General features: G+C 55.0%; 3 protein-coding genes across 12 annotated transcripts in view; all 3 read right to left on the bottom strand.

Annotated features, from left to right (window-relative positions):
* Window positions 1-6,516, bottom strand: part of CRK (CRK proto-oncogene, adaptor protein) — a 26,596-nt gene extending 20,080 nt beyond the window's left edge. Inside the window, exon 1 of one of the 3 annotated variants that reach the window (XM_029211946.1) lies at window positions 6,131-6,516. In XM_029211946.1, coding sequence (XP_029067779.1) covers window positions 6,131-6,371 — 241 coding nt within the window. In that variant the 5' untranslated portion in view covers window positions 6,372-6,516. Of the gene's footprint in view, window positions 1-2,069; window positions 3,620-6,130 lie in introns of those variants that run through there. The other 2 variants (XM_029211944.1, XM_029211945.1) reach the window with 2 other exon arrangements.
* A 6,527-nt stretch (window positions 6,517-13,043) lies between these two features.
* MYO1C (myosin IC) lies at window positions 13,044-36,944 on the bottom strand. 5 transcript variants are annotated; one of them, XM_029211877.1, is made up of 32 exons: window positions 36,653-36,944; window positions 29,335-29,490; window positions 29,104-29,219; window positions 28,388-28,586; window positions 28,226-28,306; window positions 26,795-26,974; window positions 26,616-26,714; window positions 25,789-25,902; window positions 25,632-25,703; window positions 25,085-25,204; window positions 24,890-24,972; window positions 24,563-24,668; window positions 24,370-24,450; window positions 23,999-24,090; window positions 22,208-22,302; window positions 22,081-22,127; window positions 21,886-21,966; window positions 19,193-19,298; window positions 18,970-19,087; window positions 18,244-18,357; window positions 18,092-18,168; window positions 17,689-17,757; window positions 17,517-17,601; window positions 17,273-17,432; window positions 16,535-16,618; window positions 15,602-15,695; window positions 15,457-15,512; window positions 15,201-15,336; window positions 15,052-15,122; window positions 14,855-14,952; window positions 14,680-14,779; window positions 13,044-14,282 (listed from the first exon to the last, which is right to left on the bottom strand). In XM_029211877.1, the coding sequence occupies exons 1-32, from the start codon at window positions 36,725-36,727 to the stop codon at window positions 14,256-14,258; spliced, it is 3,192 nt and encodes a 1,063-aa protein (XP_029067710.1). In that variant the 5' UTR covers window positions 36,728-36,944; the 3' UTR covers window positions 13,044-14,255. The 5 variants fall into 5 exon arrangements, with proteins under 5 accessions (XP_029067710.1, XP_029067713.1, XP_029067712.1 ...); XM_029211880.1 differs by lacking the exon at window positions 36,653-36,944 and adding an exon at window positions 36,042-36,579; XM_029211879.1 differs by lacking the exon at window positions 36,653-36,944 and adding an exon at window positions 35,733-35,876.
* Window positions 36,945-40,214: 3,270 nt separating this feature from the next.
* Window positions 40,215-58,123, bottom strand: INPP5K (inositol polyphosphate-5-phosphatase K). 4 transcript variants are annotated; one of them, XM_029212070.1, is made up of 12 exons: window positions 57,965-58,123; window positions 56,054-56,161; window positions 55,614-55,722; window positions 52,353-52,469; window positions 51,827-52,002; window positions 51,141-51,252; window positions 50,321-50,430; window positions 42,311-42,497; window positions 41,305-41,442; window positions 40,950-41,033; window positions 40,676-40,780; window positions 40,215-40,484 (listed from the first exon to the last, which is right to left on the bottom strand). In XM_029212070.1, the coding sequence occupies exons 1-12, from the start codon at window positions 58,009-58,011 to the stop codon at window positions 40,425-40,427; spliced, it is 1,353 nt and encodes a 450-aa protein (XP_029067903.1). In that variant the 5' UTR covers window positions 58,012-58,123; the 3' UTR covers window positions 40,215-40,424. The 4 variants fall into 4 exon arrangements, with proteins under 4 accessions (XP_029067903.1, XP_029067904.1, XP_029067902.1 ...); XM_029212071.1 differs by lacking the exon at window positions 52,353-52,469; XM_029212069.1 differs by lacking the exon at window positions 57,965-58,123 and having other exon boundaries at window positions 56,054-56,286.
* Window positions 58,124-59,651: the final 1,528 nt, after the last annotated feature.

The raw sequence follows: 59,651 nt of genomic DNA, 5'->3' as shown, positions 1-59,651 counted from the left end.
TTTTTTTTTTTTTTTTTTTTTTTTTTTTTTTTTTTTTTTTTTGCCACGCCAAGCGGCTTATGGGATCTTGGTTCCCCAACCAGGGATCAAACCCAGGCCCAGGGCAATGAAAGCATGGAGTCCTAACCACTAGACTGCCAGGGAATTCCCTCTTTTCCTATTCTAATGACACTGTAATTATTCCATAGAGGAATACCTGTTTTTGTGTACTGCTGCAGCAGTTACAGTTAGATATATGGGGCAATCAAGCTTTGCTGATCCAGAAGAAGAGAAGGAGGGGGAACAGAACATACATAAGCCCCAGATAAGCCCAAACCTCACCACAACTATGCGTTCTGGTTCCTTTTCCCTAGTTCATCTCCTTCCAACCACAAACAGCCAAAGGCAGGAAATAGAAGGGCGGGAAAGGAAGGAGATACAGTCAGTCAGTCTAGAGAACAGAACAACAGAGTTCTCATAGCTGGGACTTGGAAAACCTCGCTGACTTGTTTTACATTAAACCTGTGCTGGATTCTGAATGTGCAGTTATGAACACAATCAGAAATCAAAATCAATGCAGTCAGAAGTATCTTTTAACCAAAAGAGTTGTACATGCTCAACTCATTACTTCTAAGCATTTCAGCCCTCAAGTTACATCAGTTTTTACAAGACCACTCTCTGGAGGTTTTATGAAGAACACCCAAGAGCTCTGTGGGCTAACAGGCCAGGTCACTTCTGGCATGGGCACCACCACAGTGGCTCCATCATCAGCCTCTCAGTCTCACAGCACTTCCTCTTCTTTTCTTTCCTCTTTAATTCTCATTCCCTCTTTCTCCTCTGCCTATGCTATTTATAGAGGCTGCTTAAGCACTCTCACTACCTGTCCAATACAAAGGGCTAACAGGCCACTGACTTCCATTTGAGAAAGTAAACTGAAAAAAAAAAAGGTCATGAAGAGCCTAGGGGCAAGACGGGAATAAAGACACAGACCTACTAGAGAATGGACTTGAGGATATGGGGAGGGGGAAGGGTAAGCTGGGACAAAGTGAGAAAGTGGCATGGACATATATACACTATCAAACGTAAAATAGATAGCTAGTGGGAAGCAGCCACATAGCACAGGGAGATCAGCTCGGTGCTTTGTGACCACCTAGAGGGGTGGGATAGGGAGGGTGGGAGGGAGACGCAAGAGGGAGGGGATATGGGGATATATGTATACATATAGCTGATTCACTTTGTTATACAGCAGAAACTAACACAACAATGTAAAGCAATCATCCGCCAATAAAGATGTTAAAAAAAAAGAAAGTATCAAGATGTACGGTTTCCTAAGCAAATAGAACCTCCTAAAAATGGTGGATGTCAGCATGGTATACTTTGCAGATTCAGACTCACTAGGTTTGATGAATTCTATCTCTATTTCCTAGCTATAGTAGCTGTTATTTAACTTCTCACAGGGCCTAATTCCTAACTAATAAAGTTCCTGAAAGTAGCTGGTATATTATAGGTGCCCAATAAAAAGCAAATCAGTTTAACACACCCCCCCCAAACCTCCGAATTCCTTTAGAAGTTTTCAATTCATCCCCAAATCCAGAGTCTGCTGCACTGTTTCCCAGAGAAGCTTCCACAGAATCTCAAGATGCTTCTCAAGAAGTTCCGTGGTCAAATTGGTTTGAAAGACCCAGTATCCAATACCTGCCTTAGAGTCATAATTTCACATGAGCATAGTAAAGGCCTGGAGAAGTTCTGCAATAAATAAATCCACCTCCTTTTACCAAGGAATTTTTTCTTTTTTCTTTTTGGTCTAAAACCTTTAAGTAACTCACTGAAGAACTTCTCCAGAACCAATGAATGGAGGGATACTCTGATATTAAAGAGCAAATCATGAGGACCAGATTTGAGAACTACAAAGATGAGGTAAACAAATGAAACAGATGCTGAAGGTACAAAAAGGCAGCAGTAAATAACGCGCAGTCCCCTAAGATCTCCAGAAGTGTCTTGACCCAGCACCACCTTGAAGAGGCAGTACAGTTATCACCCTAGCTTCTACCCCCACCCCCAAAACGAGGCAAGTTTTATGCTCCACTCACCCACTAGAGCAACAGGTGGGAGGCTCTGGGTTGAGCAGGTGACGGCAGGCGCCATCTTATTTCCATGTACTGGATCCAAGGTTCTTTCACGCTTCTTGATGCACCCCACCCCCCTCCACCCAGCACTTACTCCTTCAGACATGCTGTAAGCCTCTCAAAGCTGAGAACAGTTTTCCACCTTGCTTCAACTCTTCCCTCTCAACCACACAGATTAATATACCTAATGCTTACTGAGTACTTACTAACTGTATGCCAGTTCCATTCCTAATACACTAAAACTCACTGAATCCTCGAAACAACCCTATGAGGTCAGTATTACTATTTCTCCTCTTTCACAGATAAGGAAACTGAGGCAGAGAGACGTTAAAGAACCTGCCCAAAGTTATATGACTAGTAAGCAGCAGGTAAGGAAGGTTCAAACCCAGGCTTCAGAGCACAAGCTTATAACTACTTTCCCAACTCATATTTACTCAGTTTTATTGACTGTCTACTGGACAAGGGCTAGTAAAACCTCATGTTCCAAGAGGAAAAAACTAGTGGATCCATCAATGATTGCAAAGTCTTTCCAAGAGGTACAGCTGACAGAGTATGACCAGTAGACTTGACCAAGCCCTGTCCTATGGCCCTGGGGCACAGTCAGGTCACTTCCAGGCAATGGCAGCACTGGTAGCCTGTGGGAGCTAAACGCTTATGGTAAAAACAAGTTCACTGGTGGGGACTTCCCTGGTGGTCCAGTGGTTAAGACTCCACGCTCCCAATGCAGGGGCCCGGGTTTGATCCCTAGTCAGGTTAGATCCCACATGCCACAACTAAAGATCCTGCATGCCGCAACTAAGACCCAGTGCAGCCAAAGAAATAAATTAAATATTTAAAAAAACAAAACAAAAAAACACCAAACAGGTTCACTGGAAAAGGTTAAGAATACCTGGTCTATTTTGTCCCTATGCCTCTAAAATCTATATCTAAGCCATTCCATACAAATTCATCCTCTACATTATCTCTACAAAATACACTATATAACCCTAAACAAAAAGCTCATTTCCCGTATTCAATCTGCCAAATAAGGTTATTAAAAGCCTCTTTGTCACCAACTTCAGATAGCAGATGTGTATTCTCTGAACACTAAAGCCAGTTTCTTCTTGTCATTCTTTCCTTTTGGTCTTTAAACAGAACCTGGGACCCAGGGCAGCGACAAAAGTGTTGAGTCCTCAAAGTGCACTGTGGGATCTCAAAAGAAAACTGGCTTTGACAGAAAGGAATGCAGTGTAACAGTGTCAGCTCTCAGGTCACAATTCCTAGGTTCAAATTCTGGCTCAGTCATTTACTAGCTGTGTGACTTTGGGCAATTTAATCTCTCTCAGTTTCCTCACCTATAAAATGGAAATATTTTAATAAGTGGAGATCATAGTACTTTCCTCACTAGATTGTTATAGACAGTAAATGAGACAAGGCACATAAAGTATTCAGCAAAAAAAAAAAAGGGGGCTTCCCTGGTGGCGGAGTGGTTGGGAGTCCGCCTGCCGACGCAGGAGACGCGAGTTCGTGCCCCGGTCCGGGAGGATCCCACAAGCCGCGGAGCAGCTGGGCCCGTGAGCCATGGCCGCTGAGCCTGCGCGTCCGGAGCTCCGCAAGGGGAGAGGCCACAACAGTGAGAGGCCCGCGTACCGCAAAAAAAAAAAAAAAAAAGTATTCAGCAAACTGCCTGGCATAGAATAACCAGTCAATAAATGTTAGCTATTAATATTGTATATGCCTTTCTAAAATTCAAGAAATTCTTCTGTGTGGTTTCAAAAGAATAAGAGCTGGACGGGGAGGGGGAGAACAGAGACTAAGTAGTTTTTATAAAGACAGCAACTGAATCAATTGCCCTATGTGGAAAACAGGGTACATGGCAGAAAGAAAAATGACCACAATGCCCATGAACTTTCCACACCCCATGCACAAACTTTAGCAATCCACACCTTCTCTCTTGGGCCAAGGATCTGACCTCATATCTGTTATGAAAAGGTGGAGCTCAATATTAAGGTAAGAGCTGAGATTAAAGTTGTAACACCACGATGTGGAGAAAGCTCAAATAAAACTGCCTGCTGCTATTTCCACATTCTGCAACCAACAAAACACATACACAAACAAAATGTTGAGAACTGAGTTTCAGGGACCGTTTGCCATCATGTCACTGCACAGTAATGCAAAACCCTAAACACCATGAAGGTGGTAAAAAGTAGAACATATTTGATTTAGGGTAAATACAAAAATATTCCCATCTCATGTTATAATGCTATTAAACCAACCAGACTGAGAAAGACCTCAGATAACTATGGGCTTAAATATCCCCACGCTTGGGACGTCCCTGGTGGCGCAGTGGTTAAGTATCCGCCTGCCAATGCAGAGGACATGGGTTTGAGCCCTGGTCTGGGAAGATCTCACATGCTGCAGAGCAGCTAAGCCCGTGTACCACAACTAATGAGCTTGCGCTCTAGAACCCGTGAGACACAACTACTGAGCCCGCGTGCCACAACTACTAAAGCCCACACGCCTAGAGCTGGTGCTCCGCAACAAGAGAAGCCACCACAATGAGAAGCCCGTGCACCGCAACGAAGAGTAGCCCCTGCTCACCGCAACTAGAGAAAGCCCGCACACAGCAACGAAGACCCAACACACCCAAAAATAAACAAACAAACAAATAAATTTATTAAAAAGGAAAAAAAGTTAAAAAAAAATCTCCACTCTCTTTTTAAAATTGGTATGTGTTAACAACAAAGAGACTACCCCATCTCCCCATTTCTGGCCAGAGTGAATAAATCTAAATTAGGACTCTCCTAAAAGGGCAAGTCTGCAAAGCCTGGTTCAGGAGCCTCCTAATTCACAGGAGATTGGCCTGGATCTCGTCTCAGCTGGTCAGGACGAAACTGCTTCAACTTGGGAACAGTGAGAAGGTGCTAAGACTCTTGGTGCTGTTACACAGATAACAACAACCTCAGAATTACTCTGTACCTCACAAATCTCAAGTACTAAGTGCCTAAATCTCCTTAATACTCCCCAAACAACTCCAATGGCATGGGTAAGAGAGTCACATCTCAATCTCTGGCAAGGAAGATCCGGTACAGATAATTTAAATTCTCAGAGAATCAGCTCAGCTGGGTCTGTTCCCAACATCTAGGAAGACTCAGGCCACAGTCCTCAAAGTTACTGAACAAGGAGAGGCCCTGGAGTACAGGACAGACAATGCTGAGGTCCAAGAAAAAAATGAAGTTCCATTCACTTTCAGGGAAGGGATTGTCTCCACTGTCTTATTTCTGAATTATTTCCTGAAAAAAAATCTTTCCTCCACTAATCGCTTTGAAAACTAGAACCCCCTCATTGTGGAGGGCAGTCTCTGGACGCTAAGATCTCTTGAACACAGTCAGCCGGTCATCAGCTTATTCTGGGCTGGTCACAGAGGACTTTCTTTTATAACCAAGGCACTTAGCTCACCACCTTCGTCCTCCGCGGGGGAAGAGGACGGTAAAAGTATTTTGGAAAAATGCCCAAGAAAGGAAAAAGCTGACCGGTTTCCTGAGGGTGTCTCCATCCCTCCCGGCCAGTATGCGGTGACTTCCTACCAAAGGCCACCAGGGGAGTATGGCCAAACCCGGCTCTCCAACACTGCAGGAAATGTTTCAAGCCTAAAAAGCCACTTGTAGGATTATCGGATTCATTCCGGGCACCGCTGCCAAGTGATGCCCCCGCAGTGCCAACATCCCCCTCAGCTCTTTTGTCCCCACGTTGCTCGGCCCTGCTCTGGCGCTAGCCCCACCCTGGGGCCGAAGCAGTTCCCCTTCCCCTGGGCTGTCCTCCCAAGTCACACCCAGAGGCCTGGGTCAGCGGCTCCTCCTCCCCCACACACTCCCGCTCGTCCGTGGGAGCGAGCCCCGGCAGCTGGCTGTCCCCCGGGCCACGGTCACTCCGGCCCTCTGCCTACGTCCCTCGTGGGGCTCAGCTCTCGAGGAGCAGCCGGCCAGGCTGGGGAGTTACGCGGCCCTCACCCCCGCCCGGGGCCTCCCGTCCCGTCCGTCCCTCACCGGGCGGAGGCTGGGCGGGCGACGGTGGCACCGGCGGGCGCGGGCCGCTGCTGTTGATGATGTAGTGGGAAACGCGCGAGTTCTCGGAGACGCTGAGCACATAGTCCCCGGGGCTGGTGCTCGAGTCCCGCACCAGGAACACCCCGTGCCGCTGGCCCTGCAACAGCGCCACCGCCTCCTGCCGACTCAGCCGCCCCCAGTACCAGCTACTCCGCTCCTCCGAGTCGAAGTTGCCTGCCATGGCCGCCTCCGCGCCTACACGCTGGGCCGCCGCCGCCGCCGCGCGCGCCCCTCCAGCCCCGACGCCCGCCGCCCAGCGGACCGGCTCGGGTCTCAGCCTCTCAGCAGCGCCCGAAATGGCGGCGGAGGCCGCGGGCCTTCCCCACCGGAAATGACGCGCTCCCTGCCCCTGGGAGGATGCCGGGAAGGGGACCGCGGCCCGCCATTGGGAGAAGGGCAAGGCACGGCTCTTGCGCGCACTGCGCATGCGGCCTCTTGGGCGTCGTCGCGTGGCGGGGACCGGGATTGCAGAGGGTGGAGAGGCGGAGTCTAGGGCCGAGGGGCGGGGCCTCAGCTCCCAGTCCACTGATGGCCACACGGTTCTTCGCTTCTCCGGGTTTCAAGTTCCTGGAAGGCCCAGGTTTTCTAGGCAGTGACTAGGAGACAAAATTAGAGTAAAAAGGTGATGTGGCCCCAGGGCCTGAGTTCCCTGAGACAGTCTTTTTCTGATGGTTCCTCCAGCTTCTCCCCAGGCCTGCTAAAGTTCTTGTTTTCATTGATTCATTCAGCAAACAGTTGACCACATTTGTCCTGCTGGTGCAAAGGTCATCAAGGCTGGGCCCTTTCCTCACCGAATTCTCAGAACAGTAGGAGGAACCAGGAAACAGTCAATGACGAAGGAATAACAAGTGACACGATGGGGAAGGGACAAGGGGCTCTAGGAATACAGAGCAGGGCCCCCTAATCCACTCTGTAGAGGAATCCAAGAGGGCTTCCCAGAGGAGGTGGCTTGAGCTGAATATTGAATGGCAATCGGGGAAGAGCATTCAAGACAAAGGGAACAGAGTGTGCCAAGCCAGGTGGAAGTATGGAGTTCTCCTCTCCGTTGAGGCTCGCAGTCATCTGCCCAGATCCTCTAAACTCTAATTGTGGTCATGGGTATCCTCTGCTCTCCCTGCCATCAAGATCATTTCTATCTCTGCATCCCATATCTATATCTGTATTCCTGTGACAGCCTGCTCACTGGTGTTCTATACTCTTGCTGCCCCTAATCGCATAGCACACATCTGCCAGTTTGCACTTTCTAAATTATAGCTCTGAGTCTGCTGCTACCCTGTGTAAAACTTTTAACAGTCTCCAGGTGTTAGAACTCCCAGTTTATCTCACAGTATGAAACGAGGCCACAGTCTCATCTTCACCGCTCCTACATGAATCTTGTGTTTCTTCTTTCTGGAATACCCTTCACTCCTTTTGGGATCTCAAACTCAAATGCCTCCCCTTTCTTGACCATCACATCACTCCCTCTCTGCATCTACAGCACAATGTCCATATTATCTCTATTAGAGTTCGTACCTCTTATACTGTAATCTTTCATTTACACGTCTGCATTCCATGCTAGATCTCCTCAAAGGCGAGGCATCTAGTGTAGGACACACTCCATAATCATTTCATAATAACAGCTAACAGGGCTTCCCTGGTGGCGCAGTGGTTAAGAGTCCGCCTGCCAGTGCAGGGGACATGGGTTCGAGCCCTGGTACAGGAAGATCCCACATGCCGTGGAGCAACTAAGCCCGTGCGCCACAACTACTGACCTGCGCTCTAGAGCCTGCGAGCCAGAACTACTGAGCCTGAGTGCCACAACTACTGAAGCCCGTGCACCTAGAGCCCGTGCTCCGCAACAAGAGAAGCCACCACAATGAGAAGCCCGCGCACTGCAACAAAGAGTAGCCCCCACTTGCCGCAACTAGAGAAAGTCGGCACAGAGCAACGGAGACCCAATGCAGCCAAAAAAAAAAAAAAAAAAGCAAACAGCTAACATTTATTCAGGGAATACTACTTGCCAGGCATAGAGCTAACTGCCCTTAGATAGATCATTTCTTTTAATCCTCTCAACAACCTTATGGGTTGGTCCCATTCTACAGATGAAGCCGGAGAGTTAGGTGACTTGTCCAGATACACATAGCCACTGAGTTGGGAGCCAGGATTCAAATCCTGGGAGGAGAAGAGAACTATGGTCACTCTGCTCTATCCTCAGGCTTCTGGGATAGGAATGGCAAGAGATGGGGGTGGGGAAAGGATGGCAGAAATAGATTTTTTTTTTTAATCAGTCAGCCCTGGGTTTTATGGTCTTATATGAATAACACACCTATTCCAGACCCACTTCACACACCCCTGGGCCTACTCTGGAAAGGGTTGGGGAGCAAGGACAACTTCCCTGCTGTGGGTGATTCATCGTGACCCTGGCTTTGTCACAGCATGTCACCACAAGCCAGCAGAAGAAGCCAGCCCAAGGTGAATTGTGGTCCTTTGGGAAAGAGACATGCCTGCTCTTCATTTCCCCAGGATGACTGGGTAAGGTCCTGCCTATGGGGATCTGAAGCCGTGCCTCTAAGCCCCCTCTCTGGGGCACATGGACATGACAGAAGAAAATACCTTAAAAGAAAAGAAAAGAAAGAGGGGGTGAGGGAGAAAGAAAGAAATGAAGGAAGAAAGGAAGGAAAGAAACAAAGAGAGAAAGAGAAGACAGAGAGAGGGAGGAGAGAACAAATCATAACTAAGCTGGAAAGTAAGCAAGGAGATTGGTAAGGAGGGGATACCCAGCACCAAGCAGCTATTCAAATGTGTTCTTCCTTGGAGCACAGAGAACCTATAAATGCAGAGGCCAACAAGGTGGGAACAGGAATGGCCTTGGGACAAGAAGAAGGCAAGCCCCTCTGCCCCTTCCTCCTTTCTCTTCTCCTCCTCTCCCCTTCATACATAAGGATTTACAGCTATAATGGTGGCTTTTGGCCCCTGATAAGCCTGAGATCTGCCCTACAAAGAATGTAAAGGATGTGACCTTTCTTGTTTAGGAAGATGCTCCTGGAGTTGCCTGAAGGAGAAGCAGAGATGAAAGGAGAAAAGAAAGGGAAGACTTCCCTGTTCAAGAGAAAAACACATCAAAGTCCTCTACTCCTTCCCCTCTAACCAAAGAAAGGCATTCCTGGGAATTCCCTGTCGGTCCAGAGGTTAGGACTCCGTGCTTTCACTACCGAGGGCAGTTCAATCCCTGGTTGGGGAACTAAGATCCACAAGCGGTGTGGCAAAAAAAAAAAAGAAGAAGAAGAAGAAGAAGAAGAAGAAAGGCATTCCTTATTTTATTTATTTTTAAAATAAATTTATTTATTTAGGCTGAGTTGGGTCTGCTGCTGCGCTCAGGCGGGCTTTCTCTAATTGCGTTGAGTGGGGGCTACTCTTCATTGCGGTGCACAGGCTTCTCTTGTTGTGGAGCACGGGCTCTAGGTGCGCGGGCTTCAGTAGCTGTGGTACACGGGCTCTAGAGCGCAGCCTCACTAGTTGTGGCACACGGGCTCAGTAGTTGTGGCTCACGGGCTTAGCTGCTCCGCGGCATGTGGGATCTTCCCGGACCAGGGTTCGAACCCGTGTCCCCTGCACTGGCAGGCGGATTCTTAACCACTGCGCCACCAGGGAAGTCCCACATTTCTTATTTTAGCAAAGGACGAGGAGCAGAGGTTCAAGGACCTATTTTCCTGCCTATGTCTCCTAAGATGATGAAAACTGCCTCGTACATCTGTGCAAGTCGTGCGCTGCACAACTCCAGGGTACTATGTAAATGAAGCCCTCTGGAGTTGGGCTACTCACACTCGCTTTTCCTTTAAAAAAAAAAAGATTATTTATGAAGATGACAACAATTGCTATTTAGAGAGAAAACTGACACATATTGCAAAGTGTGTGTGAGAGAGAAAGGGAGAGACAAAAGTTGGTGGGTGTATAGGCACCATTGGTATTGGTGGGAAAGTAAACTTCTGCCCAGTTTTCATCCATGGATGGAGATGAGGAGAGAGAAAGGAGACAGAAAAATTTCCAAGTCTCTGCTGGAGTTTCTGGATAATGAAGAAGAGAGATGCCCCACCCCCAGTGGGTAGCCCATAGTTTTGCAGAGACAAGGACCTGTCTAAAGATGTACAAAGGTAGGGTCTGGAGGCAGACACTAGGGGAAACTCTGGGGAGAAAAGTGAGGGGATTGCAAGGCAGGTGGAGGGGAGGAGAGCACGCTGGGAACCAAGGCAGGAGATGGGACCTTCCTAGAAAGGTCAGTGAGATGTTCCCAGGGGTGACATGCTGCAGGGCTTTTGAGAATCATTTGTCTGCTTTGCTACGATGTAATTCCCCCTGATTGCCCCATCCTTTAGGAGAGCTGCTCACACAGATGCCTTTTGCAGGGAGGAAACAAGGAGAAGGTGTCTGAGAATTCCCTGGTGGTCCAGCGGTTAGAGATCTGTACTTCCACTGCAGGGGAACTAAGATCTTGCATGCCACACGGTGCAGCCAAAAAAAGAAAAAAGAAAAGAAAAGAAAGGAGAGGGTGCCAACTTCCTTGTCTCTGTCCTCGTGGAGCTGAGAAAAATCGAGAACATCTGAAGGCGGTGAGATGCAAGTATGCCTATCTTCTCCTCTTCTCCTCCTGCCCACTCCTCTCTGGTCCCACTAACCATCCTCTTCCTCCATGCTTTGACTTGCTGTTCCGTCTGCCCGGATCTCCACAGTCACTCCCTCAGAGACCTCCTTCAGGTCTCTGCTCCAACGTTGCCTCTTCAGGGAGACCTTCCCTCACCCGCCCATTTGACACTGCAAACTGCATACTCAACTCTCCCACTCCCCCTTCTCTGCTTGATTTTCCTTGCACTTATCCCCTTCTAATTTTACAGATCTGTTTCATGCGTTGTCCTTTCTTCCCCTATAGAATGCAAGCTCCGTAAGAGCAAGGATTTTGGTCTTTTTGCTCCTGCTATATCTCAAGTGCCTGGCAGAGAGCCTGGCATATAGGCATTAAGTGAATATTGGTCGAATGATGAAACGAATGAAAGGAGAGTCCAGTGGAGGCACTTGTTCAAAGTCAGCTTCCTGTAATTGTCAGGTATCTCCTGGAGGGCACTGCACTTCCCACAGGAGGTGAGCAAGGGGTGCAAAGCATTCTTGGTTACTTCTCAAAAGGACGTGTCCTCGGCTGCATCTGGGCTATGTCTGGGGCGTCACTCTCACATGTGCTCCAACTTGCTAGAGGAAGGCGTGTTGTTACAGTTGTAAAGCTGGTAATTGCACCTATCACAATGCTTATCTTATCTGTCGGCTTCTTGGTGTCAGCTTCTTGGAACCGCAGTTACTACTGACAGAGTGAACAAATTATTGTGGTGCTTTCATTTTTCTTTAACTTAATTCGCAGGGAGGTGTCCAAATCTAGGTGTGTTCACAGGATTGTGCCAAACCCAAGATAAGTCATACATTACGCGGTATCTGTTCTTTGGGAACTTCTGTCCTAGGTGATGAATCTAAACCCATTGGCAGGTAGCCTGACTCCAAACTAAACCTCTCCCTGCCTTTAAGCCTTGCACCTGCCATTCCTTCTACCTATAAGGCCCTTCTCTTTTGGGAAAACTCTTAGCCTGCCGAGGAGCTCTGTGGTTGCAGGTTGCAACACTTACTCCCTTTCTTCTGCAGGCAGCACTCTGATTTGGGGGGAAATCACCTGTTCGCAGTCTTGGTCCTTGCAATCAGGTGTGGTTCCTGCTTCTGCCTGGGGGGGAGCAGGCACATGACCCAGGCCCGGCAGGCATATATCAGAATGAGCTCTTCTCCCTCACTACGTGGACCGGGTCAGGGAAGAGCACCTCATTCAAGCTGCTCCACTGAGAATCAGCTGAGACTTTGGAATCACTGGGAAAGAGGCACTTTCTTTTTCTGCTTCCGATGCTGAATTACAGAATGCAAGCCTGGAGCTGCCCGTAGCTGCTGCCGCCACCACATGAGTGGAGAACCTGCCTGAGAATGGAGCCACCACCCAGGAAGGCTGAGCCAAGATGGTTCCAGACACATTCCTGATAGTGAGTGCCTGGAAGGAGCCCTACCCTGGAACTGTTAAGCTGCTAATGCTAATAAACGTCCTTTTCTGTTTAAGCCAGTTTGAATTGGGTTTGTCACTTGCAGTGGAGTTTGGAGATTACCCTTTGAGACCCACTTCAAATGTTTTCTTCTCTGAAGTGTCAGCAACCCTCATCCCCACCTGAGTCAATCTCTCGTCACTGTGCCCTTGATGCCTGTACTTCCCACACTGGGCTGTTTCCATTCACTAGGCCTGCCTGCCAGGCTGAGGACCACACGGCAGGGACTGTGTGACGACCCGCCCTCAGCCACAGCACTGGGCCAGGCTGAGTGGCCTTTCCATGGACAGTCAATGAAAGAGGGAGGCCACGTTGCAGCTACTGGTCACTCCTACTCTTTCCCCCAGGGAGGGAGCCCAGCCTGCTTCCTTCTGGGCATAAGGCAAAAATTATAATACAAGACCCCTGGCTGCCTTCTAGGGGTCCTCTCCCTTTTTTTTTTCTTAATTATTTTAGTTTTTGGCCGTGTTGGGTCTTTGTTGCTGCAGGCGGGCTTTCTCTAGTTGCGGCGAGTGGGGGCTGCTCTTCGTTGCGGTGTGCGGGCTTCTCATTGCAGTGGCTTCTCTTGTTGCGGAGCACGGGCTCTAGGCACGTGGGCTCAGTAGTTGTGGCTCATGGGCTTAGTTGCTCCGTGGCATGTGGTATCTTCCCAGACCAGGGATCGAACCCGTGTCCCCTGCACTGGCAGGCGGATTCTTAACCGCTGCGCCACCAGGGAAGTCTTCCCTTTTCTAACATTCACAAGGAGACCGAAGTTGGCAAACACGTATTGCTTTATTTAGTGTTTCTCTGGATTGCAGAAGTGTCAGCAGTGGGCTGAGACCCCCCCCCCAGGAGGGCAGAGGCAGCTGGGCAGTCCCCCAGCCCCTCTGGGGAGGTGGGGGGGAGGGGGAGAAGCAGCAGAAAGAGGTGACGCCCCTGCAGCTCCTCCCAAGGCCAGCCCCTTCCCCAGGCTCCCAGGATAGGGAGGGGGGTCAGGGGCCAGTAAAGGCCCTATGTCCTTGAATTGGGGCCAAAGTATATGGGCAGGGTGTTTGTCAACCTAAGGCATGGACTCAGGCAGGAGAGCTCCTCCCACCTGGTGGCCCCCAAGGGTGATTGCTGGTCAGGAAGCCACATGCACCCTTAAGGCATGAGCCTGTTTCACGGGGCCCCCATCCCTGGGAGAGGCAGTGAGGTGTGCTGAGGACAGGGTTGCAGTCTGGTTTTGCCCCAACCTGCTGGATGACCTTGGGCAAGTCCCTTCCCCTCTCTGGGCCTCTGTCTCTTGCTCGTCACACCAGGAGACCAGACTAGGTGATCTCTCAGAGTCGTCCAAATTCTATGCTCTAGGGGTCCTGTACCCTACTCCAGGATGCCCTCAGGCTGGGATGATATTAGAAGGGCATTTTTAAGGCAGGAAGGAGGGGGCAGGCAAGGGTGGTCTCAGCCCCCAGGGGGATGTTGGAGTGGGCTACAGGTGGGCAGGCAGACGGACAAGGTGCCAAGGAAACGAGGAGGAGAGGGTGGCCTGGGCAGGGAAGAGGGCACCAAGGCCCAGACCGCCCACCCTCTCAGCTCCATTCCCTGCCCTGCTGGAGTCAGGGAAAACACATCCAGTGTGTCTTGGGGGTGGGAAGATGGCTTTTTTAAAAAATAGTTTCCTATAAAGCATCAAAAAATCTCAGAGAAAACCTCAGCAAAAGTTCCCTTCTCTCAAATATTTGGCATTGGCAGTGGGGCTGGCGTGGCTGCCTCTGGCCCCGGCTTTCCTATTGCTGTGGCCCGGCCTGGCCCACTCCTGGGGCAGCTCCCTGGTCCCTGCTGCTCCCTCAAGAGAGGGGCGAGCGGCAGGCAGGAGTTTGTTGGTGGGCTTCAAGGTGTCCCTGGGTCCCTGTCTGGAAGCTCGAGTCTTTGGTAACTGGGAAGGGGAGAAGGGGATGAGCAAAGCACTGGGAGGCGGGAGGGGGGTCCAGTGGGCGCCTTCATCACCGAGAGTTCAGCCGTGGGGCCACCTGTGGGACGGGGGAGAAGCCCAGGTGGTGAGCCGGAAGCAGAGGTGCTTCGAGCACTTGTCTTCACGGCTTAGATATGTCACAGCGCGCGGGGGCAAGCTGGGGGAGTGGTCTAGAGGCCTTGGCGCTGGAGACTCCAACCCTATTCCCACGGGAGCCACTGCCCTGGCCAGAGCGGGCCTCCCCTCCCCCCAGCACACTCTCACCCCCCGATCCCCCCCGCCCCCGCGCTGCCATGTTTATGACCCTCTGCACTGTGGGAGCTCAAAGGACCCACGGCGAGGCTCCCAGGCTCTGCCCAGCACTGCTGAGGTTGGAAGGCTCGGCCACCAGAGGCTCTGCCCTGGCCCCAGGGCCCTCAGCGGGAGGCAGGGTGCTGCTGCCAGGCCCCACTCACCACAGCCAGGTGCCCGTTCTTGGCCTTGGTGACGAGCAGCTCCGAGCCGGTCGTGAAGTCGATGATGCCATCCCTGCCGGGACCCCCTGCGAACGTGATGCTGGAGGGAAGGTGGTGCGTGAGGCCCACCCGCCCCACGCACGCACAGCCCCCTCCCCACCCCTCCCCGCCTCACCTGCCCTGGTTGATGTTGATGTTATTCACGCGGTCGGCGCTGAGGGCTGTCTTGGTCAGTGTCTCAATCACATGGTCACTCTGCAGCACCACGTCCCCCTGGGGGCCCAGACGGGGTCAGGGGGTCAGGCCCTGCCCAGAGCTAGAGAAGCACCCCCCCCCCCCCCCCCCCCCACCTCCCAGTCCCCCGAGGGCCACCTTCTGCTTATTGTCCTCACGCTGCACGTGGAGCACAAAGAGGCTGTCGCTCAGGCTGCTGACGGAGATTCCTGAGGCGGAAGGGCAGAGGTCAGGGATCAAGGGTCAGAGCAGGGGCCCTCCGCGCCCAGCCCTGGACTCTGGCTCACCGGTCAGGTTGGCGTACTCAATCCTCTGCTTGACTTTGGCATCCTCCACAATGAGCACGGCGCTGGGCGTCAGCAGCAGCTGCCGGGAGCGGGGCTTGTAGCCCTTGCGGTCATATTTCACGACGGGCACTGCGTACTGGGGACAGAGCGTGGCTGAGGGGCCTCCTCACCCTCTGCCCAGGCCCTGACTCCCCGACCCAGGCCTCGGGCAGCAGAACTGTTTGGGATTGAGGGCGGCCTGCAGGCAGCGTCTCACCTGGATGGGCTCAGAGCCCAGGGCCTGCAGCACTTTGGGGCTGATCTCATCTGCACCTGCAACCCGGATGGGGGAGGGGAGGTGAGAGGAGGAGGGGGCTAGGATGGTGATGGAGGGCTCACGCGCTGGGAAGCCAGGGGCTCACCAAGCCGTGTGCTAATGAAGAGCCTGGGGACACTCTGGGGGTAATTGTCCTTCTTGCCCTTGAAGATCTCACTAGCCACGGCTTTCTGCTGCAGCTGAGGAGGCAAGGGCAGGGAGGGGGGCGGTCAGAGGGATGGCGACCATCACAGCAGGGACAGGCCCAGCCTCTGTCCCTGAGACAGCTTCCCTCACCCCCTCTCTGGCCCCAGCACCAGAGGCTAAGCCCTGCCACCAACACTCCCCTTTAGCCCCTTCTCTCCCTTACCCCCATCCCCACTGACCAGGGCACAGGCTCCTTCAGAAGGGTCATGACAGACAGTACTGTCAGGGTTCAGGCCCCACTTTGGGGATAATTCCCCATCACAGCAGGCCTTGGAACCCCTGAGATAAAGCTCCAGCCTGAGATCTGGCTGGTTGCTGATACTCAAAGAACTACCACAGGTTGGGATTTCCCTGGCACTGCAGTGGTTAAGACTCTGCTTCCACTGCAGGGGGCACAGGTTCGATCCTTGGTTGGGGAACTAAGATCCTGCGTGCCACAAGGTACGGCCAAAAAAATTTAAAAATTTTTTAAAAAACCACTACTGCAGGTTAATTCTGCTGCGTGCGTCCTTTAGCATCATCCTATACTGAGTTGGCAAATACAGGCATGTCAGCCACCAACGTCTCTCTCTGGAACTACTCTATCAGACTCAAGCTGCAGCCTTTTCAACACAGGGCTCTGGGCAGCCTCTACCAGGCCAACGGAGCTGGTCTAGAAGATAAACCCTATTTGCCGTGCAAAATCTACTCCAGCCTCGGCTTCATACATGAGGCCAAACGGGCTGGGATCCATTTGAGGGCACGTGGTAAATTGGGGTGAAGGTCCTCCAGGCCAGCACTCTTCGAGTGGCCCCCTGGCTAGTCCCCCAATGTCTGCCTCCCAGCCCCATACCTGCTGCTTCCACTCAGGGCTGATGCTCCGGCAGTACTTCCACACCATATTCTTCCGGCACAGCTCCTGCAGCAGTTTCGAGGCCTGTGGGCGCGAGCGAGGTCAGGGCACCCAGGCAGCCTGGCTCCCTTCCCTCTGAAGACAACAGGCATGTGCCTACCATCAGGCCTTGGCCTAAGTGACACCCCCTCAACCTGGATCACTCTTCCATTCCTGAGTTGCTTCTTTGCAAAGAACTCATTCTTGGGACTTCCCAGGTAGCGCAGTGCTTAAGAATACGCCTGCCAATGCAGGGGACGCGGGTTCGAGCCCTGGTCCGGGAAGATCCCCCATGCCGTGGACCAACTAAGCCCGCGCGCCACAACTACTGAGCCTGCGCTCTAGAGCCCGTGAGCCACAACTACTGAGCCCGCGTGCCACAACTACTGAAGCCCGCGAGCCTAGAGCCCATGTTCTGCAGCAAGAGAAGCCACCGCAATGAGAAGCCCACACACCGCAACGAAGAATAGCCCCCACTCGCTGCAACTAGAGAAAGCCCGCGTGCAGCAACGAAGACACAACACAGCCAAAAATAAATAAATAAAATGAATAAATTTATATAAAAAAAAAAGAACTCGTTCTCTGCAGCCCAGCTCCAGTTCCCTTCCCTTCCCTGATGGCTCCTCTGGTCACATGGTTATTAGGTCCCTCCGCTGAGCCTGCTGGTGGTTCCTAACTCAGCAGGGAGGGCCCACGGACCTCACGCAGGGCAGGTGGCGGCGTGGGCCAGGAAGTGTCCAGGATATTCCGGGGCAGCTGCCGCCGCAAGTTGAGCAAAAAAGAGGTGCGCACGTGATCCAGGAAGAAGGCGTTCTCGGGGCAACGGGGTGCGTGGCGCAGAATGAAGCCGCGGATGAGCCTGTGTGTGGGGGTGAGAAGCCTGGTAACGGACCCCCGCACACACACACTCTGCACCCCGCCCCCCATGGCGTCCAGGGCTCACCGCCGGATGGCCTGTGCTGCCCACTTCCTCTTGGCTGCCTTCCTCCGGCCCAGGGTTCCTCGCCACCACGACTGGATGCAGATGGCTGCAGAGGCCACAGACGGCTGACCTCTGTCTCCTCCCCACCCTTACCCTAGCCCCTGCCCTCCTGAAGACCCCTGGGCCCCCAAACCTGATCGCTTCACCCGGAGGAATTTCTGCCGCCAGTGAAAGCCCCTCCAGGTGGCCTGGATCTTCGTGGCTGTAATTGGGAAAGAAAGTCCCTTGGCCAGAGCGCAAGGGACCCGGCTGGGGGCCGGGCACTGTCAGAGCTCACTGAGTGGCATGAGTGAGGCGAGTGGCTGAATGAGCATTAAGTGAAGGGAGAGTAAATGAAAGAGCAAGGGAGCGAGCAAAGCAACATGAGAACATGCAGAGTGTGTAGCCAAGGGCAGGAGACTGGGGCTGGTGACGAGGAGGGCAGCTGAATGTGGGCGTGGCGGACTTCCTGGAGAAGGAGCCCAAATGCAGTGATTTCTTTCCTGCTCCCCAGAGTGGACTCCACTGGGATAGGAAGGGTGGGGCCCCTCCCTCACCCAGGCTCTGCCGCCGGACCTCCAAGGCGTCCTCTGTGGCAAACAGGGTCTTGGGGAAGCGGATGAAGATCTTGGTCCTGTGAAGGCAGCACTGATCGGCCCCTGGTTGCCACCCCCGTGCCCCCCAAACACCAGGCGTGGGAGCCACTCACCTGCCCATCTTGTACTCTTCCGGCTTGTAGCCGAGGTGTCTGACCAGCACAGCCACCCCATCCTGGGGCCGTCCTGCCCATATGGGCCATGTCTCTGGGCACAGTGACTTGTACCTGGGGACAGGAGGGGCAGAAATGCACTCAGCCCCCACCCCTGCCAGCATCCTTCTCTGGGGGCCCAAACCAGCTTTCCCGGGCATCTGCTGGGTGCTCCCACTGACTCACAGCTCACAGAAAGCCTGAGAGGTCGCTCTGTTACTATCCCCACTTTAGAGATGAGGAAATTGACGTTTCTCATCTGCTGAAAGTCATGGGGCTAGAAAGTGGTAGAGGTAGAATTCACACCTGATTGACTCCCCAGGCCCCTAACTCAGGATAACCCCAAAGCTGCTCTATCCTTTCTGAGCTGATTGGAAACTCTGTCCTTTTCACAGGCGTTTACTATCTCCACTGGTGAGAGATAGGCATGTGGATGCACGCTTCATGGACCCCTGAGCAGCTGCTCTGTGAGGGCAGGGCCTGGGGGGGTGGGGGGGGCTGGTCTTTGCCCTACCAAGCTTGACATTAGGCCTGCAGCATGGAGGGGCCCCTGGTGTGGATCCCACAGCAGCTCAGAGGCCCGTCCCTGAATGGGGCGGAGAATCGCTGTCCTCCCTCCCGGGATCAAGGAGGCGCCGACGACCCTCCCACCCTTTTCCCCTGGCGCTGAGCCAGGCCCCGCCCCACCTCTGCAGGAAAGCCTCGTATTTGCGGCGATAGGCAAAGCCGGCTCTGCGCACGCGCAGGTTCTCCATCAGTCCCAGGTACTTCACCTGGTGCCGGATCAGCACCTCGTCGAAGCGGCCTGGGGGAGGGATAACCGGGTGGTCAGAGGGCTTTTGCCGCCAGATGGCCGTTGCCTCTGCAGGGGAGGCACAGCCTGCACTGGTCCAGGGGGCAGAGGGCTTACCGGGCTGCTTGGCGTCATTGGGCTTGATGCAGCGGACGTAGGCAGGCTCCTTAGACTTCAGGATCTCCACCAGCTGCAGGAGGCTCATCTTGAACTGGGTGGCCACCTGGTCAGCCAAGATGAACGGAAGGTTGGTCGGAGCTGGGCTGAGGCCGCTAACCCCTGCAGATGTCGCTCCCCGTGGCGGAGCTCTGAAACCCCCCAGAGACCCCTCCCTGGGGCAAAACAGAACCAGTTCCCACAACTACCCCTGCCCTGCGTGGGCCCTTACTTTTTTTTTTTTTTTTTTTTTTTTTTTTAATTACAACACTTTATTCCAGCATCGGCAAAGGTCAGAATTCTGAAGCTCCTGAAGACTGGGCAGCATTTCCAAGTGAAATGTTACAACTTTACAAGTTTTGTTTCTTATTTAATTCTATATGCAGGAACTGAAACTTGGTAAAAGAAAAAATGCAAAAAAGCCAGAAAAAAAGATGTAATCAAGTTGTAGCATATAGATGTGCTCTTCAACGAAATTTACTGTGCCTATTGGAAAGCAGATGAAAGACAACTATCCTAGTAAATTAACAGATTGCCAGAAACAGGCTAAGAACCCTCATTTCTATTTAGTGGGGAGAAAACAAAACAAAACAAAAACGAAAGCAAAATGAAAGCTCTACTATTTCCATACTTTGTTTAGAGACAGAGGCTATAAACCCATGAAGGTCAACAAAATCTCCAGATCCCCTTCTCCCATCACCCCTCCCTCACAACAGAGGAAGGAGCCAGACTACATCACCTGCCTCCCTCTGGCCGAGCTAGAGACCTCAGTTGAAGAACCTCATTCCCGCCTTAAAAATCCTGTTCAGGTCTCCTGGCAACCTCAATCCTATGTCTTCCTTTGGCAGCCACTCTTTCTCTTTTTAGAATTTCAGGGCCGCATTCCTAAACAGTGTGTCCTACTCCTATGCGTTCAACCGTTACCCCTGTCCACCGCACTGCAGGACCTTCAAAGACTTCAGGCCTGTGGGAGAAGCGGGTGCCTCAGCAAAGATTTGCAATCCACTGCGGTCCCATTAATGCCAGGGGCGTATGCCTGGGGGTTCTGGAAGCATCAAGAAGGGGCAACTATTTCAGTCTGTGGGGTAGGGGGCATCAGGAAGAGTCTTCTGAAAATAACCCTTCAGCTGAGAATTAAAGGGTAAGTAGGAGACAGCCCGAAGGCAGGCAGGAGGGGACGGCATTCAGGCAGAGCAACCAAGTGAGCCAAGGCTTGGTGTACACGGGGCACTACAAACAGTGCAAGGATCCAGAGAGGGAGTAAAAAAGATAGTGTCAGAGAGGCAGTATCACGGTAGGACTCGAGAGTCACATTAGGGAGATTAAATTCTATCCTGAGGGAAATAGGGAGCGAAAGAGGAATTTGGAGGGAGGGAATGACAGGAAAAGATCTGCCATTTGGAATAGCTCTACAGCAGACAGGTGGAGGATGGTTGGTAAGGACAGACTGGGAAGCCAGGAGACCACAGAGGAGGCTGTGGCTGGCTCAGAGGACCAAACTGGAGTAAGGGATACAGAGAGGCCGAGAGGCAAGGGTATTCGGGCAGCAGAAACCGGCAAGATCCAACGGTTGTTAGGATGAGGGCAATGGGGGAGGCTGAAGAATCAGGGATGATGCCCCCAGGTTTCTGTCCTTCAGGACTGGGTGGAGGGTGGTCCCTGCCCTGAGTTAGGGAAACAGAAGGAGCAGGCCTGGGACACTGGGTAGTCAAGGGCCCTTTATAGACTACTGGGGTCTGGAGTGCCTGCAGGCCACTTGGAGATCAGTGGAATCTATGGCTTGCTGGAGAGGCCTGGATCAAGTGGGTGTGTCCTCACGAGCGTCAAGGAGGGGGATATGAGGCCATGGATGAGAATGCTCAGGGAAGGGGCGGGGGTGGGGAGCAGAGGGCAGGGTCCCAGGGAGTCAGACTCTGGACAACATGCTGCCTCCATGGCCTCCCTGCCTGCATGTCTTGGCCTGCAGCGCTGTGGCTTCTACCTCTCCATGACCTTGCTCTTCCTGGGACTGCCCTGGCACTCCTCTTGCCAAGCCCAGCAGCCACACCTCTGACCACAGCTCACTGGAGCTCTCCCTGCATCTGGCACCACTGGCCATATCTGCCTTTCCCCGTCTCTCTCCTCTAAATGTCACTTTCCGGTCCACCTCCTGGATTTTTTTGGACTGTGTACCTGTGTGGGGCCCTCTGTCTATCTGATAAGCACCTACTCATTCCCAAGTTATCTCAGATGCTTCCTCCTCCAGGAAGCCCTCCCTGACCACCTCCCCTCTTCAACTCCCTCAGGCAATTTGCTGTCCCTAAGTTTCCATAGCACCCTGCGCACATTTCTAGGAGAGCACCTATTCATTTTTGTATCCAAAGTGCCCAGCAATGTCCACTACAAATGTCTGCTGTGGGGGTGAATGCACGCAAGCGCCCGCACAGACACAGGTGTACACATACACGTCCACACTTAGAGACAGTGCACACACAGGTACACATGGAAGTAAGCACAGAGGCACCCAGGGGCAGCCTCCCAGACACACACCGATGCACAGCCAGGCACCAGTGAACACACGAACTCAAACACACGCTGCTAACTCGCAGCTCATGCAGGCACTGGTCCCGCTCCCGTGCACACACACACCCCCTCGGGTCCCACAGCCTTCACACCGTCTCTGGCCGCTTCTTGTCACTGAGCTCGCTCCGGTCGAAGCACTGGCTCATGATGGGATTTTCCGAGCAGCACATGGCCTGTGAGGGCAGAGCAGGGCGTCATGGTGGGAGCACAGGGTAAGGCCTGTCAGATTCCTGGGGCAGACGTCGTACAGAGCCCCGACCGCGAGCCCTCCCCCTGGTCCTCCGCACCTCCTTCAGGTTCCGGAAGAGAAGGTCATTGTTTTTATCCAGAAACCCTGGAAGGAGAGAGCAGAGGTAAGGGGAGGGAGAGCCCCTCTCCCCACCCACTGTGGGGACCCAGCCCCAGGATCCTCACCGGTCACGTTGTAGGTCACCTCCCCAGCATAGTGCAGCAGGCGGAACTCCCCGCGGCCCAGAGATTTCCTGGTCCGCTGGTCAGCCAGCTTGTGCCTGGGGGTGACAGGGAGAGGAAGCTGCAGATTGCTGGCCTAAGCCATGCACCCTGCCTGCCGAAGAGACTTCAAGAGAGGAACCAGGCATCCAGTAAAAAGCTGGCAGGGCGGGGCCACCTCCCTGCACAGAGGCTGCCACAGAGGCTCAGAGAGGTAGATGGCTTTGTCCTGGGTCACACAGCACCAGGACGGGGACCTTGGCCTCCGCACTGCCAGGGCATGCTGGGTGGAGGGCTACTTGGCGTTGCTTTTGGCTGTTACATGTCTCTGCTCAGAGGGCTGAGTGCTGCCCACTACATTTTAAGACTGGAATCTGCCCCAAGAGACTACTTATGTCTTAAGCATGTTTATACCCTTTAGCCCGTTTTCTACTTTTAAGAACAATTCCAAGCAACTAACCAGAGAGACCAGGCAGAGATTTAAGGCACAGAGATAGATATTCGTGGCAGCCCTGTTTTCCCAGCAGAAACCTGGAGGCTGGACAGGGCCCCCAGAGGCTGGGTGAGAGCAGTGGAGTATCTGCTTTAGAGCCGCTGGAGGAAGTGTTCTGAGGAAATTTTTCTGTTTGATGATACAGGAAGATACTCAGGATATAACATCATCCTGGGCCTTACACACAATAAGTTCTCAACTACGAAACAAAAATGTATAGAAAAAGGCAGGAAGAAAATGTCTCGAATTATTAACAGTGGTGACCTCTAGGTGACAGGATTACAAGTGGCTTTTGCACACGTTCCAACTTTTCTCTGATGAGGGACATTATTTTTACAGCCAAAAAAAGTTTTTCTTTTTCTTTTTCTTTTTTTTTTTTCAGGCAAGGCTTTCTTTACTGGGGCCCCTGCTACAGCAGGTGCGGGGAGCGAGAACAAACAACAGGTTCCCTTGCTTGCTCGCTCCAGAGAAAGGTTTTTAATATTCTCTTAAGCAAAAGCTGTTCAGGGGCTTCCCTGGTGGCGCAGTGGTTGAGAGTCCGCCTGCCGATGCAGGGGACACGGGTTCGTGCCCCGGTCTGGGAGGATCCCATGTGCCGCGGAGCGGCTGGGCCCGTGAGCCATGGCCACTGAGCCTGTGTGTCTGGAGCCTGTGCTCCGCAACGGGAGAGGCCACAACAGTGAGAGGCCCGAGTACCGCAAAAAAAAAAAAAAAAAATTGCTCAGGAATTCCCTGGCGGTCCAGTGGTTAGGACTTGGCACTTTCACTGCCGGGGCCCAGGTTTGATTCCTAGTCGGGGAACTAATCTGCAGCCCTGGGCCTGAGTCCCAGCTCTGGACTTAACTAGATGTGAGATAACCTCAGGCAAAGGGCTTCACCTCTTTGAACCTCAGTAAAACCTCCTCTAGGGGTTGCTTCAGATTAGAGGAGCTGATGTACTCAAGATACACAGGGCAGAGCTGGAACAGAGAGGCTTGTTTCTTTTCTCCCCTCACCCCGCTTTAGGGGATTCCTTAAATATAAAGGAATTTCCAAATAAGGAAGCTAGGAAAATCTTAGGAAGTTTCATTCTCAAAAGGAAAAGGAGGAAGCTGTGCTCCTCGCTTGTGACTCTGTGGACACACTAGGAGCCGCGGCTCTGTGTGCCTGTCCTTCACTTAGTGCCTCCTCTGGTCATCCCCTTGTGACTGGTGTTCAATGATTAGGGGGGATTGCAGGCTTCCACAGGCTCTGCCCCAGGAAAGCCCCACAAGCCCACTCACGTCAGGAAGTGTGGATGGTGCTTGACGGTGTCCTCCAGCTTCTCTAGGAAGGTCAGGTCCGTGGCCTCCCCGGGGCGCAGACACTCCTCATCCTGGGGGGTGTGGCAGAGGGTGAAGGACGTGTGGGGGAGGGACTGGAGAGCACAGGGACTCAGGGGTCCCCATGGGAGGCGCAGACACAGAGGAAAGGGGCAGATCACAGGGAGCCCCCCAGACCTGGCCAGCACCTCACCTCACCCTCCACAGACAGCCCTGTCCTGTCCCTGCTCAAACTCTGGCTCTCTGCGGACAGGTCCGGAGAACAAGGGGAAAGGGGTGATGTCATCCCACCCAGCCCCCAACACGGGGCCTTGGAGGAGCAGACGGCTCACCAAAATGGAGATGATGCCCTTGAACTTCTCCTCCACCAGGTCACAGATGATCTTGTTGTTGAAATACTGGACAGGCTCCCACTGAGGGGCAAGAGGGGAGGAAGGCATCATCATGGGGTCCTGGCACCTCTCCTGGGGAGACCGACGCCCGGGCTTCCATGGCAGGTGGGGATGCCCACAGGCTTGCACTCACCGCGATGCCCTCTGCCTCATACTCCTCCTGTTCCGACTTGAGGGTGAGCTCAATGAAGAGCTGCTGTAGCTTCTCATTGCAGTAATTGATGCAGAACTGCTCAAAGCTATGAGGGAAACAGAGGAGCCCTCAGTAATTCCAGGGGACACGGGACCAGAAGCGGGGGAGGGCTGGGATGAGGCCCCACAGCTCTAAGGGAAGAAACACAGAGCAGGACCCAGGTGGCTGGGAAGACACTGGCAGGAATGTGAGAGGCCGGGGAAGAGGAGAGGCACCAGGACAGGGGAGATGGGAGGAGGGACAGGAAGGGGACAGTGGGGCTCTGACCTGTTGTTCTGAAACACTTCGAAGCCATAAATGTCCAGGAGCCCGAGGACCGTGGTGCTCCGCCAGCTGGGGCTCTCAGCATCCTAGGGCCAGACGACCAAGAGCATGGGTCCCAACGTTCGCCAGCTCCCAGCCCCGGGCCTCCCTGGTCTGCCCTCCCTGCCACCTTGGGAGCAGCAGGGGCCAAGCCCTCACCTTGGAGGCCAGCGACCTGTTGATCTTCGCGACCAGCCAGGTAAAGGTGCGACTGTACACGGCCTTGGCGAGGGCGTCTCGCGCGTAGGCAGCCTGTTCTAGGTTTAGCGGGCTCAGGAGCTGGGGGTGGAGAGTGAGATGGGGAAATGAATGCAGCCCCTTCCCACCCCGGTCCCTTCGCACTCAGGAAACTGACCACTCTGCCCTCCCTGCCCACAATGAGTCTGGGGTTGGGGGGCACCAGGGGAGGACACAGTGGCCCCACCAGAGGGAAGGTGGTATAAGACAAGAGACCTCATTCCTGGAGGGAAAAAAAAAAAAAAAGAGGCCTCATTCCTGGAGGTGAGTCTTCCTTCCAGCCTCACCCTCTTGCTGTGTGACCTTGGCCAGCTCCCTGAGCCTCCCTGAGCCACCCGCCTTATGTCCTTCCAGCATTGCTAAGAAGACCAGCTGAGCAGACCGGAGGAAGGGGGATGATGGGAGGAGGGCTGCCGTACAATACCTGCTCCCGCCCCCACTAGCCCCTGAAGCAAAGGCTGGCCCTCACCTCTTCGCCCTTGGCGATGATCTTCCTGTGCGTCAGGGCTTCCCGCAACGTTGAGCCTTCCACACCAAGGAGCTGCCAAGGGAAGGGGTGGGCCTGGTGAGGGTGCACTCCCCCCGCCCCAGCTGCCCTGCCCTCGTCCTCTGCTTGCCCCACTCACCCGGGTCAGATACTTGAGCTGGTTCTCGGTTGTGACCTGGGCGTTGCTCTCTTCGTCGGCAGCAAAGTGGATGTTGCCCAGATGCAGGACACTGGCCACGATGCTCAGCAGGTCCTGGGGGGACAGGGAGGGGTAGGTGGGGGTTACAGGAGGGGCTGAGAGCCCCACAGGGGCACACAGTGGATGGTCAGAAGGAGCCGGGAGAGGGGCTTCCCTGGTGGCGCAGTGGTTAAGAATCCGCCTGCCAACGCAGGGGACACGGGTCCAGGAAGATCCCACATGCCGCGGAGCAACTAAGCCCGTGCACAACTACTGAGCCTGCACTCTAGAGCCGCGAGCCACAACTACTGAGCCCACGTGCCACAACTACTGAAGCCCACACGCCTAGAGCCCGTGCTCCACAACAAGAGAAGCCACTGCAATGAGAAGCCTGCGCACTGCAATGCAGAGTGGCCCCCGTTTGCCGCAACTAGAGAAAGCCCGTGCACAGCAATGAAGACCCAATGCAGCCAAAAATAAAAAATAATTTAAAAAAGAGAACCCATTGCTTTCAAAAAATTAGCAAAAGACAGACTTGTCTCTGGCAGAAATGGAACTCCTTCTGCCTCTTCTTATTTTCATATAAACAGAGACTATGGTACCTGCATGCAGCAACGAAGACCCAACGCAGCCAAAGATAAAACAAATAAATTTTAAAAAGGAGGCAGGAGAGGTGGTAAAGGAAATCTGAGACGAAAAGGCGGCTAGAGTAGAAACGGGGTGTAAAGGTAGACGGAGATTTTCAGGGTATGACAGGAGAAAAGGGAGGGTCCCAGCAGAGGCCTCACCTCCACCTCATCCTCGGTGAAGTCGATGACCGTCAGAGCCTTCCTGACAACCTTCCAATCATTCTTGTCGTTGATGGAGGAGACTTTGGCGCACTGGCCCTGGAGGATGGGCAGAGCTGGGTTCTAGCCGTGGCACTGGGCTCCCTGGATGGCACCCGCCCTGCCTGGCCCCTACTCACCTTCACCAGGTACAGGTAGCTCTGGGGGTTCCGTTCCAGGCCCAGCCTGCGCAGTGTCTCCTCCTCGCCCCCCTCCAGCAGCTGGTAGAAGATGTGGAAGTTCCTCTCCCCGTGATTCTGGTGCACCACCCGGGACTTCTCCAGGAGGTAACTGAGGATGTGGCCACCCGCAGGGGCGCCCTGTGGGCAGGGCAGGATGTAGGACTGCTCAGGAGGACTGGGGACAGAGCCCATCTTCCCCTTCCTCCCCTGCCCTCCGAATTCCAGCTCTGCCCATGGCTCAGGCAAGTCGCCCCCTCTGGCCTGTTTCCTCCTCTGAGAAATGAGGACGCTCAGCCCTATCTACCTGGCGGCTCCACTTGGATGTGGCATCTCAGTCTCAACAGGCCTGAAACTGAACTCCTCTTCTCCCCTCCTCAAACTAGCTCCCTCTTCCCATCTCGGTCAACCTTCCAGGTGCTCAGGCCAAGCAGTCTGCGGTCCTGGAAGCCTCTTTGTCTCCCACACCTCACATCCAATCGGACAGCCAATCCTGCTGCCTTAACCTTCAGAACCTCCAGAGTCCGACCACTGCCAACACACTGGGCCCAGCCACCATCATCTGTCATCTAGATTTAATAGTCATCAGCTTCCCAACTGCTCGGCCTGGTTCTCTGCCGTCTACTCTCAACAAAGCGGCCAGAGTGATCATCTTAAGGGGAAAGTGAGGTCGCAACACGCTTCTGTTTCAAACTTTCGGGACTTCCCTGACAGTCCAGTGGTTAGGACTCTGCGCTTCCACTGCAGGGGACACAGGTTCGATCCCTGGTCGGGGAACTAAGATCCCACAAGCCACATGGGCACGGCCAAAAAGACAAACAAAAAAAACCCCCCCAGCTCTCTTGCCTCCCTTCCACTCAGAGCTTTAAAAAAAGTTCTTACACAGACCCGAAAGGACCCACAGCATCTAGCCTCCTCTTCTATTCCTTGGCGCCTTGCTCTCTTCTCCAGCCACTCTGGCCTCCTTGTTGTTCATGAACACATCAAGCACTTTCCCCATGAGAGCCTCTGCACTGGTTGTGCCCTCTGCCCGGACTCTCCTAGGTATCTGCACAGCTCATCCCTCTGTCTCCGTCAAACTTTTACCAAATGCCACCTTCTCAGTGCCTACTGTATCTGCCTCATTTAAAACAGCAACTGCTCCCGCCCGTTGCCTCATTTTATTTTTTGCCGTGACACTTGTCAGCTAAATTACATTTTTCTGTTTACTGTCTACCTCCCTGGAGGCAGGATTTCTGTCTGTTTTGTTTCACTGCTGTACCACCAGCACCTGGAACAGCGCCTGGCACACAGTAGGTGCTCAATAAATATTTGCTGGTGCCAAAGACCTGGCCAGTGGGCGCATGCTGAATGGGAATCCCACCACCCCTGCCCTGCCCCACCCACAGGTACCTTGAAGTCAAACTGCACGTCCATGTACTTCCCGAACCTGCTGGAGTTATCGTTCCGGAGGGTCTTGGCATTTCCGAAGGCCTAGGAGAGAACAGGGGCGTGAGGCATGCCTGGCAGTCTCTCTCTGCCCCTCCCGCCCCCCAGGTGCTGCTGTGCCCTCACCTCCAGCACGGGGTTGCTCTGCAGCAGCCGGTCGCGCACGGCACCACCCCGCTCAGGGGCTGGGCAGGTCTCAGCATAGAACTGCAGCAGCCGTTTGGTGGCCTCTGTCTTGCCTGCCCCGCTTTCCCCGGAGATCATCACTGCCTGGTCCCGGCGCTCCGTGCGCAGTGCCCGGTAGGCAGTGTCAGCCACCGCGAACCTAGGGCAGAGAGGCCCGTCAGGAGCTTAGGGGGCCAGGGGTCAAGTGGCTGCAGGAGGTGGGAGTTCCACAGGTAGGACTGGGGGTGGGCGCTCCCATGTCTGGTGGGGTTCACAAGGGGGTGTACCCTTGAGGATGGGGGAACCCTCCAAGGTGTGGGTCAAGAGAGATCCTTCCCAGCTGAGGATGGGAGTCATATTCAGACAGAGGATTGAGGGGATCACTCATGGGTGGGGGGATTGGAGGTCATTCGGGTGAAGGTCCCTCAGAGGTGGGGGTCAGAGGGTCACTGAGGTTGGAGGGCCATGTTCAGGTAGAGCTGGGGGAATAAGTCATGAGTGTAAGTTGGGGTGGAGGCTGGCGGGGTCCTGCCCAGATGGAGTAGAGAGATTCACCTTGGGTGGCCACTGGGCATTCCTCACAGATGTGAACTGTGATTCATTCCAAGTGGGAGGTCGGGTGGAGTCATCTCAGGTGGAGATGAGGGGGTCACTCATAGGAGGGGGGGGTCACTCACAGGTGGGGTGGCACCTCATAGAAGCTGACGCCCCGGTAACGCTCCATGTGCTGCCGGCTGTAGATCTGTAGATCCCGGTAGGGGTTGACAGAGACCAGCACAGGGCCAATGTAGGTCTGGGGGTCAGGGGAGGAGGGTCAGAAGTTTCTCCCAGAGGCCCCTGAGCCTCTTTCCCTCACAGCCTGCATCTGTGCCCCCAGCACCCCCTGCATCTTCCCACTCGGGCCTCACGTAGATGAGGTTCTCCCGGAAGCGTCGCCGCAGGTTCTCAATGAAGGCTGCCTCGCTGGTGAAGTTCTCCAGCAGCACGAAATCCTGTACCCCGACCCGGTCACGGGCGGTCAGTGCACTCTCCATGGTCACCCGCACCCCGTCACTGCCCAGGGCCTGCAAGGAGGGGCCATGGGAGAGGGTCAGCGGCAGCAGGGTAAGGGAAGGCCACTTCTCCCCTCCAGCATAGCCTGCGGGACTGAGAGGACAACCAGGGGCACATGGACACAGGGGGCCTGGACACACGACGCAGGGAACACCCAGGAGACGGGTGTACCAGGCTGGGTACAGTGGGCTTGGATGGCAGGAAGCTGGTGCATGGAACACTGAGGACGCAGGTCCCAGAACAAAGACCACATGGGACCTGAACACAGGACGCTGGAGCACAGAGCACCCAGAGGACACGGGGGCAAGGCCACTGAATCCAGGGAGATGCTGGTTTTGCGCAGAGAAAGGGGGGGTCATGAGAGTAAGAGAAAGAATGCTCTGTTGACCTTGGACAAAACCCCTCCTCTCTCTGGGCTGTGTCCTTCTCAAGAAGGAGGAGTTGAGATAGACCAGGTGACCTCAAGTCCCTTAGCTCTGGGCCACGTGTGACAGGTGCTTTGTAGGACAAATAGCTCAAAGTGAGTTCTACAGGCAGGGTGGGGCCATCTCTCCCACACCCACTCCCAGAGTCTCCAGGGGGAGAGTGTCTAGGGACCTAGCAAGATGCCACCCCAGGCCACAGGAGAGGGATTCCCCCAGGGGACCTCCCATCCCAGCTGGGTTCAACACCCACCCCAGAAGGGGGGCCCTCCCTCCCACAGCTGAACCACGCCCTCCCCTCCAGCTGCCAGGTTCACAGACACCCTCCTCCCCTGAGAGCCCCGAAAAGCCTCAAGGGAGTGGGGATTTTACCGCGGAAAACACAGCTCCCTCCGGACCCCATTAGAGGGTGGGGAGAAGTACAGGCTCAACAAGGCCCCCACCCCAGAGCACACTCTTCAAAAGGGTCTGAGGGCTCTAGAAAATTGACACCAAGAGTGTCAAGGATCAGAGAAGAGCAAGGTGGCCACCGTGGTGGGAGGGGGGTGTAGATCCCCAAGAGGCCACTAGGCCTCCTCCAACCGCAGGCTACCCAGATCTCTGGCCGGGGAACCCCTCAGGGTCTGGCCAGGGGCCTGCCTCTCCTAGGCCTGTCCCTCACTGCCCCCTCCCCCCTCCAATACTGTCCCGAAGCTGCTGCCAAATCTGGCCCGAGCTCCAGCCCCCTTGCTCTCTGGGTGACGGGTCTCGGCGCTCTCAGCCCTCCCCGGGAGCTATTCACCCGGCCCGGGTCCGAGAGCCTCACGGCCCTCCCTGCCTCGGCCTCCTCCCCCTGCAACTTTCCGGGACGTTTTTCCACCCGAAATTCCTGGGCCGCGCCCGCTTCCTGGCGAGGCCGAGGCGGCGCCGCGAGGCCGGGAGGGACGCCCGGGACCCCCGCCCTGCTCGCCAGCCCCGCTCACCGACGCTCGGTAGCGCATCCTGCCCGGTCGGCCTGGCGCCCTGCTCCGCTGCCCGAGCTCTCGCCTCGGGGCTCGGCGGCGGCGGCGGCGGCGGCGTCACGAGGGAGGGGCCGACCCGCCCCCCGTTCCGCCCCCTCCGTGTGCCTCGGAGGCGCGGGACTCCCCGGACGCCCCCGCCTCCTTCGGTGCTTGGACTCGGGGGTCCCTCCCCAGCTGGTAGGGGTGGGGCAGGAACTAAGGGGGATCTCGCGGCGTGGGTGGGTACAAGGGTGGGGTGGGGGCGGGCGCGGGGGCGGAGCTCCCCGCCGGGCAGGGGCTCCGCCTGAGTCAGGTTTTCCAGGAGGGACTTCGTTGGTTCCAGGGTGGGGCCCGGAACCCGCGCGGCCGCCGCGTCTACACTGACCCGGAACTCACTTCCGGGCTTGTGTCTACACTACGCACTAGGCCAGGCGCGGGACTCACTAGGCAGAGGCCCGTGGGTCCCGGAGGAAGCAGGATTCCCACCCCCACACTCCAACCTCGAGTCCCGGGAAAGTTAAAAATAGAACGAAATGTCCAAATACGGCCGGCGCGCCCAGGCGGGCGGAGCCTCCGTGCGGGACACTGTCCACCCCCGTACACTCTCTGGAGGGTGGATCCCGTGTCTTTAAGTCTCTAGGAAATCTCTTTAGTTTCCCGCGTCAGCACAGAGCGCGTACCCCAGGGACGAAGGCAGCCAGAGCACCTTTGCCGAGCGCGGTGCGTGCCCGGCCTCCATGGAGGGCTCAGCTTTCCATCTGGGGAATCCATGTCCGACTTCCAGCATTTGGGGCAATACCTTTCTCCCCTGTCGAGGACATCCCGACTAGGGCCCCTGTGCCCAGGGGCTCTTCACCTCTCTCCTTCCTCTGGAGAGGGTCTCCCTCTCTTGTCCCTCTGGATCCCTCCATACTTTCTGCCCAGGACATCCTCCCTCTACCCAAACCAGCCCCCCAGCAGCCCCGCCCTCGCTGGGCTTTCGGTGGGCAGCAGCCTGGGGGGCAAACTCTAGCTCAGATCCCAGCGCTGGTGGGGGTGTGATGGCTAGTGCTTCTTCCAAAAGGCTGGGCTGCTTCTCACAAGCTGTATGACTGCCAGCAGGTCAGTTAATTTCTGGGAGCCTCTCCTTCAGCCTTAAAACGAGGCTAATACCTGTCTCAAAGGGCTGTTGAGAAGGCTAAGATAAGCCGCCAAGGCACCTCCCAGGCCTTCAGTAAACACCACTTCCCTCTCGGACAGACACTCTTTGCACACACGCTTGGAGCAGACCTACTAAGAGCCAGGTCCTGGGCCAGACAGGTCACACTTCTTCTATAGCGGGGAAAGCCCCTCAGGCGTGTCTGCCTGCCAGTTAACAAAGAGCTCTCGAACTTTACTTGTGCCCCACCTGACAGATAAGGAACCCGAGGCGCAATCGCCGGATGCTGACTTGACCTAGGGGGCAAAAGGGCAGGGCTGGGACCCAAAGCCTCAGCGTGCCCCTCTCTCAGACCTGGGCTCCCCGGGGAGGGAGGGAGGTTGCGGCAGGTGCAGGTTGTAGCCTCGTGGGGAAGGCTCATTACCTCGAGAACAACAGCCCGGCCGGAGCCGCGGCCCTGGGGACCCCGCGGCGGGGGCGCCAGCTGGGAGATGGGGCCCTCTGGAGGGAGCGAGGGGACTGGGTGCCACCGCGCGCAGCTGGGAGATGGGTGGGAGCGGAGGGGGCGGGGGCCTTAAATGCCACCAGCTTCGGGCTAACGGCGGGAGGGACCTCAGCCTCCCGCTCACCCGGAGTGGGAAGGGCCTTGGAAGACTGGAGGAAGGGGGTCCAGCCGGTCCCCACCAGGAGCACGGCTCCGGGGCGGTACAAGGACTAGGCTGGCTCGGCTGGCGGCCGCCCGCGGGCCCGAGGCGAGGAGCTGGCAGAGGGGCGGGGCCTCGCGGCCGCAGTGCCCGCTCCGGCCGCCGCCGCGTCAAGCGGCAGGAATGAGGGGAATCCGCGTGCGGAGGGGTCCGGCCGGCCACCCCCGCCCGAGCCCCGCCGCTGCATTCCCCGGATGCCCGCTGACTCCCTTACAGCCACCGCCCGGCGGCGGAAGGAGGGGGCGTCTCCGCTGCCAGGCGGGCCAGAGGGCCTGCTCCCCGACCACAGCCCCTGGCCACCGCCACCGGCCGCCTCGCCTCACTGGACGGAAGCGTCCGCCCGGGAGAGGGGGTAGGGAGGCGGGGGACAGAGCGTGTGAGAGACACCGCGGCCAAGACTACAGCGCCGGGCGCTTCCTGCGTTCGGAGCGCTGTCTTCTGGTACTGTACTCCTTTCAATGCCCTCAGCCGAGCCATGAGGTCTGTATTATTACCCCCATTCTACAGACGGGGAAACTGAGGCTGGGCAGGCGAATGACGTGTTCAAGATCCCAGGACTAGTAAAAGGAGGGCTGGGATTGGAACCGGGAAGTCTACCACTGTCTACTCCTACAGGGCTGCCCTGAGGGAAAGACGCCTGCCTAGCGGCTGGAGGATTTCCCAGCTTCTCTGTCAGGGTTAACATGCTACCTGCCAGGCCATGACCTTCCTTAGCGAACTTCCTTAGCAGTGCCCAGTACCCACCCTTGGCGGTGTTGTGTGACTATTGACATGTAGGCCTTAGGAATAGCAGCTAGGGAGTGGACCATGACCTGTGCCCCCAGCATGGCCCTGGACCTAGGGGCTGGCCTCAGGCTGGGGTGCAGCTGTGACCCCTGAGTGACCCAGGACTTATTTCCCAAGGATGCCTCTGAGTCTCCTCCCACCTGGGGAGGTGTTTCCCATAAAGGTGGCGCAGGCCCAGCAGACCTGGGTCATCCAGTGCCCGTTACCTAGTATGGGCCAGGTGCCCCCAAGCCTGCCCTCTGGAGGAGTGGGGAGGGCAGTGGGCAGCCTCAGTTGTTCCCCTGGCTCAGGTCTATGCGAGTCTGGAGAGGGTGTTCTGAGGACCCCCAGATTGCTAATAGAAACTGATTTCCACTGAGGCAGCCTCATGGCCTGTTGGGGCAGCGGAAAGAACCACAGCCTATCTCACCCACAGCGCATGCTGGGCACAGAACTGGTGTTCAGCTTTTTTATTATCAAACATATCTTAGGTCTGGGCCCAGGCTGCCCCACCAAGGACTGTTCCAGACTGAAGGGAACTGTTGCGAGGGGGAATGGAAAGAAAAGCTGGAGACTTAGGGGTTCTACCTGATATCTCACTGGGCCCCAGTCAAGGGCTGTATACTCTGGCTCCAGAACCATGGGCCTTTTGCCTGCCAGACACCTCTGCCTGGGGGTCCAGCAGAAGTAAACAAAGCGCCTTGCCCACTAACCTATCCTCCTTGTTCAGTATCCTGTAAGATGAGAGGAGGCAGGCACCTTCAGCTAGTCATCACCGCCTGGCATCAAAAGACCCACCCGGGCTTCCCTGATGGCGCAGTGGTTGAGAGTCCGCCTGCCGACGCAGGAGACACGGGTTCGTGCCCTGGCCTGGGAGGATCCCACATGCCGCGGAGCGGCTGGGCCCGTGAGCCATGGCCGCGGAGCCTGCGCGTCTAGAGCCTGTGCTCCGCAACGGGAGAGGCCACAACAGAGAGGGGAAAAAAAAAAAAAGGCCCGCCCTCCTCGCTCCACTGCTCACACCAAGGAGTCACTACCTGCTAAAACCTCCCCTTGGCTCCTGCATCACTGCTCTGCCCCTGGACCAAGCAAGCAACCTCCACACTGGCCTCTCTGCCTTCCTCCCTCCAATCCATTTTCCCACAGCCACCTGTGGTATTTACAAATGCAAATCCGATCAATTAACATCTCATGTTAATAGAGTGAAGGTTTATAGGGCACCTGTCCATATGCCAAGCACACCCACTGCTTCTCGCCAGGCCCCTGTATGTGGACTCCAGAAGCCCCTTGTGTCCTCAGTTTACCCCACTGCTCCTGTGCTCCTATGTGGCTACAGGGGCAGCCGTCTCCAGTCCCTTCTCTCCCCATGTCTCCCTCACCACCACACACAGCCAGGAGGAGCTGCTTCCACCTTTGCCACCAGCCGCGTGGCTCTAAGCTTCAAGCCTTTGCACCTGCAGCTTCCTTGGCCCTCGCACCCAAACCCCTCCCCACCTGACTGACTCTTAGTCATCCTTGAAGATTCGGCTCAGGTATCACTTCCTCCAGAACCCCTTCCTGACTCCCCGCAACACACAGCCCCCTCCTTATCGCATTCCGCTCTGATCGAAGGTTTCCTTGTCAGTCTCTCCCAGGAGACTGCTCCCGCTCCAGGCCGGCACACAGTGGGAGCTCAATAACCCCTCGTGGACGCCTGTGTGAATGAATGAATCACAGAGCCCGGGAGTGTGAGCAGAAGGCCGGAGCGTGCCGGGCGTTGAATAGGCCGTGGGCCAGCCATTCATTCTCTCATTCATCTCGGAGCCCCCCAGCCGCCGCACTCACACGCAGGGGCCACTGGCGCGGCTGGGCCGGGGGGCGGGGAACGGGAAGGGGCGGGGCCCGGGCGGCTTCTCCGGAACCCGGAGGCAAAGCCGGCAGCCGGAGGGCCCCAGAGGGCGCGCAGGGCGCCTGGGTCACGCGATCCCAGCCGCTCCTCTCCGCCCTCACGTTACCCGCAAGAAATCTAAGTCTCTAACAGGCCGAGTCCCGGGGCCACCGGGTCCTGGGACCCCGCACGGGCCGGGCCGAGCCCACCCTCGGCCCCAGCGATCCCTGGGCCGGCGACCCCCGCCTCCCCAACCGTAGCTCCGGGCCTGGCTCGCCGCCCGGCCGCTTACCCTCTCCTCCATCCCGCCCGCCAGCGGAGCCCCCCCACCCCCGGGGCCGCGCGGCTGCGGCCCTCACGTAGTTCCCCGTACCCACCGGCTTGGCTTCTCGGGTGCGCGGGCGGGGGCCAGGCTAGTCGGCGTGGACGGCTCCGGAGTCGGCGGCCCAGGCACGCTCTCCCCGCCCAGGGCCCGCCCGGGGCCGGGCCGCTCCCTGTCGTCATCCCGGTCAGGGCCCAGGCCCCGGCGCGCGCGCGCGCACCCTCCGGCCCCGCCCAGGCCGCCCCGGTGCCGGCCCCGGCCCCGGCCCGCGTCCGTGTCCGCGGGGGCTTAGTGCAGCACACTCCGCAGCCAGCTCCCGGGGACGAGGCGCGTCACAGTCATTCACACACATGCACACACGCACCCTCCTCTGGCTGACGACCGGGCCCACTCGCTGTAGTGCTGGGCGGCGTGTGTCTTATGGGGTTCTCCCTTATCCTAGGGCGCCTTTGCATCACCAGAGCAAACCCGACCCTGCCCTGCGTGCCAGGCCAAGTCAGTTCTTCCCCTTTTCTGACCGCCTCGCTCCATTCACCCTCCTTCTCCACCCACGCTACTGCTCTGAGCCGGCCAGTGTCTGTTCTTCAGGCCAGACGGGAAAGCAGCGGCATTAACTGAGCCTGTACTATGTGCACCTGGAGCTTTGCATGCGCTGGTCCTTAGATCTCAGAGCGGCCCTGTCACCTCGGTGTTGTTAGCCCAGTTCACAGGCCAGCCCACTGAGGATCAGGGAGCTGGAGGAGAAGGGATTCAAACCCAGATCCCCGCTTTGAAACACTCTGCTCCTGGTGGGCTTAAACCCTACACTCTTCCTTCCATTTACCCCTTGTTGTCCAGTCTGTTCCTGTCCCACCAAGGATCAGAATGCTTCCCCCACTGCTCACCTCTTTCCCGAGGGGTTTGCTTGAGAGGAAGCTGCTGGGCCCTGGCGAGACACTGCCACCCTTCCTCCCAGCCCAGAGCATCCCAGCTTACAAGCTTGCAGGGCCTGTGGGGATGAACCACACGGATGATCTCCCCGGTGGGTATCAGCTCCACTTGCAGGGCCATTCCGTCTGTGGATAGCCAGCGTGCTGAGCACTGGGGCCTCTGAGCAAAAGCCCGTCTGCCTGCCCGCCTGCTGGTTCTGGCTGCTCCCCGAACCAGGAATCTAGTCTCACGCTGGGATGGCCGCTTGGTTCAGCTTCAACTCCAGCCCCGGGGGATGTGTCTGGTCCAGTGCCTCAGGACACAGCTGGAGCAGCCCAGGTCTGATTGGGAGGCCTCTTGGCCCAGCAGGGTTGGGGCAGGAAGAGGAGGGGCTGAGGGACGGAGGAAATGCTTGTTGTCCCAGGTAACCGGAGGAGCTGATGCAGCCACCCATGGGGGACCCTGGGCTCCAGGTCAAAGTGTAGGAAGCCTTTCTCCCCAGCAGCTCCATGGTCAGGCCTCTCCAGCTGCCCTCTCGCTGGTATCAGCTGGAGAGCACAGTGACCACTCCCCAAGTCAGAATGTACATCCTCCCTAAGCCAAGAGGATCCATGAATAGGCACAGTCCCCCCCAGCTTGTCCGCCTCCCACAGCGGCAGGTGAGCCCCTGGAGTTTGAGGCGCCAGGCTGCTGGGGACTGGCCATGTTGGGCAGAGGGGTTAGCTGGAGAGGCCGGAGGGCATTGTGAGGAGGCCCCTGTCCCACCCTCCTCTGGAGCCTCAAATGCTTGAGGTTGGTTCCTGGGTGGCTTGGCGATGGGGAGCCTTAATCTTGTTTGCCCCTTACTTTTCCGCAGCACCCTCAGGTGCTCCCCACCCCCAAATGTTCCTGTTTTCCTATCTTTATCGTTGCTAAATCACAGCTGACACTTTCCTGGCCTGGGACTGAGCCCTCAGGTCTCTGGCCATTCCTTATAGGAAGTGCAAAGGGGGAAGTGGTTGGGGAAAGCGATCTTTCCAGAGGAAGATGCTGGCAGGGGAGGGGTGGAGTCCAGTGGGCCTGCGCCGCCGGCCCCCTCGGGCAGGCACTTTCCCTGGGCACCCTTCCTTCCCTCCCCTCAGCTTCCCCCGCCCAGGAAAGGCCAGCAAAGCTTCCTTCCTTCCTTCCTCTGGGAAGCACATCTATCCAGGGCAGGATCATCCCCGGCGGCCACACAATGGCCCTTATCAGCCGTGGAGCCAGGCACAGAGACCCAGCGCACACCAAGTCTCACATATTTCCTGTTTCCACCCAGCGGGTCAGGGCTGGGCCCAGAGCGGCCATATCCTGACTGGGGCCAAGAGGAGGGAGAGCACCCCCCCTTCCCCTTCCCGCCTCTCAATCATTGCTGGACTCACCCCTCCCTGCTAACAGGAGGCAGGGGTAGGGGTGTGTGAAGACTTAAGGGCAAAGGGGAGAGGTGGGCACCTAGAAGATAAGCATGATCCAGAAACAGAAGAAACAGGGGGACCCCTGGAGTCAGGAGCCCTGAGGTCCAGCCCCAGGGCTACATCAATCAGAATGAAGAGCTGGATAGACTATTTTGTTTTGTTGTTTTCTTTTTGCGGTACGCGGGCCTCTCACTGTTGTGGCCTCTCCCGTTGAGGAGCACAGGCTCCGGACGCGCAGGCTCAGCGGCCATGGCTCACGGGCCCAGCCGCTCCACGGCATGTGGGATCTTCCCGGACCGGGGCACGAACCTGTGTCCCCTGCATCGGCAGGCTGACTCTCAACAACTGCGCCACCAGGGAAGCCCTGTTTTTGTTTTGTAATTGTTCTTTCACAATAATCTTGTGAACCGGAACACTGTATTTTACAGAAACTGAGACTCCTAGAGTAGGTGGAGGTGGAACTGTCATTCGAATGCAGGGCTTGACCCCATTCCTGTGTTTCTGGTCTTGCATGACACCACAGCTCCCTGGCTAAGTCCGGAGGGATCATGCCACTCCTCTGGGCTTTGGTTTCCCCGTCTACAGATGAAGGGTGCTCTGTAGCAGCACCCACGATGGTTGTGCGTGAGAAGGAAACAGGTGGCGAGTTCAAGGGTTCAGAGTCCCTCGGGTATGTGTGTGTTGGGGGCAGGGATAGAAGTTATCATGGGGACCTCGGAGTACAGGGATCTGGGGGAGAGATGGGGCAGAGAGAAGAGATGGTGACATTTTTGGAGAGCTTAACCCAGGACCAAGGCTCAAGACTAAGGTGTGAGGGAGTGCCGGGTGAGGAGGGATGAATCGGTGAGAGCAGAGTATGCACATTTTCTGAGACTTCAGTCCCAAGAAATCCATTCTACCTGCTCAGCAGCAGAGTAAACGAAGTGCCCAACAGCATAAGAGACATGCCCCACCTGGTCCAGGGACTAAGAGGGCCACCATCCCAGAACCTCATCCCATTCCCATCTGGGCAACATCTGTCATCCTCAGACATAGTCTAGTCTGGATAACAGGGCCCTCGTCCTGGAGTCTAGCAAGGGCCCAGGAACGTGTGCCCATTCCCACCACTATCATGAAGGAGTCACAAGTGTAAAAGCCATGTTTCTAATTATCCCCCAATGCAACAGCCACAGAACACAGATGGCCATGGCCTGCTAGAAGCCAGAGGGATAGATCCTGATGGCTCCCAGGGTGAAGTAGGAATGCAGAGCAACTGGAGTGTCCCCCAGTCTCAGGTCATAGGTTGGGCGTTAATAGTCACAGAGCAGGCTCCCTGAGGTGTCTTCTCCTCGGAAACAGGAGGTAGCGTCAACAGCGGCTGGAGGCAAATGGTGGGAGTGGGGCTGGGCCGTGTCCACACAGCATCTGGAGAATGCTCTCTGAAGACCCCTGGGCCAGATTCTCCAGAACATCTTGATTCTGACTCTCCTTTCCGCCTGCCCCCACTTCTAGGTCCCAGAGTGGTCTAGACAAAGGGCAGGTTTCTGGCCTGTGATGGCAGGCAAGGGTAGGGGAAGACAACCTGGATGGGGCAAGGACCACCCTGGAAAAGTCTGTGGCCGTAGGTCCTCTACCACCTTCCAGCCCTTCACAAGAGGGCAGCTTGGGGGCATGGAGCCTGACCCACTAGCAGAAGCGAACCTGGGTCCAATCCTCTGCTCAGACCTTGGGACTTCCTGAGTTGGACTCCTTGGGCCGGCGGTGGGGGTGGGGGTGTGTGTGCTGCTGGCAGAAGGACACACATCAGCCTGCCCACAACCCCTACAGAAGAGCCTGGGCGGAGGGCTCCTCCATCCTGCCTACTTAGTCACCTGCTTCTGCTGAAAGCAGGGATCCCAGATCCTCTGCCCACCCCTCAGGGGGACAGGCGACGAGATGCCAAGACTCCTGGAACCCAGTGCTATGTGGGCCAACCAGTCTCTGCAGCCTGTACAAATGGGAGCATCTCCCCCTCCCAGGCAGCCTAAGGCCCAGGGTGGCGTGACAAAGAATGCAGGCCTGTGCCAGATGGGGCATGTGCCTGGCAGGCCTGCTGGGGCGGGACTGGAAGTGTGTGGGGGGGAAATCAAGAAATGAGACGCGAGCCGGAGGATCCTTCCCACATCCAGTGGACTGTGTAGATCTTCACTGTTGACAAACTAGCTGGTTTCACTCACACCTCAGCAACAAAAACCTGTATTTAAGGGGCCGATTCCAGAGATCTGGACTGGAGAGAGCAAAGGAGTGTGGCTAGAGGTCCCCCTGGGAGGTGGAGAATACCGCTGCCTCCTCAGGGGGCTGGGCTGGGCTGGGCCCCCAGCACTCCTGGCAGTGGTAGGCAGAGCTGGCTGCCAGCTCCAGCCTCCGCCCTGGATTCACTCTATCCCGGCTCAGATCTGTGGTTGGGCTTCATCCAGGGGGCCCTCCGCCAAGAAGGAGCGAGGCTGGATCTGCAGGGGTAAAACAAGCAGTGAGCGGAAGGGGCGAGGGCAGGCTGCACTCCGTGCCTTCTGTCTCCCCCGTCCCCCAAAGGCTTCAGCTCCATGGTAGGGGTCGGCTCCTCGGCCCGTGACCTCAGGGAACCGGTGATGGGCTCAAGTCTTCTGGGCTACCCTTCCTCTTACCCACCAGCATCCATTACCTTGAAGGGTGTGCTTATCCCCACCACAGAATGTAGGTTGTTGCTATAGTAAAAAAGGAGAAACTGATCCTCAGTCTCACGGATGTCACTAATGTCGATGTACACCTGGAGGGAAGGACAGACGGAAGTGGATCAGCTCCATGGCCCCAGGCCCCATTCAGCTCTCAGAGACTAGGTATCCAGCTCTCTGTTCCTTCCAGAAGACAGGGGAGAGGTCAGACAAGCCCCCCTGCTGGAGATGTGGAATACCTATCTCAGGAAAGGGGGCAGGTACCTGGTTCAGCCCGTCGCTGAAGGAGACCTGGTTGTCCCTGACCCAGACATACGACACGTAGTCATTAATGTGGCGCAGCCCCACCTGTGGGAGGGGGGATCGGGCAGGTGGTCAGTGGTCTGGGAGGACACGGGACCCATGTCAAGTCCTACGGAGAGGATGGTCTCATTTCTAAGGCTGGCCATCATACCACCTGCCTCTTCCCCTTCACTGCTAGCCCCTCGATGGGCAAGGACCCTTGGGGTGGATGAGGGTAGCTCTGCAGTCTCTGTGCCCAACTCCCATGAGCACTCAGAATAGATAAACCGGTGGGGGGGGTGCGACTGATGGGCTCCCTGCCCGCCTGCCACGTCACCTTGTACAGGCCAATCCAGTCCCAGGGGCTGCTGAGGAAGTCTGCGGTCAGGGAGTAGCTGATCAGCATGTCGCACTCCGTGGTGCACCGGCTCTCGGGCAGCAGGGTGATCAGTGGGGCAGATACCAATGGCTTCAGCTATACACAGGGGCGGGAAGGGGTTGAAGTCCCACAGCATCATTCCCTTCCCTGAGACGAATGTCCTTACTGTGCCCTTGCAACGGTCAGGGTCAGTGGGGAGGGATGGAGGGGCACCCACAGGTGAACCCTACTAGGCTGCCCTTAGAGTAGCAGACCTTGGCTGGCCAGCTGGAAAGAAGGGCCAAAGGCTGATCGGGGATGGCTGGCCCTGCCAGGAGGACGAGACTGGGGGCCAGCTGGGTAACCAAGCAGAGAGCCAAGTGCTGAGCAACGTCGGGGTGGGGGAGATCAGGGGCGCCGCTGGCGGGTTGAAGAAACAAGCCAAGGAGTTGCTCGCAGGCCCTTCACGGTTCCTGACCCAAAGGCCCAAATCCAATTTGGGGGCCTCTGGTGAGAACAGCTATAGGCATGTGAAGGGACACTGTGGTATAAAGACAGACAAACAGTAAGAGGGCAGCCAGCAGCTCAGAGGAGGTGAACACTGCCTTGGTCATGAGATGGCAAGATACAAGGATGGAGGGGGCTCCCTTTGCAACCTGAGCCCGATAGGTGTAGGACAAATGAAAGCAAGTCCTACTTCACATGGTAGGTAATAAGCATAATGGAACTCAGGAGCCCCAGGGGACAGTACTAAGAGGAAATGGAAACCTACTGACAAAGGGTTTGAACACATTTTTGACAGACAGAGCCATCAACAGCTCCTAAGAAGAGCTGGGATACCTGACCCGGGAGGAAAGGCAATCATGTCCTCCCACAGGTCTCCCCTGGGGCATCTGCTGACATGAGAGCCCAGGGCGGGAGGGTCTGGGGATGTGGCCCAGCATGGCTGCTCCTCTGCCAAGTGCTGGGCAGCCCAGAAATTTACCTCCAAGTCAAAGGTGCTAGTGACAGGCTTATGGTCACTGACGCTGTACAGCATGTGGCTGACGTAGCTCCTCAGAAACAGGGTGAAGTGGGGGGCTGACAGCGTCGGGGTGTGGATGGCGGCCTGGGGCTGCCGCTTCAGCCTCCACAGGATGCGGTCGGTCCACGCGGGCTTGCGCTTTTTCTCACTGGGGGTGGGAGGAGAGGAAGAATGGGGAGAGAAGGGGTGGCAGGTGAGCAGGAAGGGACCCACGAGCTTGCTGGATGCCCTAACACCAGGGCCTGTCAGCAGTCACGAGATCACCCTGGGACAGAGCTGGAGACCAGCATGGCAGCAGGCAGGAGGGTGTCCAATGGAACCAAAAGTATGCTGGCCTTTGTCAGACTCAGCCAAGGACCCTCAGTAGACTAGAGGGTCACAATCAAATTGTGACTCAGAAACATCCCGTTTAAAGCCTTTCTTATTTCTTGAACAAAAGCAGCAGAACATCAAAGAAGCTGAGGTTTGGAATTTGGAGTGAGACAGACCTGAGCTGGAATTTGGCTTCCCCCATACTAAAAACCCGACCTTAGGGAAGGAAAGGGAAGCATTTAGGGAACGCTCACTACATGCCGGCAACCAGAACTATTTATTTCACTCTTCACAAGTGGAGAAAATGAGTCTTGGAGGGGAAGTAACTTTCCCAAAGTCACACAGCCACTGAGTGGTAGAGCCAGGACTCAAGGCCAGGCAGCATGACCACAGAGCATGTGCCCTTAATCACCAGGCCAACCCCTCTTAGGCCTCAGCTTCCTCATCTGTAGAAAGGAGATAACGGTAGTTATGTCATATGGTTGCTGAGATGATTAAATGAGACGAAACACAAAAAATGTTGAGCACCATGCTTCGTACAACATAAACTCTCTACATATACTGGCTATCGTGATGCTTTGTTCTCAAGAGTCAAGACCTCCCACCTGTTCTTTACTCACCAGCTTCCCTGACGGGCATAAGAGAGACCATATAGCCTGGTCAGATGATTTGCTGTAAACCTTTAAGGAGTCTTCACTGCTTCCAGAATAAAGCTCAAGTCTCCAAATGTGGCTGTCAAGGTGCACAGGAGCCTGACACCCCTTGTGCTACCTTATCTCCCTCCTCTGCCCCAGACCCACCTCACCATGGTGAATCTCTCAAGCCTCTGGGCCTCTACCTTACAGCTTTTGCTATCTATAACTCCCTTTGTCACAGGGAGAGGCCCAGTTCCAGTGCTGTTTTTGTCATAAAGCCGTCACTGACCTCTCTGCTTCCAAAGCATTCTACATAAGTACATCTCCTATTACAGTATATTGTAGTTCACTGTTTCCCAGTCAGCCTATCAGTTAGCGTGTGAGCTTGGAAGGTAAGGACGGACTCTTGGCGTCTCCTGTGTATCCTCAGCATTAGCACAGAGGCTGCCATGCAGTAGGTACTCAAGAAGTGCTCGTGAAACCCAAAGAATTAAAAAACAAAAACCAAGCTCATTCTCTTTCCTCAAAAATGCCCACCTAGGGACTTCCCTGGTGGCGCAGTGGATAAGAATCCTCCTGCCAAGGCAGGGGACACGGGTTCGAGCCCTGGTCCACGAAGATCCCACATGCCGCGGAGCAGCTAAGCCCGTGCGCCACAACTACTGAGCCTGTGCTCTAGAGCCCGCGAGCCACAACTACTGAAGCCCGCATGCCTAGAGCCCGTGCTCCGCAACAAGAGAAGCCACCCCAATGAGAAGCCTGTGCACCGCAACGAAGAGTGGCCCCCACTCGCCGCAACCAGAGAAAGCCCGCACGCAGCAACAAAGACCCAATGCAGCCAAAAATAAATAAAATTAAATCTTAAAAAATAAATAAAATGGTTTAAAAAAGTGAAAAATATATTTTTAAAAAATGCCCATTTATCCCAAAAAAATGTCCACTTAATCATTTTTTAAAATAATTTATTTTATTTTTATTTATTTTTGGCTGCATTGGGTCTTCGTTGCTGCGCGCGGGCTTTCTCTAGTTGCGGCGAGCGGGGGCTACTCTCCGTTGCGGTGCGCGGGCTTCTCATCGCAGTGGCTTCTCTTGTTGCGGAGCACAGGCTCTAGGCGCGTGGGCTTCAGTAGTTGTGGCTCACGGGCTCTAGAGCACAGGCTCAGTAGTTGTGGCACACGGGCTTAGTTGCTCCACAGCATGTGGGATCTTCGTGGACCAGGGCTCGAACCCGTGTCCCCTGCACTGGCAGGCGGATTCTTAACCACTGCGCCACCAGGGAAGCCCTGCCCACCTAATCTTAACATATACAGTTTCATATGCTTATAATCAGTTTGAAATTCTATTTTTGTCTCCGGCTTTATTCACTTACTATTTTAAACAAACCTTTCTGGTATACGTCCATCACTTCAATAGCAATATGGTTTTCCAGCAATAGAGGCAGAATGGTGCCTCGGTGGCGAACTGACTCTAGTATCAGAGACCAGTTGGGGGAAGGTTTTGCCCCTGTTAATTAAGAGCTATGCGGTTCCAGGTTAGTGAATCTGGGGAGTGGTGCCCTTGGAGAGGGCACGGAAGCTCCTTCCCCTTCCCCATACCTTGTCCTACACATCTCTTCCATCTGCCTGCTTCTGAGTTATATCCTTTTACAAACCAGTAACTTAGTTTAAAAACAAGCTCTGCCCTTGGGCAAGTGGCTTCATCACCCCAAACCTCAGTTTCTTCCACTCTTAAGACCGGGTGATAACAGTGCTTACTTCAAAGAAACATTGTCGAGGGAGTGGTCAGGAAGTGGGAACTGGCCAGACCACCTCTGCTCGGCGCTCCTGGGTTGTTTGAATCCTTCACTCTTCTGAGAAGTGTTCAGGGGATAATCGGAATGTGGTATTCCCATCCCAGAGACAACAGACACTCAATCTCCAAAGCAATCTTGGACATTCAGTGCCTAGCAATTCTTAAAACTTGGTAATGAACCACATGAATGTACCACTCTCCCTTTCAAAGCATCCTCCCCCCCTCCACTTCCCTATTATGGTCAAGAGCTCAAACTTGCTGTCCCGTCAGGATCCTCCCCAAGCCCTGACCACAGCCTGACTCTCCTTCCCCCTCAGTACCTCAGCTTGGCTCTGCTTCCTCCTTGGGACTTCAGCCTGTCTCCCTTTCCTCCTTTTCCATGGACTGGTCCACATTCATAACTGGGCACCTGTATTGTTCATTCTTTCAGTGAGCTTTACTGAGCCCTTATTATACGCCAGGCAACTGGGGATCTGCTAAATGGGATTGTCAAAGTCGTTGACGAGCTCGTTTAACAAACAAAAGGAACAAATGAGCAAAATAAATACGTACCAACTAAATATTATACATTTCCCCCAGTTCTCCATTCCTAATAATAACTAAACACGGGGTCCTTCTGTGCATCAGATTGTTCCAATCCTTCCAACACTGGAAGAATGCCACGGGTCACATTTTCCTTCTTCTCCAGGACACTGAAGTTGAGTGAGGTCACCCTATGCAGGTGGGAGCTGGGTGCCTGCCCACGTTGCTGACTAGAGAGTCAGTGCTCCTTCCACTGCACCCGTCTCCTCCAGCTTGCCAGTGGTGGCCGATTCCCACTGTGTGTCACCAGAGCCGGGTCTCACTAATGCTTTTTTTCTTTTTTAATAAATTTATTTACTTATTTATTTTATTTTTGGTCATGTTGGGCCTTCATTGCTGCGAGCAGGGGCTACTCTTCGTTGCGGAGCATGGGCTGTAGGCAGAGGCGTGCGGGCTTCAGTAGTTGCGGCTCGCGGGCTCTAGGGCACAGGCTCAGTAGTTGTGGCGCACTGGTTTAGTCGCTCTGTGGCACGTGGCATCTTCCCGGACCAGGGCTTGAACCTGTGTCCCCTGCATTGGCAGGCGGATACTTAACCACTGCGCCACCAGGGAAGTCCCATCACTAATGCTTTTTTTGGCTGAATGGTCGTGACTGAGTACAAGAATTATATCTGGAGATTACAGGCACACCTCGTTTCCTTGTGCTTCGCTTTTCCTGTACTGCGCCGATATTGTGATTTTTACAAATTGAACGTTTGTGGCAACACCGCGTCGAGCAAGACCATTAGCACAATTTTTCAAACGGCGTTTGCTCCCTCCATGTCTCTGAGTCACGTTTCGGTAGTTCTTATAACATTGCAAGCTTTTTCGCTGTTGTTGCAATTGTTACAGTGATCTGTGACCCTTGATGTTACTATTGCAAAAAGATTATGACTTGCTGAAGGCTAAGATGACGGCTAGCATTTTTTTACCAATAAAGCATTTTTAAATTAAGGTATGTACATTTTTTTTTTAGACATAATGCTATTGCACACTCAACAGACTACAGTATAATGTAAACATAACTTTTTTATGTATCACGAAACCAAAACATTTGTGTGACTCTCTTTATTGTGATATTCGCCTTACTGCGGTGGTCTGGAACCAAACCCGCAATATCTCTCAGGTATGCCTGTAGTATGTCTTTACTTTCTAAAAATTAAAACCAAGTAGCTCTGCAGGATTCTCCTGGCTTAAGAGCCTAGAAAACTTGAGCTAGTGTACTGACCCAAAAGTAGTGATGTGTTCCATTTTTGGGTCTGAGAGCACTTTTCCTTTCGGCTCCCTATAGATGGCTTCTAAGTGTCTCGCTGAACTCTGGACTCGAGTCTTGAATAGACTGATCATAACATTCTCTGCTCACTGCCTAGCAGAGAGGTGGACTGGGTTCCTGTTGACTGTAACAAAACCATTGCAATCCCTGACTTTAATAGGATTTCCTGCCCTCAGCCCTTTCACCCTCCCGTGTAATGGAGCTGACCTCGTTTCTCATTACATCTTGGCTCCGGGACGCTGCCGAGGCTGGGCAAAGCTCCGTACCATGCCCTGCATGCAGCTCAGTCCCTCTGTACAGCGGGTCAACTCCACTCAAGATGCCTCTCAGCAGCGCTGCTGACTGATCAGAATGCCTGCGCTCCTTTCTGCCTCCCTGACAATAACTCTCATTGACTCCTCCTGGCTTCAGCTGCCCGCCTCCTTACCATTTGCTTTACCCTCCTTCGGCACTTCCACACAGAGTTCTGGAACCTTCTATGGGCCAACTCCTGGACTTGAGAGTGTTTATTTGGCTCTCTCACTCTGGGTGGGTCCCTCTGCTCCTTAAGTACCTTATCTTTTCCTTTTGTCCTCTCAGGCTCCCAGTTTAAACATATGCCAGGCACTACGCTACACACCAGGGACGGCCATAAATCAGATCCAGTCTCTGTGCACTGGGCATTCATAGCACAGCAAGAAAGGCACACTGTGTCTTAAAAGCAACACTGAAAGCATGGTGTGTGCAAGGCTTGCAGGCAGCATAAGGGAAGGAGAGAACTCTCAGTGAAACGGGCAAGGGTCAGGAAAGGCTTTTCAGATGGTTCAGATGATGTCTCAGCTGGGCTTTCAGGATGAATAACAGACTGATCAGACAGGAATGCTTCTGTTCACTATGTGGGGCTCAGGCCCTGCCCACCGCAGGAGCTCCCAGCTGGGAATATTTCAGTTACGATGTCCCCCCATAAGGCCCCTGTTCCTGTCCAGACATTCCTTCATTTCCTGGGCTCCAGGCAAGGGGAACTGGATTCACACAGACTCCAGTTCAAATTCCTGCTCCGTCACTTACTCTGTTACTACCTTACTTAGATCTTCTGAGACACAGTTTCCTTATATGTAAAAAGTCAGTATCAATGGCGCCTACCTAATGAAGATACAGTATGAATGAAGCGAAGTGATGCGGGCCAAGCACTCTGCACAATGCCTGGCCCATGGTCAGCACTCAATAATGTCAGTCACAATGTGGATTATACCTATTATGTGGAAACAGTATCTGCCTTCTCCTTAGCAAGGCTTTGCTATCCCAATCCTGCCCTCCTTTCTGCTGCTGCTGGCAAGACTGGCTGTGAACCCAGAGGCACTGTGGGCTAGAGGAAGGCATCGTGGGCAACACAGTCCAGAAAATTGGGTCTGAGCCCCAGCTCCGCCATCGCTAGCTGAGCCACCTGGGTAAGACCTTGAACATCTCTGAGCCTCTCTAGGCCATCTCAGTAACTTCCAGTCTCCTGCTGGTTTCCCTCCCATAACCAGGGGTGTGGGCACAGGGACACCTGGCCATACGGTCTGTCAGCAGCTCTCTTCCTGCTGGCAAGTGAGGTTTTGAAGTCAACTGGTAGAGGGTCCCAGCCCCCAAGGCCCCAGCCTGTCCCACTGAGGCCTGACAATTTCCACAGTGAGTCCATGGGACCTTCATTTCCAATGGATGGCTGGGGAGACTGTCAGCGGTGGACCCGGCCAGCAGGCCAGCTGGAGCCTGACCTCCTCCCTTCTTTCTGGCTTATACTGTAGCTCAGGCTGGACCCTGTTTCCAGTGTTTGTGGCCTCTTCTTGTGTGCACTGCCCTGGCTGTGACCCCACTCTGTCTTGCTCCACACACCTGAAATGGCTCATGCTCTCCCCCTTGCTTGGTGGGGACATTGTGGCTCTGCCACACGGCTTCCAGCACTGGGCCAGCAGCTCTTCCTCTCACCCCAGGCTGGCTGTGGACATACCTACTCACCTGCTAAATCCCAGAGGCCTGGGCCGCCCTGGAAGCGCCTCCTACCTCCCTCATAAGACAGTCTTGCTAGGGGAATACGTGAAGGAGCTGCTCCAGCTGAAACAAAGAGCCTCATAACATGTAGGGGGTTCTTTTTCTTCAAAGAGATGAGGATCCTTGCCCTACATTGGGCCAGGGACCTCTTGCCAGAGCTACTTTTGCCCCTCTGCCTAAGCCTAAGGTTTTGGTGGTCACTTAGTCCTTTCTCGGCTTCTGAGAAAAGTTTTCAGTAAAACTGCCACCTGAAGACATGAATCTAAAAACAACAACAGGGACTTCCCTGGTGGCGCAGTGGTTAAGAATATGCCTGCCAATGCAGGGCACACGGGTTCGAACCCTGGTCCGGGAAGATCCCACATACCGCGGAGCAACTAAGCCCGTGCGCCACAACTATTGAGCCTGTGCTCTAGAGCCCACGAGCCACAGCTACTGAGCCCATGTGCCACAACTACTGAGCCCGAGCGCCTAGAGCCCGTGCTCCGCAACAAGAGATGCCACCACAGTGAGAAGCCCACGCACCGCAACGAAGAGTAGCCCCCCGCTCGCCGCAACTAGAGAAAGCCCGCTTGCGGCAACGAAGACCCAACACAGCCAAAAATAAATAATAAATAAATTTATAAAAAAATAAATAATAAAATAAAATAAAAATAACAACAGCAGTTATCACAGTGCTTACCGGGTGCCAGGCACTGGTCTGGGCACATGCAAGGTCTCATTTAATCTTCAGCCCCGTGAAATAGGTATTGTTATCATCCCCGTTTTATAGATGACAAAATTGAGACTTAAATACCGTGTCCAAGGTCATACAGTTGATGAAGGGCAGAGCTGTGCTTCTAACTACCAGATGCACTATCTCTACATTATTCCCCATTAACTGCCCCCGACAACTACTACTTCACCTTCCTAAACAGTACCCGACCCACTCACAGCTGGGGCAGGGCTATGTAATACCAGTAATTGGCTGAGCCAAGCTTTCTGCCCCCCTGTCTGGGTAGGATCAGAAAGTCCTGGGGAGCGGGGACAACAGGGACAACATTCTGGGGCAGGGGTTCCCAGAATGCTGAAGTACAGTCCCCTCAAGTCAGCAATCAACTGTCTTCCCTCCCCTTTGGCTCTACCTGCCCTGCCCCCAACCCCTATTCCTGCCAGCAGTGTGTCTCCCCTTCCTGCTCTCTCTGCGGACAATCTGGGTCAGCTCCCACGGTCAGCATCTCACGAGGGGGGCGGGTGGTGCCACTCCTGAGAGGTGATGGCTGGATCTATTCCTGCTTCCCCGACACTTCTATTCGGAGGCAGCTCCCACTGCCACTAGGGCCAGCACGATCTGACTTCCCAGGCCCAGATCTGCGACAGGCTGATCCTCTCCTGGTGGAGCCCCCTCACCTGGTGTCATAGTTGTTGGAGTTCTTATCAAACTTGTAGGTGGGCGGGAAGAGCAGGGGGCCCTCCTGGAACTCCCGGAGCAGCGGGTCGTGTCTCTTGGCAATGCTGAGCTGGAGGGAAAGGCACAGTCCCATCTCCCAGCAGTCCTGCCCCAACGGCCTGGCACCACGCTCCAGTCAAGGGCTGGCACAAGCCATCACAGTGGGGCAAGAGTCAAACCCGGCCACTCCACCTCCTCACTGCCCCAGCGGCAGCCTCGGCACCCCAGCTCCCGGCGCCCTCACCCCCGGGAGATCAGCTGGATCCTTTTGCAAACATTACCCCACGGTCCCAGGGGAGGCAGCTGCCTGCCCTTTCCCAGTTCTTGGACTACAGGGACCAGGCTCTGAATTCCATCTCCCTGGCAGCCACCAGCAGACGTGTGTCAGAGGGGAGGCTGGGGTAGCCAGGGTACCCCAAAGGGGTGGTATCTCATCCTCTAGGAGGCAAGCCAGGCTGGGGGTGGGAAAGACAACAGGGACACAAGAGGGCTGGCAATGGTGCAGGGCCACAGCAGGCCGAAGCCCTTCTCACTCCCTAATCTCATGCACACCCAGTGGCTGCGTCCTCGCTCCTCCAGCTGGAGACCGGGGCGGCCGGACAGGACTGGCTGCCCTACCCGCAGAGGTGAAGCCCTATTAGACCCCACCCTACCTGGGAACAGGGACTCGGGCGGCCTGGGAAAGGAGAACAGGCACTAGAGAACCTCCCCACATCTCATGTTGACCTCCACCCACCACGGGCTCAGACCACCCTTCGCGGCCCTCCCCTCATCAGATACCTGATCCTTCTCCCACAGGTCACTGTAGCACTGATTTTTTATGGATTCCCGAACAAAGTGCAACCCAAAGTCCTCAATCCGAAAGTTCATGTCTCCAAACCAGAGAATGAGGCTTCAGAAAGAAAGGAAAGCAGGTGGCCTGAAGGTTTGTGACGAGGTCAGAAAAGGCAGGACCACAGGGGTTCTGGCCACTCACTGCAGGGCTGCGGGAGAGCAGAAAGCTCGAGGGGTGGGTGAGAAGATCAGGTGAAGACAAGAGCAGGGCCCAACGGGACTGTTCTCACGGCCCCTACCCCGCCACCATTTAAGCCGAAGAGATGAGCCCCAAGGGGCACGTGGCAAATATGGAGCAGGCTCTAGCCCTCCCTCCTCAACTGGGCACCAGGCAAGGCTGAGAACCAGCCCTTCCGGGGACCTCAGGAACCACGAGGTTCTTGACCTGGGATGTTCGGAAGTGCCCAGAGTTTCCAGGCAGGGCAGAGGGGCCAGGGAAAGGGAAGGTGTTCCAGACCTCAGGGAGGCAAAGCTGCATAGGAGAGCAGATGGGGTGTCAGGAAAGAGGCTGGGAGAGGGTGGGAGATGGGGCAGACTGCCTCTGGCTGGGGAGCAGTGACCGGGCAGAGCATGCTTGCCTGGGCTGGCCTGGGGGAGAGGGCAGGGGCTGCAGTTCACAACGGCATGCTCACTCGTGGTCCAGGATGTTGGGGATATCCTGTGCCTCAAAATTCTGCATCTCCAGGATCCGGTCAAAGTGCTCCAGCCGCTGGTCATTGTTGGCCACGTGCGGGGGCAGATGGCAGTTGACGATGCTGACATAGTAGCCGTAAAACTTCAGGAAGATGTTGACACCCCCTTTGTTCCCCTGGTAGGTGGGCAGAAGGGTGGGAAGCCATTCTAGGGGGGACACACCTCTCTTTCCCCATCCTAGACCTGAGGGCAGATGGTCTCACCTCCTGTAGGATCTCCCAGAGTCAGACACTCAGCTCCCAGAGTGGCCTCTCCATCCACAGAGCCCAGCTCATCCACCTGCCATCCTAGGGATGCTAAGCCCCCCTGAGGCAGGAAGGTGGCTATGCAGGGCACTGGCCTGGACGGAGTGCCAAGATTCATTTCACCCCCTTTTTCATTTGCCCAGCTCTAAAGCCCCCAGCCCTGCCCATCCCAGTGAGACGGCCCCCCAGCTCTTGACTCAGACAACAGCTCAGTCCTTACCCAGTACCCAAAGAGGCCAGTGGGGGTGGATTTAGTAGAGAGGATCTGGATAAAGGGCAAATGCTGATACTTGGCAAAGATCAGTAAGAGAAGCCCCTGCATGCGGACACTGGAGACCTGCAGGACAGAGGGGCAATGGTCATTTGTGTCCCTCCAGGCCCTGTGCTGGGCGCTCTAGAGAGCCCTGATCCACATGGATGTCCTGCCCCAGGGGTCTATGGCATCTCTGCAGATGGAGTCTCAGCTGCCAAATGATGCATTCTGGAAGCTAAGCAAGTTCCAGTTTCTGCTCCTGGGCTTGGGGGTGGAGGGCAGAGAAGACAAGGCTGCCAGGGACCCACTGCCATCAGGAAGTCACCGACTCCTCGGCCCTGGCCCAGGCACGGTCAGGTGCTCTTCTCCTCAGTGTCCTCCTGAGTTTCCATGGGTACAGTGCGCCGGGGCTCAAAGAACGTCAAAGATACTCTACGGGACAGTGGCTAAGGGCCAGATCTGGGTTCAAATCCCAGCTCGGGCTCTTAGTATTTGATATTGGGCAAGTCTCAGCCTGTCTTCTCACTAATAAAGCAGGAATCTATCTCAAAGACGCTGGATTAACTGGCAGCTGTTATTTTTTTGGTTTAGGGATTTTTGAAAGTAAATGCAGGGAAGAAGCATGAGAGAGCCTTCTGGGGTGCTGAAAATGTTCTGTATCTTGATTTGACCAGTGGTAACAAGTTCTGCATATACATATAAAAATCCACCTGGGGACTTCCCTGGTGGTCCAGTGGTTAAGACTCTGAGCTTCCACTGCAGGGGGCACGGGTTCCAACCCTGGTCAAGGAACTAAGATTCCACATGCTGCGTGGTGTGGCCAAAAAAAAAAAAAGAAAATCCATCAAACTGGAGACTTAATTTCTGTATACATTATAGCTCAGTGGAAAAAAATTAAGAAAATGCTACTGAAAAATAATATAGACTGTGGGCAGTTGGTGTGTACGAAGGCCACGCAGAGGGGATGAGAGCGAGCACAGAGGACGTGTGTTCACAGATCGGGGAGAGTAGCTACCGTCCACTGACACACTGCCTTGCGCATTTAATCTTCTAGCCAACCCTTCAAGGCAGCACCGAAGGACCGAGGCTCAAGGAGACTAAGGAACCAGTAGGACTACCTGGATATTCAAAGGACCAGGACTGCCAAAATCCCTGCTCTCTGTGGCTGTGGAGGTGGGGTGGGAATGGGCCAGTGACCCTCTCTCTCAGCTGCAGGCTGTCTACACCCACCACCCGAGTAGCTATTTCCGGAGCATGAGGTGCAGAGGCCAAGGAGGAAATCCCCGGGTGGGGAGTGTGTACTGGGGCCTTCCAGGAATTATGAAACTTGATCCCACAGGCCAGGAGCTCTGGGACAGTGGAGAAGTCAAAGCAGGGGGAACCCCAAATCCAAGACCGAGGGAGGGAGGTGTGAGAAACTAGGGTTCGGCAGAGGTTGCTACAGATGTGTCCCCTGCCTCACTCTCCACCCCCGGTCTCGGTCTCTCCCCTTCCCATGCAAATATGACAATGGAAGTGGGCGAAGGGCTGGACTAAGAGGGACTGACTCCCAGGGAGCTGATAAAGATTCAGGAAGAGTTTCAAGCTGAATCTGAACCCATAGAGTGGGTTGGGGCGATGGGCTCTACCACAAAGGCACCAGCTCGCTTTGAGAAGCCGCAGGGAAGGGGGCGTGGCGCAGGGAGGATGGAGGTGGGGGTGGGGCTGTGGGGAAAGGCAGGAGGCTCGAGGGGAAGTTCCAGTGGAGGAAATGAAGTAGGAGGAGCTAAGGAAGGGACTAGAGGGAGGTGGCTGGGAGCCTAGGAGCCGGCCAAGGGGGTCAGCCCCAGGCTTCTCAACCCATGGCTGGCAACTTCTGGCTAAGGAATAGGCTGCAGGCAGGGCTCGCCCTTCACCTCCACTCTCGGCCTGGGGAAGAAAGGTCATTTGCATTGGGTGCCAGGCCCTCAGGCTGCTCTCCCAACCTCGGGAGGCCGCATGGATAGAATGAGCTGTGTCCATGCCGCAAGATGAGCTCACTTCCTTGGCTCAATTCCATCCTGCCAATCCCTTGCCAGTTAGCCAAGGTACAAGGAGGCCTCCAGTCTTGGAAAGGGAGTGGGTGGTGAGAGAGAAGCGGTTCTGCCCTCCGAGAAGGTCCAGCTCCAAGTCTGCAGCAAGAGGCCCGAGTGTGATGTGGAGGGAGCCAAGGGCTTGGGGGCTGGCATTTTTTAGCCTCAGCAGCAGGACCAAACCTTGTCTGCCGTCCTCCTGGCTCTGCCCTCCTCGGGAGGACTCACAGCTCTTGCTTCAGCACCCTTAGGCAAACTAGGGTAACAGAATTAATTCTGAAGAAATCCAGTCACCCAGGGAAGGGAAGAAAGGAATTCTGGTATTTCCAGGAAGCATTGCTTCTTGGAGGTATTTTGAGTGGGAGTGTGTTTCATCCCTTGGCTGTGCAGGGCAGAAGGGTGAGATCCAGCAATCTAGAGCCTTCCTGTAGATGCTCCTATGGTCTAAACATTCCCCAAAGAATACTGGCCCTACAGACTGAGAACCTTTTTCCTCCACACCTGTGTCCCCTCTCCTAACCTCTTCGCCCCTGAGAATTTGAGGTGCATATCCCTTATGATCAGAGGATACCCTCTGATACCAGCAGGCGAGTCGTGGGATACCTGTCAGCCTTAGAGATCATCAGTACAGCAATAAAGTACAGAAGCCAAGAACATGGGTTATTAAGTTTGAAAGATCTGGATCTGAACCCCAGATATCCTGTGAAACCTCTGAGTCTTGGTTTTACCTGTATAATACCCGTATTTCAAAAGAGTTAAGATTTTTAAATAACATATATAAAGAGTTTGCTTATAATGCTTAACACCAAGTAAGCACTCGATAGATGGTGGCAGTTATTATGCTCTGAGATTTCAGGCTGGGCCTGAGAGTAGAGATTGGAGGCAGGGGGTGGGGTAGGCACTGAGGTGTTACTAAGCCCTGATGCACCTCCCCAAGGAATTCTCCTAACCTGAAAAATATCAAGGTCTTAAACTAGCCCCTGGGGTTCCAGCTCAGCTCCAGCTACCTCTGAACACACAAGGCAGGCAGGAGCCCCAGGGAGCCACGTGCAACTGAGGTTTGGGCCTTTAAATAAAAGGGAAAGAGCATGAAAGCTGGAGTGGGAGACCAAAGGACTAGGGATTAGTGATAAGAGGTGAGACACATTTCCCAACTGCCCATGAACTTATAAGTTACCTTGACGAAGCTCAGAGGGGAAAGCACATCCATGAAGAAACTGCTCCATGGGTCTTCAAAGGCAGTGTCAGAAAGGAGGCTCATGATCCCACAGTTCATTTCCTGCAAACTGCCCATCCCAGGTCAGAGGCTTCCCCCTGGCCTGGAGGGCGCTGCCTCTGCCGCAGACATTTAGCACTGCCCTCAGCCGACTTTCCAGCCTTGGGCTCTCATGACCATGGTCTCTCCCTCCCCTGGCTGTTGACTGCCAACCCCTTGCCATTGCTGATCCAGGACAACAGACACTGCCTGGCCCTGATGCAGGCTGAAAGCTCCTGGCCTTCAGACTCCAGAGTGAGGGCGTACAGGTTACAGCGGTTCCCCACAGGGACAACTTGGGACTGGTCAGGCTTACCTGATCTCAGATATAGGGATGCGTGACGGGCCCTGCAGACACCTACCCAATGACATACACGTCCAGATTCAGGTTCAGGTTGTTCAGCTGAAGCAGATCACTGAGGTCTGGAGGGGGTGCTGCAGAGGCCACGTTCCATGTCACGACATGTATGCTGAGAAGGGAAGCCATGGAGGAAGGAGGATGAGCCCTCATCCAGGTAACAGACAGGGGGCTGCGCCTGCTAACGGCTGCACCACAACCCGCTGTAGTCTGAATGGGAAACGTGTGTTTCTGCATCTGGTGGAGGGAATAGGGCCACTGAACTACAAGCCCTTCATCTTCACCTCTGTCCCCGAAGCAGGAAGTTCCCACCCTGGATTGGCTCCTCCGTGCAGGCGTACAGCTCCCTACACCTGGCAGCACTGGTGCTGCTGACACTAGGAGAGCTGCCAAAGTGGGGCTGAAGGTTTTGGAGTCAGGCAAGGGAAGGGGTGTGGATGGGGTGGACCGTCAGGAATTTATTAATTCCACCAGCCCTTCATCTATGGCTCAGTAAGCAACTTTCCGCCCCCACTCTTCAATCCACGGGATCCTACAACCACCAGAAAGATTCTGGAGGTTCAGTTTTCACCTTGTGAGAGGCCTTAGTACTGCAAGACAGGAATTTCAAAAATAACAGAGATAACAGCACCACATTTCCTTCCTCACTCATCTCTGGAGCACAACCAATTCTGCCAAGCATTTCAGAAGAGCCTAAGAAGATTCTAAATAACAGGTTTCTCAACATCTCTCTCAAGACTCTACCCTCTTTTGGGAAAAGTCATCAATTGGATAACATCCACCTCAGCTTCACATAAACCCTAGGGAAACAACAGATCTAATCAGCAGCTCAGGGGATGGACAGACTTGCAAATCTCTTCATTTGAATAGTTACAGTAATGCTCCCAGGAAGCCCCCAGATTGTGCTGAGTACAGAACAGGCAGGGGCTACAAACCCTGCAGAGACCAAGAAGAACCACCAAGCCTCAGGTGAGTCCTAGGCACACCGTAAGGAGGAGGACCTGTAACAGTGTAAGATGCAGAATGGGGGCAGAGGGGGGAAGGAAAGGGCAGGATGTCCTTAAACATCTTTTCTCCACCAGACCCTGTGCTTAGAGGTCCATGTTCTAAAGAGCACAAATTGAAGAAATTCTTGGCCAGCTTAAAGCAACTTCCTGCCCCTCCATGTGAACATCAACAAAACAATACAATAACCACCTTCCCAGGCACTCAGCCAGAGGTTCCGTGCTTCGTTTGTTTACGGTCTCCCCCTGCTGTCCAACGGAGGATTAAGAGGCAGCTCTTTTACTCTAAGGCTCCTTGTTTTCCCAGGGACCTGCTCTAAGTGGATGGAGAGCCAAAGCCGGGATTTCTTGTTCCCACTTTTAGGTCCCACGATTAGCAGCAAATCCTTGCATCGTGACCGGCACTAAGTTGGTGATTAGCGTTGTTCCTCGTTAAAGAACAAGCAGGAGACCAGGCTATTATCACTTCACTAAAGGATCTTATCTAAATCTGATTTTGGGTTTCAGGAGGTCACAACAGGGTCAGGCAGACCCCATGATGTATGTGCTGATCCAAAGCAAGAACAAGGTTTCTACTCTAGAGCTAAAGGGAGAGTGCTTCGTTATGTTTTTAACTTCTAACAGCCCAACACTGCTGCCTCCTCCAGAACCCAACTGGGACACCTGCTTGGGGCGTCCAAGTGGGCAAGAACTTGGTGGCCTGAGTTTGGAGGGGGCGCGGGGTTCGACCCAACACAGCCCTCTCGATACTGGCCTGGGAGAATGGGGGAGGCCTCTGAACCAGAAGCAGCCCTGTAGGTCTGGCCCCTTCTCTCCCAGTCTGGTTCTGCCCCAGACCCGCAGCCCCGACTGGGTCGGAGGCAGTGATCCCACCCCGAGCAGGCCGGCCTGCCCGCAGTCGCCTTCCTCACCTGAGCGTCCTGACTCTCAGCTCGGTCTGTGGGTTCATGGCCGCCATCGTCCCCACGCGGTGGCCCGGCCGGCTCGCTCTCCCCGCCGCAGCCTGTCCTGGCCCAATCTGCCCCGCCTCTGGCAGCAGGTGCCGCCGGCCAGCTCCCTCTCCCGATTGTTTTTCTTCCGGATTTAGACCCTACGCTTCGGCTTCCGTAAGAGGCGGGGTCTGAGCGCACGGAGGGCTCTGGGTGGCGAGCTCGGGGGGAAGAGGCGGAACTCTTCAAGGAGCGCGAAACGGTGAAAGGCTGAGGGGAAAGGGGCCTAGGGGACGGGGACGTAAGAGAGGCGTGTCCTCGTGTCACCAGACCCCGATACAACACTGCCCCGCCCAGCGGCCGGGGCGCGCCGCGGCCCAGACACCGCCCAGGCGGCTCCCAGCGTGCCTCGCGCGAGGTCGGCCTGGAGGGGCCGTCTTCCGGCGGAAGCCGCCGCCTCGCCCCGCCCCGCCCCGGCGCGTCGCATTTCACTAGCGCAGAACGTGAGGTCTCGGCCTTCGGCGTTGTCTCCCTCCAGGTTCCCAACGTCCCGAGGGGCAGAAGGCGAGGGGAGGCGGCGCAGCCACCCACTGTCCGGCCTGTAATCCAGTCTCTTTCCCAACTACAGGTAATCTCTCTCCTCTTGGTCAGTGAGCGCCTCCATTCTCCACTCTCACGTTAAAGTGTTTTCCGCTCTTCAAACTCATGCAAGCTATTACACATTGGACGTTTGGGGGCTCCTGGACTCAGAAGGCTATATACATCAGTGAACGAAAAATAAGTCACTGCCTCTATTTACGACCAAACATGAAATGAAGATTATTTATTGTGCCAAAGACTAACTATGATTTCCTTCAATCACTGGTTTTTAATTTTTGGGGGGGGGGGCGGGGGCAGGACAGTGCATGGGATTCCTTTGAAGAACTGATGAGAGCCATGACTCTCCCCAGAAAAATGCACCACAACTTTACAAACAAGCTTCATGAGGTTTACAGACTCGGAAGCCAGGGTTAAGAACAACCTTAAATAAATGTTTTCCTTGGTAGGATGGGTAAAAGAGGGGGATGTGGAGAGGAGGGAAGACAAAAACAAAAAGGAAATACTGCCAGTAGAAAATGGCCAAATTACTTTCAGAAATGTGATATTTGCATAAGTAAAATGATAAGGGGATTTAGTTTACACAAATCAACATGCAACAATTTTCTTTCTAATCCTTCCCTAGTAAAACTGGGGAGATCAGCAAGAGTTTGAGGATACCTAAGTTGTAAAATGGACATAAGGAAAGGACATCACCAATAAGCTGGACTCCAGAAAGCTCTGTCTAGGATTTTATTAGACTGCTTTTTCCCCCAATATAACCCATATTGGAAGATTGAGACAAAAAGGCACAAACTCACATTAAATAAACAAGGTAATCTAATCAGTTCTACAAAGTGTATCTTGTAAAAGAAGTAGCACTAGGAACCAACCAAAATACGTCAGGGAGTCCCAGCAGGGACTGTAAGAGAATTTGGGAAGATATACACATGTCCACAATACTGACCCTGTCCCCAACCTCTCTCCATAAGAAGGCCAGAGCCCAGCACCCCTCCTACAGAGGCACTGCTGCTTCCAACTGGGACTGCGGCCCTGAAAGCAGCTGGCCTGAAGGGGCGTGGCACATCCTCAG

Source organism: Monodon monoceros, unplaced genomic scaffold (genome assembly GCF_005190385.1).
Source record: "Monodon monoceros isolate NGI ecotype Baffin Bay Population unplaced genomic scaffold, NGI_Narwhal_1 Super_Scaffold_9, whole genome shotgun sequence".
NCBI lineage: Eukaryota > Metazoa > Chordata > Mammalia > Artiodactyla > Monodontidae > Monodon > Monodon monoceros.
Note: the sequence above shows the minus strand (reverse complement) of the source record. Positions and strands in the feature narration are given on the sequence as shown.

Excerpts from the sequence above, each read along its gene's own strand:
- MYO1C (XM_029211877.1), bottom strand. The coding sequence starts at position 36,727 with ATGGCCCTGCAAGTGGAGCTGATACCCACCGGGGAGATCATCCGTGTG. Across the intron at positions 29,220-29,334 it reads TCCGGGAGAACCTCATCTAC|ACCTACATTGGCCCTGTGCT; the intron begins GTGAGGCCCGAG and ends CCTGACCCCCAG. Across the intron at positions 15,513-15,601 it reads CTTCATTAGCACACGGCTTG|GTGCAGATGAGATCAGCCCC; the intron begins GTGAGCCCCTGG and ends TCCGGGTTGCAG.
- INPP5K (XM_029212069.1), bottom strand. The coding sequence starts at position 56,286 with ATGCAGAAACACACGTTTCCCATTCAGACTACAGCGGGTTGTGGTGCA. Across the intron at positions 52,003-52,352 it reads CTGGCCTCTTTGGGTACTGG|GGGAACAAAGGGGGTGTCAA; the intron begins GTAAGGACTGAG and ends CCCACCTACCAG. Across the intron at positions 51,253-51,826 it reads CCCAACATCCTGGACCACGA|CCTCATTCTCTGGTTTGGAG; the intron begins GTGAGCATGCCG and ends TTCTTTCTGAAG.